The sequence below is a fragment of the Apodemus sylvaticus genome, chromosome 5, assembly GCF_947179515.1.
Source record: "Apodemus sylvaticus chromosome 5, mApoSyl1.1, whole genome shotgun sequence".
Lineage (NCBI taxonomy): Eukaryota > Metazoa > Chordata > Mammalia > Rodentia > Muridae > Apodemus > Apodemus sylvaticus.
This window is the reverse complement of record NC_067476.1, coordinates 65,190,093-65,251,040: the sequence shown is the minus strand read 5'-3', so window position 1 is coordinate 65,251,040 and position 60,948 is coordinate 65,190,093. Positions and strand designations below refer to the sequence as shown.

The following is a 60,948-nucleotide window of genomic DNA, read 5'->3' as shown; positions in this document are numbered from 1 at the left end:
TTTAAAGGAGTTCAGAGGAAAACCCCTATAATATTTTATTTAAGTCAAATAAAAAGGCCAGGTAATTTTGAGTTGACTAAAAAATAGCATTCTCTTAATTATTTTAATGGACGATATTCTTAACTGTTCTAAAGACTTTGTTTATTGGATTCTGCTTATTGTCCCAGGCAAACAAGTATTGTTTTGATGGGAAGATAAAGCTGTTTCTCAACTGCTTAGTGAATTCTGCTTTCTTTTAGTTTAGAGCAGAGAGGTTAACAAACTATTAACTAGTCTAAGCATTTATTTTCTTCATTAGCTTTAATTCAATTAAACCAAAACAATGAAATTGAGTTTGTCTCAGATATTTCCTGCCATCCCAGTCAGCATATAGTCCTGTTTCTGGGATTTCTCCTTCCTTCTTTCCTGGCTTCCTTTGGGAAAATGCTTTTGGGAAGAAAGCAGCAAACCAAACCGTAGCAGGTAAACAAAGTAAGCTCTTTTCTGTTTTCCCACCCAGTTAAGTAGGGAAAAGGGAATAAGACCCTCATCAAAGAGAACTGAGGCTTAGGCGTGCCGTTCTAAAATGCTTTGTTATTCCGCCCCCCTCCCCCCAGCTCTGCAGTAATTCCTCAGAGATTGTATAGTCTCCACTTTAAATATATATATATATAAATAAAAAAAATATATATATAAACTTCCTCGTCTTTCTCTCCCCCCCCCCTTTTTTTTTTTAATTTCCTATAATAAAGTTTCCTATTGGATAAGGTCAGCTCCCTGATTTATGCCTGGTTCCTATTGGAAGCTCGTAGGGGCTGACATCACTTAGGAAGGCTAGGGTAGGGCTGCCAGATCAGTTTGTCACCACCCAGGCTCTCTTGCCTTTGGCTGGATGCAACTTCCATTTTAGGTGTTGGATCTGAGGGGAAAAGGGGAGAGAGAGAGAGAGAGAGAGAGAGAGAGAGAGAGAGAGAGAGAGAGAGAGAGAGAGAGAGAGAGAGAGAGAGAGAGAGAGAGAAAGGGGGAGAGAGAGAGCGCGAGCAAGAGGGAGGGAGAGAGAGAGACCGACACGGAGGGAGAGGAGAAAGGCAGGAAAGATCGTGGAACGAGGAAGAGGAAGAGGCGGCGAACCTCGCTGGATTTGTCTTTCTCAGCACATTGGTGAAGCTTTAGGTTTGTTTCTTAAAGGACTGGCTTTAGAAGTCCACATTTGAGGTATGTGCTTTTAAAATTGTTTCCCTTTTATAAAATGTGTGTATAACTAGTTGGGAAAGGGATAATTCAAGTGGAATTTTTTTCTTGATGGTAACTGGAGAGACTTTTAAAAGGGCGAGAAAGCCTGTTAATGCTGACGGTGAATTTTAATGAGTTATTTTTTTCTACTTTTAATACTTTGGAGGTTTCTTGGAATTTTATTTATTTAAGGAAAAGGTATGCTGTACAAGACCTGGAATCAAACTTCTAGGTCTAATACCGGAAGCTGGTTAGAACCAGGGGTAGAAGTTGTGTAAATTACATTTTTGTGTGTACTTTTATATTATTTTTTTTCCCTAGATTTAGCTAACATACACTTTTCTCAGAGCTCAAAAAAGTCGTTTCTTTTTTGGCATGTTGTGTGTGGGTTGGGAAAGGAATTTGTCCTGGTTGGAAGCTAGTTGTACAGATGGCTCTTACCATGTTTCTGAACTTTTAGCCCCCTCACCTTTGAATTTGTAGCAGAGGAAAGTTACAGGAAGCTTTCGAGTTTCAATGGTATTGTTTTTTTCCTTCTGAACGTGAACAGCCAGAAGGGTTTCAGCTCTGCAGTTCTTGGGTGTGACCCTCTTTCACTTTTCCAGGTGTGGTAGTGGGTGGGAGCCGCTGTCGCCTGCTTAGGAGTCTCTTTGCTTTGCCTTGTGAAAACAAATAGATCTATGTTGAGTTGCCACTCCTTCCTTCCTTCCTTCCTTCCTTCCTTCCTTCCTTCCTTCCTTCCTTCCTTCCTTCCTTCCTTCTTTTCTTTTTGTACTAAAAGTCCTTTTAATGACACAGATTTGTGAAAGTGTTGTGTGTTAGCAGATATGATAGTGTTTGGCCCTTCAAGGGATAAGGAAATCCTAATCATGATTTCTGTTGACCGGAGTCGGCAGAACACCTGAAAGCCTTTTTTATTTCTTTTGGTCTTTGAAAGGTCTGTAGGTTGTGAATAGACTGGTGAAGAGAAACCACTTAATGAAAACTTGGAGTTTGCAAAGTGCATTTGAGAAAGCATAAACGGAATTTTATTTTTAAGCCACTGGAAAGATGCTTTTTTAGAGGTGTCTTTTGTTTGTTTGCTTGGTCGATTAACTTACCCTTAAGTTAAAACACTGTTAAAGCTAAAGGTCTGTGACTGGTTCATGTTTTATAACTGACCTTAAGATTTGCTTGGTTTTGATTTTTGTATATACATCTTAGAAATGTACAGATCCTAGATAATTATATAGCCAACTCATCAGTAGCTAGAAAATAGGCACTTTTAAAATGGGAATCAGTATGGAAATTAAAGCTGGAATATTGTTTTAACTGTAGCAAGATGGGTCTTAATGTGTAAGCTTCTCATTACCTTTAAACTGATAGGAATCTTTAGTCTTCTGATTTCATAGTCCCTCCCCTGTTCTTTTTAGACTAGAACATTTCCTTCAATATTTTTCTACAGGGAAGACATGCCTTGCAAGATGGTTTTGCCCTTGTGCGGTTGTGGCTTCAGGAGGAAACAAGTTTTGTTCCTCTTTTCCTTTCCATATAATTTAGGCAAGGATTACAGAAAAAAAATTGATGTGTGGACCTCAGAATTAAAATAAGTAATTTAAAAGAAAGAAAAAAAAGACACTATGTACAGTGTGTTGAGCTATAGTTCTCATTTCCAATTTTTCAGTTTTCCTTTGAAATGCTTTTCCAAGTAGGTTTCTAAGTGTGTCTTTGGAGGGTTGGTCTGTTGCTGCCAGAGTGTCGGTTTCTCACTCAACCTTTAGGGGGAGGGATGAGAGTCTGAAGGAGGAGTACAAAGGCAGTTTGAAAATAGGTTCTGGATGACTGCTGGTGATCTGGGTCCGGCTTGGAAACTGGGCTTTGTGTAGCCGTGTTGTGCAGCATTAGGGTCCAGGATTATTTACAAACTAAGGCATTGTTTGCCCTCCCGTTTAGTACAAAGCCTTTTGAGGTGATAAGATGGAAGATTTTTTTCACCTTCTCTCGTCCTTTCAGGAATCATAGGAGAGGGTACAGATAAGTAAATCTTTTATTTTGCTATTATTTTTATTTTCTGTGTTTCTTATTTTGGTTTTGGGGTGAAAATGATGACAAATGAGTATGAATTGTACAGATTTTCTTTCCTTGTTTGCTTTATATTCAATTCAGTTAGTTTCTTTGTTATGTGAGTAAGGTCTGTGTTTCAGGTGTGTATGGTTGGTTAGAGTTCTAGTGCCTTTCTTAGAATTCCAGTATGGACATCCAGGGGGGTCAACATGGTCTCAGCTAGTCTAAAATTGGGACTCTTGGAGATCTTAGAAAGGGGAAAGCTTCCTGTAATCACGTGCCAGCCTTAGGTTTATCAAATAATTGTTCCTTAGGGATAGATGAGACAGAATGCAGGCAGATAAATTTGGCTTAGATCACTATCAATTGCAATATCAAAATATTTAGCTATGTATAATTTATTGCTTTCTATTGTGGTAGGTGACAGCCCTCTGCTAGTACCTTCTAGGTCTTCCCGTCCCCTCCCCTCCCTGCCATTGTTTTATTTTACTGTGTGCTAAGCATTTTACACTGACTACTTAATCTCTAATAACCATTTTTTAAAAATGAATTTGAAACAAAGAAGCTGGGGGTGGCTGAACATCTCATTATTTAAATGGTGGAGGTCAAGATTAACTCTGGTCTGATTGACTACAGAGTCAATGAATTTAACCAGGGGTACATTGCCATTACCCAAAGAGAATGGACATAACAGCTGGGACTAAAATAAATGAAGCAGGCAGGAGTGTTTTAGTAGTTACTTACAGGTACCAAGTTTGGATAGTATATGTAAAAGACAGGTTTCCTTAGAGTAAGCGAGAGCTGAATATGCTGGCACAGATATCTTAGCCCTAAAAGCCAGGATCTTATCATGTACATGCCACTGCTGTCCCATTGGTCCCTTTTTTCCCATTTGCAGTGCTGGGGATTGAACTTGGGGCCTCACACAGATTAGGCAAGTACTCTGCCACTGAGCTCATCACCAGTCCTGCATGCTTATTTGTTTATTTTGAGACAGGGTTTCTCCATGTAGTTCTGGTTGTCCTGGAACTCTGTAGACTAGACTGGCCTTGAACTCACAGAGATCTATCTGCCTCTGCCTCCCAAGTGCTGGGACTAGTGGCATGCACTACCATATCTGTTGCTCTTTATTTTTAACTTCTTGGATTTGCCTCAATCTTCATTTGCTTATTAGTGAAATTTTATCTTCCGGAAAATTTTCAGCTCTTTGGGTTGAATAAGAAGCTTGCAGGAGGTAGTTGTAATAAATGTCTTTATCATACTGTATTAAAAATTATCTTTCACTCGAGCTGCTGTGTGTGTAGGTACTATCTTATCTCTCCCTTCATTACCTATTGTAGTGTCTGCTACAAACTGAGGTGCTCAGTAAGCCTTGTTTAATTAAGGTACTCGATGGGCATTAGTGGGGACTGAGAAGACTTAAATGGAGACAGGAATCAGAACAACATGAATTAATTGCATTCCCATGTAATTTTGACACTTTCACTGTAACCTGTAGTCTAAGTTTATTATTCCTTTCCATTTTTCTGTTTACATGTATCTCATTGTGTGAGGTAGGGAGGACAGGCACCTGTTCCTGCTGAGGCCAGGTGTGTGGAAGTCAGGACAATTAGGGCATGGGAGAGAATCTGTTCTTTTTGCATGGTTAGAACTCAAGTCTGCTTGGTGTCAAGTTCCTTTATCCTTGACATTTCACTAACCCAAACTAATCATTTATTTGAGGTGAAATCTCATGTAACTGAGGATCACCTTCAATTTGTGATCTCTTCTGACCCTTCTTCTGAATGCTGGTGCTATAGACATGTGTCACCACAACTAGCTTCTTTTAAACAAAGTTTCTGGGGATAATGGAAGATCTTTAAAGTTTAGCTTTTCTTTGCTGTCAGTCTAAAGACCAGTATAAGAAGTAAGGTGCATTTATTTCATAGCTTAGGCAGCTGTTGCCTGCAGTCAGTGAAGGTAGCCTATCCACTCTCTGGGGAAAAACATGGAGAGCAGCTTGGGTCAGTGGTTTATACACCACCAACAAAAACACAAAGATCTTGGGATGATAGTTTTTGATTATGAGTATTCAAAGAAAATGTAGTTGATGGCATTTTTTTTCCCTTGAGTTTGAGACAGGGTCTCCTGTAACATGGCTGATCTTCAACTCTTAATCTTTCTCTCTGCCTCCCTACTATGCTACTGTGAATTATAGGACTAGACTGCTACACTTGATATCATGTGTTCCTTTTTTTGCTGGAGATTGTGTAGGGTGTGTGTGTGTGTGTGTGTGTAGGATTAGCACAGGATAGAACACACATGGTGGCTCACAACCATCTGTGTAATTCCAGTTCCAGAATATATGAGATCTTCTGGCCTCTGTGGGCACCAGGTATGCATGGTACACATATATACATGTAGGCAAAACACCCATACACATAAAATAAAAATCAACAAATCCACATTACATGAAGATGAAATGGGAATTGATTGACCTAAAAGATGTAGCTGCCTCCAAGGTTTCCAATACAGCACTGATAGAACAGGAACACTGTCCTGCTTAGAATTAAAAGGGGAAGCTAAAATATGACTGATTTGTCTGATTTGTATTTAGTTGTGTAATTATTTTTAATTATATTTTTGAGACAGAGTCTCAAGTAGCCCAGGCAGACTTTGACCTTGCCTAGGTCTTCCTAAAATCTGGACAAGCCGATTGAGTTATCTAGTCTTTTTTATTTATTTATTTATTTTAATAGGATCTTTCTGTTTTAGAGCCTGGGCTGTCATGGATTCTAGGTTTTTTTGTTTTGTTTTCTTTTGCTTTTTTGTTTGTTTGTTTTTTTTTTTTTTTGGTTTTTCAAGACAGGGTTTTTCTGTGTAGCCCTGGCTGTCCTGGAACTCATTCTATAGACCAGGCTGGCCTAGAACTCAGAAATCTGCCTGCCTCTGCCTCCCAAGTGCTGGGATTAAAGGCATGCACCACCACTGCCCCGCTGTCCTGGATTCTGTAGATCAGGCTAGCCCCCAAATTTAGAGAGATCCTCTTACCTCTATCTCCTTAGTGTTAGGATTAAGGATAAGTACTACTATGTTCTGCTTCCTCTAGTCATAAAGAGTTTTTTTCAAGTGCTGATCATTGCTAGGTAATCTGGTTAATGTTTTCACGTATCCTGTCCGATGGTTGGGGAAAGTTGTGTTTACAGTTTTTACTTCAAACATACAGAATTTTGCAAGAAAATTTTCAAGAATTACATTTACTCTTATTTACTCCCATTCACCCAGCACCTGTCACTTCTGTTTTGCTTCAGATATTTTAACTGCTGCATAGTATTTTTTAATTTACTCAACCAAAAAAGTAATTTCCTACTGAGCACTTTCCCCCAGTGTTATAAGGCAAAGTAGGATAGCACAATCGATGCTTAAAAACCATTGAAAGGAAAATCTTTTTTTTTTTTTCTGGGATTAAAGGTGTGCGCCACCACCACCTGGTGGAAAACTTTGTAAAAGAAAGTCCTGTTTAAAAAGAAGCTGAAGCCAATCTTGCTTGGATTTACCCTGGGATTTACCCTGGGACAAATTGCTTAGTCACTGTTTATCCTGGTCTTTTCTCTAAGATGGTAATAATTTTAATAATTTCTGTGGAGATGTATCTCAGGGTGCTTGCCTAGCATGCTCTAAGTTCTAGGTTTGAGCTCTTCTAATGCAGAAACAAACAAACAAAATGTATTAACTCTTAACTTTGTATATAGGGTTGTCATTACAATTGGTTTGCTATTTAAAATTCATAAAAAGGTATATAGCTCATAGTAATACTTTGAGTTTGTTTGCCATAGAACACTGAATAAACATTTGTCTGGTTGGACAAGATGTCTTTTTTTTTTTAAAGATTTATTTATTTATTGTTATATGTAAGTATCCCTCTTCAGACACACCAGAAGAGGGCATCTGATTTCATTACGGATGGTTGTGAGCCACCATGTGGTTGCTGGGATTTGAACTCAGGACCTTCGGAAGAGCAGTTAGTGTTCTTACCCACTGAGCCATCTCCAGCCCCAGACAAGATGCCTTTTATAAAAAGTTTTTTTTTTTTTTTTTTTTGAGACAAAGTTTCACTATGTAGCAAACTTGCTTATACTCAAAATCTCCTGCCTCAGTCTCCCAGTGATAGTGTTACAGACCTGTTCAAGCCTCTCATATTCTGTTAACTTTAAGAAACATTTTATTTTGGTAGTGAGCAGCAACTTTTGGGGAGTTGTGGAGGTGGGGGCTCAAAAACAGTGTTCACTCTTCCGGAAAGGGAGAGTTTAGTGATAATTTTTTCAAAGACTTTAGAAGAACTGCAAGTTATTCCCGTCCTTTTGTGACCAGCGGAAACAGAACTCTGTGTAAATGTAATTTGATAAGAGTGGATTGAGAAGGGTTTTGATTGGGCTTGTTATTGTCAACTTGAACCAGATTTTTGTTTTCTGGCTTTCACTATGTATTCAAGGGTGACTTGGAACTTCAACTAGGCTGCCCTCAAACTTTTGAAGAGCCTCCCACCTCTGCCTCTCCCCCCTCCAGTTGCTTGGATTACAGGTATGTACCACCAGCAGCCCCTCTTTTTTGGTCACAATTCATTTTGAGCCAGATTCTTCACATCAAGCTTACCTAGCCAGGAGTTTATAAGCTAATGCTGTTATATAAGTGTGCGTACACTTAGGAAACAAAGGCAGGCTTTTGCTATGATTTGTATTGAAATGGGCTCCCTCTTTTTTTATTCAGGAAACACTTTACCTGTAGCCCATATTTATGGACATTTGTAAAATGTAACTTGTAAAAATTTTGATTTCATGAATGCTTCCTGTGAAAAGTGCGCTAAGAGAAGTCTGTTTTCATATGAAGAAAAGAAAAGCCAAGTTGGGCTTGGAGGATGTGTGCATATCTTAGATGTAGCCCTGTCTGGAAGGAAACTTGTAGCTTTCCTCCAGTCTAGAATTTTCCTTCTCTCCATCTTACCTCTCACCTTTCTAGATAGGGCCTTGCTATGTAGTTTTTTGTTGTTGTTTTGTTTTTGTTTTTTGTTTTTGTGATGTAACCTATGTTACTAGGGTTCTGAATAGTATTTCTTTGGTACTCTTTAGCCTTGTGTGATAGCTCCCTTACCCAAATTCTTACATTTTTAGTCTAGATTCTTTACTGTTTCAGGTGATTCTTCCCCATTGGCTTGCTTTCCATTTTCTGTATTCTTTCTTTTAAGTTGATGGTCTTCTCAAGATTAATCAGTTGTATTGATGATAAAGAGAAGTGTAGGATATAGCTTCTGGTTTCTTAGAGTTAGAATGACATGAAGGCACATCTAATAATTCAACTAGTGCCCCTCCCCGCCACCCTATGAGTTTCTCTGTGTAACCCTGGCTGTCTCAGGTTGGCTTTGAACTCATTGAATTCATTAGCCTTTGCCTCCCACTTATTGGGATTAAAGACATGTACCATCACACCCAGCCCTCAGTTTTTATCTTTAATTTTTTTCCAGATCTCATCTCTTTCCTAATTAGTTATTCGTAGCTCAGCCAATAGTAGAGCAAAAGAAATTTACTTTCCCCAGAATAAATGACATTTGTATTTGTGACCCATGTTGTTCTGTATTGAAATGGAGAAGTACATTTCTTACAGTTGAATGAGAAGATGTTTGTTTGAAGAAGCTTATATTTTAGGAGACCAGAATTTATTCTGATGTTTGAGGTCATAGACATTGTTATAGAAAGTAGGTCAACTTTTCAGTACCTTTATCAAAGCACCTGCAGTTCCCATTTCATTGCAAGTGAAGTAAATCTCATTGAATAGGTAGCTGGTGTGTATATTCAGTCTACTTTTAAAATAGAGGAGTCTATTTTAAAAGGGAAATTGATGCCAATCTGATTTCTCTCCTGCTTCTTTGTTGGAATGGGGGAATTCTGTAACCTTTCTGCTGTTCTTTCCTCTGCTGGCTTTGTAAACTAGGACACAGTTAGGCACTCGAGTACTTATCCTGCTGAAGGTCAGCCAAAGGAGGAGGAAGAGGTATATGGCTGTAGGTGTATAGAAGTCCCCAATCATAGATGGACCTAAGGGTCACAGTTAGAAAAACAAGTAGAGAACCTGGTATGACACATGCCTGTAATCCCAGTATTTTGAGGAAACTGAGGCAGGAAGATTGGGAGTTTGAAGCCAGCCTATGCTTCAAGGTGGACCTTGCCAAAAATATCAATAAATAGGACTGGTTAGATGGCTCAGTGGGTAAGACGCTTGCTGTCAAACTTGATGACTTCTGTTGGTGTGCCTTATGGCGTAGGTTCCCACACATATACATGCATATACAGAATTACTGTAAAATAATAAAAAGGAGCTAGTTATGGTGCATGCTTAAGAAATGGAGAATGGAGGGCCGGGAATTACCTTATTGTTGGTAAGTGGTGAGTTAGAGGTAAGCATGGGAAACATGAGACATTGTCTCAAAAACAGCAGATATGCAACCAACTAAACAAAGAAGTCTTAAAAACAAAATGAAAGTTGGCTTCTTTTTCTTTCTTTCTTTTTTTTTGTTTTTGGTTTTTGGTTTTTGGTTTTTGGTTTTTTCGAGACAGGGTTTCTCTGTGTAGCTCTGGCTATCCTGGAACTCACTCTGTAGACAAGGCCAGCCTCTAACTCAGAAATCCGCCTGCCTCTGCCTCCCAAGTGCTGGGATTAAAGGCATGTGCCACCACTGCCCGGCTGGTTTATTTTTCTAAAATTTAACTGTATTCATTGAACATGAGAAACATCTTTACTCAAAAGAAGGCAGGTATACATGCAGTTCTAGCACCTGAGGCTAATGCAGGAGGATAGAAGATGGGAACTAGCTGGGCTAGATATCAAGACTCTTTCCCAAAAGCAAAACAGAAAAGACCAAAATAAAACAAAGAAAACAAACAAACAAGCAACAAACAAAAAGATAAGGGTTGAGGATGTAGTTCAGTAGTAGAGCATTTGCCTGGCATAAACAACTTCCTGGATTTGATCACTACATGCACAAAAAATGCTGTATGCCATGTTCTAGTGTATACTAATAATCTAAATTGACTTAATGAGTATATAAGCTCATATGTAATTCTGCTGAAAAAAATATTAGTACATAGGATGTAAGCTTTAAGGGGCCAAGGGGGCAAAATTTGTGTGTGTGTATTTTTTGCTGTTTGTCTGTCTATAAACACACAAATAAGAGTTTCATGAAGCCTCGGCTATCCCATGAACTCCTAATTCTTCTGGCTTCATGTCTCAAATGCTGAGGATTATTATATGAGTGATCAAGGAGGGCTTATTTGTAAGGTGTATTTGGAAGAGAACAAAAGAAATGAGTAGTCATACACAGGAGAGGAGTAGAGAAGGCACAGACCTAGGTTGGCCCCTGCTCAAGAGAGATGGTTGGGGTGGATAGCAACAGAGACCTACCTGTCTGGGCTGCTTTATACTGAAGGATAGAGTAACTGGTACAGGATCCTGCAGATCCTACAGAGTACAAAGAAAAATTGTGTTTAGGTCTATGGAGACAACAGCTGTGACTGGTGTTTTGTATGTTCCTTCCAACTTGAGGCAACAGCTGTCCCAGCCTCTTTCTCTCTTTGTAGAAGCTCTGAGAGTGAATGATTTCCATATTAGCCCATTCTGTATGGGTTGTCTTGGAGAATCATAAGACAAGTGCAGTTAGAATAAGTTTATATTCGGTTGTAAACATCAAAGATTTTCTTCTTATCTATATAGTTGTCTAGGAGAAGGTGAAATTGCAGCCCAGCTCTGGTACAGTTTCTTTTTGTCTATATTTGTTGGTTTTGTTTAAGAGTTTTTAGATCACCACTTACCTGTTGCTGCTACTTGTGCTCATTTCACCAAAAATTCCTGGGCTTTTTTTTGTTTTGTTTTGTTTTGTTTTTGGGACAGGATCTCTCTGCATCTACCTTCCTGGAACTCACTGTGTAGAGCAGTCTAGCCTGGAACTAAAAGAAACCAACTGCCTCTGCTGGGATTTAAGGCATGGGCTACCATAGCTGGATAGGAGTTCCTCCTTCCTCCTCTTAATGTTGGGGTTTGAAGGTTCAGGGAATCTTTTCCTGAGACTGGAGAATTAGTCACTGTTATCATATCCATATCTATCTTTCATATCAGTGGTGATTATCCTTGTTAAGTAACCTTAGGGCTCTATTTCCTTTTCCAGGTACGTAAGTTTAATTTATTAGGGATCATCAAAGCACATAGTGAATACGTTTGCTTGGTTGATTTTGATGGAGCTGAAGAATAACCAACTATTTGGTAATTTGGTGTTCTTTGGCAACCCATATAGCAAAGTCAGATAATACCTGATTACCAGAGGACCTGTGTCACTCACAGGGTCCTTCTCAAGATTTTTGGTTTAGCAAGTTTGTTAGAGATATTTCTCCCCTACCCTGGACTCTGAGTGTATGTGTGTCCTCCAGTTTTTACCATAGTCCAGGTTAGTTAGTCTAGTTTTCCTTTTTGAGCCTCCCCAGGCTGGGTTTAACCTGTAAGAGCGAGTGTACTCAGCTTTCCCTTTCTTTCCGTTAGAGGCTTTAGACCTGGCATTTGACCTGGTTACTCATTGGTTTGCCCTCTAAATACAGTTACCTGGTTGTCATCCTGTGCTTGGTATTAACATCTTTACTGTTGACTAAGGAACACTTCAATTACCTTCTCCTAGCTGTAGCATTATGTGGGAAGAACTCTAGGTAATTACAGATTTCTGCAAGGTTTCCAAGTTACTTTGAGTAACTAGTTGATGCTTATTTTTCCAGCATATTAGATGGTGAAGGTACTTATGATTGTTATGGCTGTATCATATTATGCTGTTCTTTTCTTGTTTTTTCTTTCTTATTTTATTGTTTTTTTTTTTTTTAGCCTAAATCTTTACTTACAATTTTCATAGAAATGCTTTTCTCCATAGCTCTTTAAGGACATTTTGCTACCCATTTGGTCTCAAACTAGAAGTTAAAGTGACTTGCTTGGAAAAATATCAGCAATAGCTCTTGCTGTTTCAATTTCTGGGTATTCCTCATTTATTATCAACAAGGCTAGAAACATCTAGAGTTCATGAATGCTAGAATGAAGAAGATTTAGGACTTGGCTTCTTTTACAGTAGAATATGGAACACGTGTTTAGGAATTTGGCATAGACTTTCATTCCTTGCAGGAAATTAAAACATTTACAATGTTGTTACTTCTGCAGTGTAAATAGGTAGGCATGTACTCCAGCAAGCAGCTAACAAGTCCATAGGCAGTGAGCCTGGTAGCAAGATACTCTTCCTTATAGGTACTGAGTCTCAAAAAAAAAAAAAAAATTAAAGCTGAACTTGTTGACATAGATCTGTAATCCCAGCAATCAGGAGGATCACTGTGAGTTTGAGACCAGCAACAAGCAAACTGGGCTATGTACTGAGAGTTAGTCTAAGCAAAACAAACCAAGCAAAGGATTTAACGTTATGCTGCTACAGGCATCCTATACTTAAGTCCACGTTTTCAGAGTTTCTAATCCAGACTGCGTAATGATCTGAACTGTTTAGTGGGCAGTAAAACAGGCCCAAATGTATTTTCTGACTACTGCCCCTTTTGTCAAAGGAATGTTGTGGTTAGATTGTCAGGAACAGATCACATGATTTTCTACAGACTGTGAGAATCACTACATAGCATTTTTAAAAATATGAATTCCCAAATGATTGTGATCCCTCAGGGTTGAGCTCTCATGTGGGTGGGTATTTAATTGAACTGAGCAGACTGGCTTGTGGTGGGAGACATGAGGTGGGGGCTGGTTAATTTGAAATTATCTACTTGAGTGTTACTCAGTATTGTTTTTGGGTTCCATGTTAATCCAGATTTGAAGGTTACTTCAATATATAGCATGGTGTGGAGAACTCAAGTTGTCTGCTAAGAGGAACTTTTAGACCACGTCTTCATTTCCCTCTTGCAATTTTGAAATTGTGGAACAAATTCAAGAGAGGATGTTAGCATTGAAACCCCAGCTGTACAATTTGTTTAAAACTCACAGGAAGGGCTAATTTACTTCCTGTCTGAAAGGGAAATGCTGGCTTCCTTAACTTCCTTCTTGGCTAACTCTGGTTAACTTGGGATATGGGTGGGGGAGGGGAGGAGTTGGTTCCCCCACCCTCCCCCCTTTCAGTGCTGCAGAACACCTCATGCGTGCTAGGCAAGTGTTCCTCCTGAACACTCTGGATGGTCTACCTTCAGTCTGTGCCACCGGCCTCCACCTGGTTACCCAAGCTATAAGAAACAGTTTCCATCATGTTTCTGTTTAGTTTGTGTTCTCCTTTGCCTCTGGTGTACATTGCTGTGGTTTGGGGCCGGGGAGTCCTGTCCTAAGGTTGTTTTGCAGTTCAGGAATGCTTCCTGTCCCTCAGACATGATTTTGCATTGAGCCTTATTTGTGTACACTCCCCTGCATTCTCTGAGATTTGAAAATAGACTTGGAGGGCAGAAACTGAAATCCATTTGACACTGAAAGGTATATTGTAGAGAGACTTAAATTGGACAGAGGGAGTGGATGACAAAAGTTTCTTATTTTTAAATTGAGCCAAGAGAGCATTCCAAGTGGAGCCAGTTGGCACTCTTCCTGCTATTTTAGTCCGGCTTCTCCTTCCCACTGGCGGTCAATTGTATTAACTGTTTGATGTGAGTTTGAACTATGCTCTGGGGAGGAGGGGAAGGGAAGGGAGGGAAAGTCGTGGAAACAGCTGGTGTCTTTATCAAACCCTCTCAATTATTCTTCGTAAAGATTATTCTGGAGCAAGGGGTGGCCCAGGAATTGTACTTGGATAGTGGAGTGGCAGTGTCTTCTCAGACACTCCATACTCTGGATGTTGGCTACTTGGGATTGGGATGTACCCTAACTTTGTGAGACACATTCTTTTCTCCCCTCCGTTTGCCTTCCAAGTGCTCCGATGGCTTGGGTTTTTTGTTTGTTTGTTTGTTTGTTTTTTTGGTTTTTTTTTTTTTTTTTTTTTGAGACAAAGTCTCAAGTAGTCCAGACTAACTTTGAACTTTTGAATTCATCCTACCTCCATCTCCCAAGGGCAGGGGTTATGTATGAGAGCCACCACTCCTGACCTCCTCTCTCTCATTCTTTGGCTTTGGAACATGATTCGGGATGAGAGATGGCAAAAGAGATTCATCCTCATACAGCCCTGGGCCCTTCAGGGATGTTCTCTTTAACTTCCCTTTGGTTGAGTTTTCTAAATAATGTTGGAAAGAGCCAAAAATACAGTTAGACTCGGGATCTCTGGTGGAGTTAAGTTAAACTGTAATTGGTTGACAGTACTAGTCTTCTTCCCTGTCTCATACTCCAAGGTGATGAATGACATTTTTCTGAGTCAACACTCCTTTTCTGTCTCACCTGTTTAGTTTGACGCAGCAGCAGCATGCATAAGGGTGTATTTAGTATTACATATTATGTGTGCATGCATGTCTCTGTGTGTGTGTGTGTGGTCTTTTATAACCATTTTCATTTTATTTCAGAAACCTTCCTTAGATTTTTACTTAAAAAAAAAAAGACCCAACACTTTGCATGTCCATCTCATTGTATACCAGCAATTCTCACTGTTTGAGTTCTGAGCAAGGGAACATTAAGAATACTGATATTTATAACTAAATTTTCAAAGTTTGAACATTCTTGAGAAAAAGAATTAGTTAAATTTGGGACTAGGTAAAAGACTGGAAACTTTCATTTGTGTGCTTCAGTGACATGATTTGTAAGGGCTAGGCCCTAGGTTTCTATCAACTTAGAAGAGCTGCTGTATATATTCTTGCCCTACTTCTCCATCTGATTTGCCAGGTCCTCTTAAGAACTAAATGCTTTTAAATTGTGCTGCAGAGATCAAGATAGAGCCAGATATTCAGGATTTAGCTAATAATGTTTCAAGTGAGTTGGGGTGTGTATGGCTAAGAGGATGAAGGAGAGAAATGATGAGAAAGATGGGGGATTTACTAGTTCTTGGCTCAGAATATTCTGGTTAGAACTCTTCTGAGCACTACTTATGCACCCCCGAATAGAATCTTGGGCAAAGGGTGCTACTTCTTTGGATCTCAGGAATCTCTGGTTAATGGAATTTGACCTGTGTCTAAAGTTTTGCTTCTAGGGAAGCTAACTCCCAATGGGCTGTGCAAGGTATTAGAAAAACTTAGTTTGGTTCATTCTCAGAGGCAGGCAGTGCTTTTTTCTAACAAGGCTTCAGGAAAAGCTAAGGTTGCTGTCTGTCTCTTTGCTGCCTGAGCTACAGTGCAATTCCTATTGGCCCTCCTCCTGTTCTCTTGGGAAGTCAGGAACTTTGCCCTCAGAACTTGATAAACTACTTTTCTGTAGGGTGGAGTCTGCTGCCTTTGTTTGTTCTAGGTGGGGCCAGCTTTAGGAATCAGTTCCACATGTAGGCAAGTTTGAAGAGTTTAAAAGCAGTGGAAATGGGTGGCATGTTCTATGGTTGGTGATCATCTTGGTGGCACTTTCTTGTGGGGTGGGGTGCCACTTGTAGCTGTGCTGACAGGAATAAATCCCTATTTCAGAGTCTCAAGGTGAAAAAATTTGCCAAGTGCAATATTAATAATACCTCCCCATTAACCTCAATCCCCAGACTCTTACTTAGCTCTTACTTAGGTCTGTGCACATAGTATCTTTCTGCAGATTCTTAAAGGCCTGAGCTTTGTCCTGTGTAGTGCTTGCTGGCTTGAGGCTTAGAGGAGGGTTGTTTTCCTGAACACGATAAGGAACTGAGCAGGGCAAAGTAGGAGCTCTAGCTGGTGATTGGTAGACAGGATGCCCTGGAATGTGGTTGGCCTGCAGCCCAGAATCCAGCACTTTGTATTTGTTTGTTTCTGGGAGACTGTGGTCTAGTGCTACTGTGACAGGAAGTGAGAAAGCTGGGAGTGGGGGAACAGAGAGGGGTGATGTCTTTGTGGTTCTCCTGTGAAATCCCTTTGTCTCTGGAGAGCAGCTCTGCTACAGAGCCCTACTGAGAAGAGAGCAGCCTTTGTGTGTTTAATGGGTCTCAGAGCATCTAGCTACTCTGAAGGATTAGAGGGTGTGAGATCCGACTGTGGCCTTTTACATCTCAGCACTTGAGTTATATAAATGGCCTTGATCTCTTAGCATTGAAGAACTTACTGAATTTTGTATATGCTATGCTTATTTATGGATCTAGGATTTAATTAAGAATGGAATTCTAGAAGGGCATGGATGTTAGATAATGTTGATGTACTATGGATGTTGCAGAAGTTGTTTGGGGTCTGAAAGGGACAAAGAAACTGGTAATCCTGGAGCCCTTCTGTGTGGCTCCTTGCTACCCACAGGAGTACCCACGCTGCTACCTATTTGATTTCGCCTGTTTGATTTCACCTTACTGCAGGTGGTCTCCCTAACTGGAGAGAGGTGGTAGTGTCCTGGGATTGAAGTAGTGTACCCATGACAGTTTGTCTTCCTCCTGCTGCCCATTTTTTTTTCTTGTTTTGTTTTTCCTGCTCTTCATTCCAGCTGTGAAATAGGCATCTTTTATCACTGTTGATTGGGTGGCTCAGTCCTCTACTTCTTGCTAAGCTGGCTAGCCCCAGAGCATACACACAGACCTGCCTTTGATTGCCCAGGAGGACAGCTGCCCTAGAGGCAGATTGCTAACATACCTCTAGAACAATCCCCTCCCTCTGTTCTGATGCTGGCCAGCACAGTCTTCTCTGCTTCCAGTTCCTTTTCTTTCCCATTCCAACTGTGATCTTTGCTTTTGACTTAGTGAGATGTCATATTAAAACACGAGAGGAATATTTTGATGAGATTTATTTGAGGTGGGGTGAGGGTGACTGTGTTTTTTGCTAAATTTTAAGATGAGACTTGTCAATGGAAAAGTAGGTGATTGGTACAAAGTAGTCTCTGTTTTGTGTCCACTACTTTTTTTGATTTGATTACTTGTTCCTTATAAAAAGAAATTAAGTCAGATGCTGGGAGGTAGTGGCTCATGCCTTTAATGCCAGTACTTGGGGACCGCGGGTAGGCATCTCTGTGAGTTCAAGGACAGCCAAGGCTACAAGGAGAGACTCCCTCCTATCTCTAGAAACAAAAACCAAACCAAAACAACCAAAAAGAAGCTTATAGAACCCCAGAACTGAGGAATGCTTTGCCTTATAAAGTGAAGATAAGACCCAGAGGTTTCTCTGGGTGGGTCCACTCCTCCTTGCCCATGTCTACCCTACTTCCTTAAACGACGTGTGTGTGTGTGTGTGTGTGTGTGTGTGTGTGTGTGTGTGTGTGTGTGTGTGTAGCTAGGAGCTCACTATGTAGCCCAGACTAGCCTTGAAATTGTCTTGCTTCAGCCTACCTTATATTTGGATTATAGGTATGTAATATCATATCCTGCTCAAAAAATAACAAAAACCCCTGTTTTAACTTTTGTGTACTTAGAATGATTCATAACTGCTGGAAGCATAGGAAGTTCCTACACTTCTCCTGTATGGGGAGTATTATAGCCTGGAGTAGGACTACTTACCTGCTGTGCCGATTCTGTTAATGTTCAATTATCATAACAAAGGACTGTAAGTGAACATACAGTGAGGCAAAGAACCACTTGAGCCCACCTGGGGTTTCAGAGAATGTGGGCATCACACAGGTACCAGCTAGACCATCTTACTGACAGATTGGTATTACATCAGAAGGTACTAAGAAGATTCTACTGATAATTTCTATGGGGGAGATTGCAGCACACTGTGCTCTGGGGCTGGGTTTTATCTTTCATTCAGATGGGAAAAGCATTTCATCCTGTTACCTGTTAATAGAGTTGTGTGCTTTCTGTCACTGCTTTCTTCATAGATGCACTGTTGTCCATAAAGACAAATGTTTCCTAAACCTTGAAGAAGGGGTATCGTCCTTATCAAGGTTTTGAAAAATTAGGGACTTTGTGCATATGGCTCAGTTACGTGATTCTACCTTTTGCAAGTTACTTTCAAATGATGAGCAAACAATGAGGAATGCCATAGATGAAAGTAAAAGGATTGGTGAGAAGCTGTGTCTTTAAAACAAAGAATGTGAGTTCATGTCAGTTGGATGACTTCTAAGCTTTTCTAGGTTTTCTTGTTTGTTTGTTTTTCTTTTCTTTTCTTTTTTTGCCTTGGGGGGAATATAAGGTGTCACAGTTAATTTTAGAATTTCCCTTTTAATAAGAGTTACACAGTATCTTGACATTCTGTTAGATTTTTCTCACTTTACTGCCCTCCCTTTTTTCTCCTTCCTTTTTCAGGAAGGAGAAAGGCATTTGGCCTCTCCCCTTCCTGGAGTCTGACACCTCCCCCACTCCTCCCTTTTATCTTAGTTTCCTTATCTGCTTCTCCCTAAGCCTTGCTTTTTCCTTATAAGGCTAGGCAAGGTCCCTTTGCTCAGGTTGCCCAGGGATCTAGATGACTAGCGTCTTGGTGTCTGTTGAGAAAATTCAGTATCTGTCCCAGTGGAGGGCCTTGGAGAGAGGCACCTGGCTAATGGGGAAAGAGAAGGAGGTGGCCCGGCCTGAGAGATCAGAAGGACTTGTTAGACCAGTCCTGTGTATGTGTCATACAGCTCCAAAGAGAAGCAGGTTTTGTTTCTTTCCATGCCCTTTCAGTCCTGGGTTCCTTGATAGAGTCACACCTTTTGTTTCAAAGCCAGCACAACTTTAGCCAGTGCTAATATGCTAGGGTTTGGGGAGTTCCAAGGATATGTAGGAGGGAAAAAAAGAGCAAAAATAATGTTCTATGTCATTTCTGAACTCAAGCTTGGATGAAGTGATTTTCCTACTCCCTTTTGTGATGATATTTTTCAGTATGTGGTTTCCTCACACTCCTAGACTCAGTGATCTTCCTGCCTGTGGACCAGTTTTTGTTGTGACACAGACTATTTAGTCAGCTTTGTACCCCTAAACAGTCACCACATACTTTTTTGAAATTATAAATTTAGAGTAGGAGATACAAATTCAACTTGTATGGTGGCCATCATCTGTAGTTTTAGCATTCTGAAAGCTGAGTTAGGAGGGCGGTTCCAAGAGTGTGAAGACAGTTTGGACTCTAGGGTACAGGCCAGCTTAGACTGCAAAGTACAGAGCCTCTCTCAGACAAGCAAAATGAAAAAGAAGACAAACATTAAATTCTGCAATGAATGTAACCACACATGTATTCTCATCAGTAGGTAGTTGAGACGAGGAGCAATGCTGAGTTCTAGGCTAGCTTGATCTATATCACTAAGCCAAGCTCACCGCTCAGCTGGGCTACATGCTACCTGGAGCTTTGTTGTCTTGGCCATCTTATGACCTAAGTATTTGTGCCCATCAGATGCCTGTCAGATGCCCCTCACCCAGAAACCCTTGTGGCCCTGGTTACTGAAAGCCTGGTCATCTCTCAGGGCCAAGGAGCTTTTTAATGCAGCCCAGGTCCATTGTTCCAGAACATAGCTCCTAGAAAGCTCAGAAGAGATGCGGTGCCAGCCAGGGGAAGGTGGAATCAAATTCCTGGTGTTTTGTTTGTTTTGGGGGAGGGGAGAACAGGATCACACAGTATAACCTAGGCTGTCATGGAGCTCATGTAGCCTGGGCTGGCCTCACTCATCAGTTCCCAAGAATCTCCCTGCCTTAGCCTTCTCAGTGCTTAGATTGCAGGTGTAAACTACCATAGGGGTACAAGAAAAACTTTTTATGTGTTATTTTTTCTTTTCTTTTTTTCTTTTTTTTTTTTTTCTGTCTTTTCAAAACAGGGCCTGGTTTCTCTCTTCAGCCCTGATTGTCCTGGAACTCGCTTTTCTACCAGACTGACCTCAAACTCATGTCTGCCTACCTCTGCCTCCTGAGTGCTGGCATTAAAGGCTCATGTGGCACCCCTTCTCTCTTTATGTATGTGTATCTATACGCATGTGTTAGGTGTCCTAGGAAGCCAGGAGAAGTTATCAGAGCCTTTGGAACTAGAGTTATAGGCAGTTTGGAGCTACTTGACTTAGGGTGTCAGGAACTGAGCTTGGGTCCTGTGGAAGAACAGTAAGCCTTCTTAACTGTTGTGCCATCTCTCCAGACCCACATGGTTAAGTTTTTTTAAAAAGCTTTTATTGTTTAAGTTCTGTTCCTTTGCCATTGGAGTCAGTTATATTACTTTTCGCAGAGGAAGATAATGGGACCAGAGGTACCATTAACTGCCTAAGTGAGCCTTAAGGTGGACACAGCAGGACACTATTGGTCAGCCTTTTCAGTAAACTGGAGCCTCAGGGAAATGAAAAAAACTGCAAAGACTGGGCTATTTAAGAGTGTAAGTTTTGTTACTCCATAGTTGAGATAAAATTGTGAAGTAAGCAGAGTCCCTCTTAGATTAATATTTTTATTGATTGTTAATAATATAATTACTATTATTGTTGTTAAACTATGCTGTCTAGGCTGATCCAGAACTCGCTTAAGCACTAGGCACATACTACATGCTCTTCTGTCTTTGGATCTTTTCTTTGGTTTGTGTGTCATACAGGACTAAACCTAGGGCCTATGACTATACTTAGTGTCCCCAGCTCTTGAGATTGCTTTTAAGAGGTGGTCTTCTTGGCATTTAACTCCTCTTTGAGATTCTTATGCCTCACTCAGACATGTCTTTCAGGGGTTAGTATGATTATGAATCTAAACAGAGGAGTAAGGATTACTATAATTAGTTTCAGTTTTAGAAGGTAGAATTTTCATGAGGGATGAGTTGGGAGCCAGAACTTTTTTTATTCATTTGTTAATTAATTTGTTTATTTATTTAATTGATATGAGTGCTCTGTCTTCACACACACCAGAAGAGGGCATCAGATCCCATAACAGATGGTTGTGAGCCACCATGTGGTTGCTAGGAATTGAACTCAGGACTTCTAAAGAACAGTCAGTGTTCTTAACTACTGGGCCATCTTTCCAGCCCTGGTAGCTGGAACTGTGGACTCTGGTACAAACACTCTTTGTAATATGGAGTCTTAGAAAAAATTTTCTCAGAATATATTTGAGATTTAGAAACAGAATGGTAATTTTCTCAATGTGTGTACTTGAACAGGAACATTGAACTGTGAGTTTTGGACACATTTTTTTTTCTGACTGAAAGTTATATTACACAGTGCTCAGGTGTTAAAGGTTGCTTGTTGTATGTTACCGATTGGTATTCAGTAAGATGCTTGGTGTTTTTAAAAAATTATTTTATATCCTCAGAAGACATGGAAATGGAATTTGCTTTGAGGCATTAGTTTTTATTTATAATGTATTAATAGGAAGAAAGGAAGACTTTGGGACTGGTTAGAGAAGATTGTAATCTCTTCCCCAGAGACTGAAGGTCAAAGCTTAGATAGCTCTTTGACTGAGGGGAAATTGGGGTTTCTTCTAGGAAAGGTGTACTCAAGTACTCACCCAAGTCTGGCCAAATATGGGTGTGTCTATGTGAGCTTCCTGGAAGTGTGTGTGTGTAGGTCTGTGTGTGTGTTATTTGTAGTCATTAAATGAAGCTCTGGATGGATGGTAATAGAAATTAAAACTTAAATAGGGTTACAATTCCTCCCAGGTTTTCTAGATATTTTTGACAGTGATTAGATTTTAGATCTTTTGAAGTCAGGGGTTTTATTTAATCTTTGCCATTTAGAAAAGTAAAGAATTCCAATGAAAGAGCATGTGGTTTCTCCTCCAGACATACTAGTTTCTTATGTTCAAATGTAGTAGCTACTACAGTTACATTGTCAATGGCTTCCCATATGTCTTGGCTTTCTCTAAGTACTTCATATGGATTGTTTTTGTTTAGCTCTCATAACTACCCTTAAGTCTTTTTTATTTTTCTATTTTATAGAGAAGAAAACTGAAGCACCTTGCCCAGGGTTGGGTAAATGTTGGATCTGGGACTTGAATAGAGTTAAGTTCTAAAAGCCCATGTTCTAGTATGAAGATGAAGGTGATGATGATTGGTGCTAGGTCTTACTCTGTAGCCTAGGTAGTTAGCTTCTATTTATATAAATTTTCCCACCTCAGCCTCCTAAGTGCTGTTGTGTGTAAGTCTTGTTATTCCCAGCCCAAATTAGATTTCTTTAATAAACGTTTTTATTCCACTTATTTATTTGTGTGTGTGTATGTTGGGAACATAAGAACTGCTACTCCTGTGAGGAGGTCAGAGGATGACTTGCAGGAGCAGATTTCTTCTTCTACCATGTGGTCTCAGGGTTCCAACTCAAGTCATCAGTGGCATAATGTCTTACCCCATGAACCATCTCACCAGCCCCCAAATAGATTTCTGTAGTCAGTTTACAGTAAAACAAATTATTTCAGGGTTGTGCTGTTACTGGTGACTGGTTTTATTGCCCTGCTATTTGATTGGCACTATTTGATTCTTTGGTCCTTCTACACATTTGATTTAACTTAATATACTTTGAAGTTCTCAAATAAATAAGCTGTAGACCTGGAAGGTCTTTCTAGTATAGGTAGGATCCATCTGGTAAAGACTTATGGCTTGTTAAAGGTAAACAGAGCTATTCTCAGAAAATATAATCTTAGGAGAATAATAAGGTTAAATACCTCTTAATGATCCTTTTTTTGATGAGAGTGTCTATTTGACAATAGTAAGTGGTGAACTTGGAAAGATATTAGACAAGACTTAGAGGACTTTTTGATGCTGGCCACAGTCAGTCAGTGATTTGCAGATTGGTTTGCAGCATAATCTTTTTATGATATGTGGCAGGAAAAGGAGACTTCATCAAGTTATGAGACTTTCTGCTGTGGCTTTTCATATGCTTTCCTTTCGCCTATGTTTTTGCATGCTGTAGACATAGATGTTTCCTCCTCCCTCTTTTCCTATAAAGGTTAGGAAGAAAGTTCTCAAAGGTTATAGGCCATAGGACCTTGGACCTTTTTTATTTGTTTGTTTGTTTGTTTGCTTATTATTTATTTAAACTTGAGGAAAGGTCTTGCTAGGTAGCTCCAGGCTGGGCTTGAACCTGTGATTCTCTTGCATCAGCCTCATAAGCACAGGGATTACAGACATTTGCCAGTATGCCCTGCTTGGACATGTATTTGGACATCATGGCATAGAAGAGAGTATGGGCTTAAGAGATATTCGAGACCTAGGTTTAAATTCTAAATTTGCTATGAACTGTAGGAACTTGTTTAATTTTTTTCACCTATGAGTCTGTTTTAACATTTGCAGTAAAACTTCCTTATGGTTTCTGTGATTGCTAGGGCAATAAATGTAAGCCATTTCAGTGTTGGTAATTTTTCCGTGTTCTCTTTTTCTGAGGTAACAAAGTTGTAAGACCCTGAGAAAGAAGTAAGAATTAATGTAACTTATTTGTATTGGTACAATGACTGTCAGGTACTAGAGAACCACGGCTGTCCCAGAAACTCAGGTTTAGTTGGGACCTCCTAGTATATAGAGCTAGAATAGAGAAACCAGCTCATCAACTCTGTAGAATTCAATTGTGTTCTAGATCCGATTAATTTCATCTACTACTTCACAAAATAGTTTGGGGCTGAGGCATTACCATGAAGTAATGTAATTGGCAGATTGAATCTAACTCTTGAAACAACTTAATACCTCACCTTGTAGAACACACTCTATCTCATTCAGTCTTTACAGCAGCTCAGACTCAGACTGGCCTGTTGCTATTGACATCACACAGATGAGAATAACCAGAACATAAGCCAGACCCGGTACCAGGCTTGTGAATTATATATATCCTGCCTCAAACAGCCGCTGTGTCTCCCTTTTAAACAGAAAAGCTGTCCATGCATAAAGACCTAGGACCTCTTTTTCTATTTAACTATATTGTCCTCTTAGAGTCAACTTTAAAGCTAGGATGATGGAGAAGTTAGACTTTCTCCAGACTGTGCTTTGTGATATAGGTCCTGCAGAGTTTCCCCTAACTTTCCTTTTAACTCCCTGTATCAAATTAAAGTTGTGGGGGCAAAAAGTGACCATTTATGGCATAATGACAAACACTGTCATCTGTGGCAGGGAGTGTTGTTTCTTTGTGCCCCATAGTAGTGGTCGCCTGGGCTTTTATTAGCAAGAAGATTACAGGGTGGAGGCTGCCACAGTGGTAACTGCAGTACAGGCCCTGTTTAAAATCAGTAACTGGAGGAGTCTCTCTTGAGCTGGGTTCTCTTGATGTGGAAGGTTCATAGATCATTGTACACAGCAGATGAAGGCAAGTGTTTAAAATGAAGAAATAGGAATAAAAAGGAAACAATTGAAACAAGCCAGGAGTGGTGATAAATTCTTATACTCCAGTACTTGGGAAGTATAGACAAGAGGATCAGGAATTCAAGGTCAGCTTCAGCTTTATAGTTTGAGTTTGTGAGTTTGAGGCCAGCCTGAGAGATTGTCACAGACAAACAAACAAACAAAACCCCACAACATATTAAAGAAAGACTCTTGAGTGGCCGTTTGGAATGTGGGGTAGGAGTGTGAAAAAGTGGCACTGGGATATTGGGCGTTGGGCTGTATGAGAACAGTGGTTGATAAATGATTGTGGGAGCCTAGGGCTGCGTAGGACCCACTTAGGGACAGTTCAGCGTGTTCTCGGATTTAGTGACTGAACTGATTCAGTTTACTGGGCACCTATTTATCAGTTTCTTCTGGATACTCTTGCTGAATGCTGGATACATTTAAGGCAAACAGGCCCTAGCTTTTGTGTTTGGTGGGGCTCTGGGAAGCGTGGGAAAGGGAGCCTAAGCAGAAGGCCCAGCCTAGGCTAGTCCCCACATGTCTTCCCCCCATGACTATTGCATTGGTTTCTCAATGTCTTTGTGGGCATGCTGGGACTGGGCTTTGAGGTTTCTGCCTTAAGGGTGGGAAGGAGGGGGAAGGGCATTCCAACAACAAATTTCACCCCAAATCAGTTTCCTATAACAGAATATGTGCGGATTTATCTACATTGTAACCCGGTCTTGTTCTGCATGGATTTACAAGTAGAGGAACTGCAGGTGACAGTGCAATCTGAGCTTTAATTAATCCCACATCCAGAGCCAAGATATCTGAACACAGCAAAGTCTAAAGGGTATTTGTTTCATTAAGCAACTCCAAGTTGTATCTTAAATAACCCCCCTTCATTTCTAATACCTCCCCTTACTCTCTTACATGTATGCAGTAGGTGTAGTTTATTTTCTTCCCATTCTCATTTTTCCTCCAAATATTTCTGCAGCTCTCTCCTTCCTGCTTGCTGCTTGCTGAGGTGGCTGGGATGCTTCCATGGTTTATCTGAATCTAGACTGGGCTATTCTCTGTGCTAAACCAATCAATTACGGGCCTTCTCTTAACAGGTGTGTATGGAATATATATTTATTAGGAATTAAAAATTGTTTTAGGTACCTTCTTTTCCTTAGGTGTTTGGGGAGAAGTTAAGGGAATAATAGAAAAAAATTTCCTCTTAGTTTGCCATTTAGCAGTATACATTTTATCTATCTATCTATCTATCTATCTATCTTGGGGTTTTTTTGTTGGTTTTTGTTTTGTTTTTGTTTTTGTTTTGTTTTTGTTTTGGCTTGTTTTTTTGAGACAGGGTTTCTCTGTGTAGTCCTGGCTGTCCTGGAACTCACTCTGTAGACCAGGCTGGCCTCAAACTCAGAAATCCTCCTGCCTCTGCCTCCCAAGTGCTGGGATTACAGGTGTGCGCCATCACGCCTGGCACTATCTTGTTTTTGAGGTAGGATTTCTCTATTTAATTTCAGCTGCTCTGGAACTTGATCTGTAGCAAGATCTTGTTAAGTTGCCCAGGCTGACCACAAATTTATGTAGGCCAGCCACAGAAGTTGTGATCTTGCACTTTCTGAGAAGGTGGGATTACAGGGCAGTACCACAGCTTGAGGCAAAGCCTGTTTATACAGTGTCTGTGGTTCTGTCACTGTTGTTTCCATTAGCATGTTTTGCCCTTTGTTATATAGTTTTGTGAGATAGACTTCTTCATGCATGTATGAAACATGGAGGCTTAGGTTCTTTTGTCCTTCTACTTGGGAAGTTCTTTTATTTATTTATTTATTTATTTATTTATTTATTTACTTACTTACTAACTTACTTACTTACTTACTTTTGGTTTTTTCAAGACAGGGTTTCTCTGTGTAGCCCTGGCTATCCTGGAACTCACTCTGTAGACCAGGCTGGCCTCAAACTCAGAAATCCGCCTGCCTCTGCCTCCCAAGTGCTGGGATTAAAGGCGTGCGCCACCACCGCCTGGCATTTATTGACTTTCAAGACAGGATTTCTCTCTGTATGAAGCCCTGGCTGTCCTGGAAAACTCTCTAAACCAGACTGGCCTCAAACTCATAGAGCTTCTCCTACCTCTGCCTCCCAAGTGTTAACATTAAAGCATGCAGCTCCACCACTCAGCTTATCTCTCCATTTCTTAACTGACATTTCTTTTTTTAAGATTTATTTATATGTAGGTACACTGTAGTTATCTTCAGACACACCAGAAGAGGGCGTCAGATCTCATTACGGATGGTTGTGAGCCACCATATGTTTTCTGGGATTTGAACTCAGAACCTTTGGAAGAGCAGTCAGTGCTCTTAAGTGCTGAGCCATCTGACCAGCCCCTAACTGACATTTCAGTTTAGTATAATTCATCACTACAACTGCATTTATAGTGTTCAGGTTTGGGAGAGGTTAAGTAAAATTTGTGTTTTTCCAGTATATCTAGAAGTAGCTTGTCCCTGTACCAGGGAGTTAAAACTTTTATCAAGCTGATGCCTGCAAATATTTCCAGAGAAAAAGAATCTAATTTTAACTCCATGCTGTGGTCTCCCTGTCCTGCCAGCAGTGTAGAGACTTTGGTCAGGGTGCCACCTTTTCTCTCAATAGGAGTTCATAGTAGAGTACTAAAGAGGGTAATAGGCAAGTGATCCTTTTGGAGCGGACATTGGTGATGGGCTCCCAAGCTTGGTTGGTGGTGGCTTGCTTTCTGCACTGCAGTAAAAACACGGAGGGCATCTTTGGCGCTGGGGATTAACAATTCTTCTGTCTTCTCTGACCTGTGATCTTTTCTCTCTTATTCGCCCCGCTCCCTAGTGTGAAGTGAGGGGACCTACTCCCTCCTTTCTACTCCCTCTGTGGTCCACCTTACTTTTTATCCTGCCCTGCGGCGGCTACTCCCCTTACCTTCATGGACGACTCAGAGGTGGAGTCGACCGCCAGCATCTTGGCCTCTGTGAAAGAACAAGAGGCCCAGTTTGAGAAGCTGACCCGGGCGCTGGAGGAGGAGCGGCGCCATGTCTCGGCGCAACTGGAACGCGTCCGGGTCTCACCACAAGATGCCAACTCACTCATGGCCAACGGCACCCTTACCCGTCGGCATCAGGTAACCCACTCTCTTTTAGACCTGCAGGTAGGACGTTGGCATGGTCTCAACTGAAGCCTACATATCCTTAATGAGACGCTACTGGCCCTGGACTGTCCAGTGCTTACACTTCACGATTACCTGTTCCAGGGATGTTACAATGCTGATTAAGAAATAAGGGATTTGTTACTGATCTGAGTTGAGTGGACTTTAGAAACCCTTTGTGACTTCCTGTTTTGCTAGAGTGGGTTTTCTGGACAGGGATGCAGTTCTAGTTATTTCTAGTTATGGTACTGTACTTTGGAGCTACACTCAGAGTCACTTCTGTTTTATTTGAAATATCTTTTTTCTCAGGGTCAAAATTAGGAAAGTATATCTACTTAGCAGTTTGGGAAGTTGGGCATCTTGAGCTCCTAGCTCCAGTTCAACCAGAGACCATCTGTTCTCAGAAAATGTTACAGTATTCATAAATGGCATAATTCCTTTTCCATATGTCCTTGTGTGCTTATTGTTTGGTGTATAAATCATGTTTGGAAGCAGGAGTCATTGTTACTTTTGCTGATTAGAGCTTGGGGGGTATCATGCTATTATTTAACCCAGATAACTACAGGAGCTAGTAGTAGTCTCTGGGTTGGCTGACTTTGATGTGACTTGGGAGGGCAGATATTAGAAATGAGAAGTATATTGTGTTCCTTATGGTTTATGTCTGACTTTACTGTGATGTAATCTGAGGTTTTATCAGTGAATGTGCACACTCATAGGCTGGGCACTGTCCTAGTAGACTGACTCTTTAGAGATCTGAGTGGAATTAGAACACTGCTTACACTCAGTTCTTTTAACTGATGGCTTATTTGTTTTTAATCTGTTGGTTTGTTTGTTTGTTTTGTAGTGCTAGGGATTGACCCTAGAGACCTGAACATGCTAGGCAAATGCTTTACCATAGAGCTATATTCTAGACTATCTATTTACTGACCTATTTATGAAGAGCTGGGGATGGAATCCTGGGTCTTATGCATGCCACTAAACAACATTTCCAGACCTTTAGATTTTTGAACACTAGGTGTTGGTATATAGCTCAGGTTGACCTCAAACTTGTGATCTTCTTGCATTTGCTTCCCTAGTGCTAGGGTTACAATCATGCCCAGCTGCTTGCTTAATCCTTAAACTAGTAGACATAATTTGAAATAATCAGGACCATGAAATAAAGAAGAGACCATGTTAGCAGTGTTCAGGGAATTTTTCAGGAACTTGAATATAGAGTTAGGCATGAGATACACTGAAGAAAAGTAGAGGTGCTCAGACTTTAAGTGGTAGGGAATCCCAGGATTTTAGTGGTTTCTCTTTTATTTTTAGCCTCTGCTGTGCAGTGAAACCACACCCTTCCTTCTTCCTGAAAGCAATGTTTAACTTCCTCCCCTCTGCAGCATTACCCTGTAGGTAAAGGGAGAATGGGTGGAGAAAGAATATTCCAAGGTTATTGTATCTTACTGTTTTCTATTGGAAGAGGAGCAAGAAATGTGCTATAGTCATATTAGGTTATGTTTTGTTGCTTAAGATAGAGAAATTTAAGAACATTTGAGAATGTTTTCTGTGGCTGTAACTTGATAAAAAAGTTAAGACTTTTCTTGAAGGGCATTGCTGAGTACTTTCCTTCATATTTGGAAATGGAGAATTAACTGTCTTCTTTAAAAGTGCTTCCTGGAATGGGAGTTTCCCATGGTACCACAGCATGAAGATTCCTAGAACAATAAAAGAGAGCTTTTTGGGGTCAACTCCTCCCCCCATCGTAGCTTTCCTAACTTAATATTCTTAGGGCTTTCCAAAAGGTTATGTGTAGGAAACTTACCTGAGTCTGTGCTGTTTATGCAGTAAATGGTCTTTGATGCTTCTCACGTGCCAAGCACTGCTCAAGATACTATTAGGGATACAGAAGCCTTGAAATTACCGAACTCAAACCCTGTGTACTCATGGAACTTACAGTTTTATGCTCCAGAGACTCCACCCACCAGAACTCTAGGCCCAATTCCAACCTAGAGGAAAGTGGTATCTTAAGATTAAGGAGGAGTGATGGTTCTTATGTGAATACTGACACAAGGATTTCAGTCCATAAATACCTTCTCAAAAGCCTTTTCATTTTGAAAGAAAGATGTTGTGTTTGACAGAACAAAGGATAGCCAGAAAATGAATTGTCTTGTGGGCTATGTTTCAGAACGGCCGCTTTGTAGGCGATGCTGACCTTGAGAGACAGAAATTTTCAGATTTGAAACTCAACGGACCCCAGGTAATTGTTTTGACTCAAGGTCTAGTTGGCTTCGTTCACACCTTTTTACCTCTCCAGTATTTATGATCATATTGGCATGCTGGAGTGATCATTGTAAATATTTATTAGTTCTTTAATTTTGGAAATTAAAAAGGTGTCATTCCAAATTACAGTTTTGTTGTTGTTGTTGTTGTTTAATCGTTGGCTTTTCTCATGGTACTCCTGTCTCATTGCTTCTCCACAAACTGCAGTTGTCTCGGGGGAGAGCATAATTCCATATTGTAGAAAAGCTTACCTAAAATCTGACTGAGGAGATGGATGAATCTGATGAATAACAAAACCTTTGCTGAGCCTGGTGGGGCATGTCTAATAATCTCAGTCTGTTGGGAGGTAGAGGCAGGTGTCAAGGCCGACCTGGGTGGAAAATTATTGGAACCTTATCACAAAGTAAAAGTAGGAAGAGGATTCTAGATTTTTCTCAGTGGTAGGCAGAGTGCTTGACTAGCTACCCCAAAACAAAGCAAAAACCTGGTTTTTTATTATTTTTTAAATCTTTATTGAATAAGCTGTTCCTTTTAAAGTATTGCTCCAATGTAGATGTAACAGTTAACATAGTTCTTATTCAAGTAGGTGACCAGAATGGGAAGTTAAATCTGTCTCTGTCACTAGGATGTCAGCATGGTTTTAGTTACCTTTTTAAATTTATGTTTATTAAATAGCTAGCACTAGGAAGTTTTAATTTACTACCCTTTTACATAAGTTATTTATTAAGCAGTGTCTCTTATTAACCAGGGTCTTTGGCGGGTCTACATGCCTTTGCCTCTCCAGTGCTGGGATTAAAAGTGTGCACTACCATTGCCCTGCCTTTTTATACAAGTTTTAAAGATGACAACCAATTTTTTTTTCTAAAAACCCCTGAGGACAATGGGAGATGCATGATTTGTCCTGTCTCTAGTTGCACTAATGTTTCTTACTAGGATGGACTGTTACTACATAGGTTTAACTGTAGTTTCACTCTTTTCTCTCTCATAGGATCACAATCACCTTCTGTACAGCACTATCCCCAGGATGCAGGAGCCAGGACAGATTGTGGAAACCTACACTGAGGAGGACCCTGAAGGAGCCATGTCAGTTGTTTCTGTGGAGACCTCAGATGATGGGACCACTAGGCGCACAGAGACCACAGTAAGCTGAGATTTTAATGTCTTAGAGTGATAGGTCCTCTGTGGTCTTTTAGTAGAGAAGCTAACGAGTTAAGTGAGTGAAGGCCACTGACTATCAGAAAAAAGTGATCACGGGGGAAACAGACAAGGTAAAAAAAGTTCAGGAAGTGGGAAGAGAGGAGGAGTATGGCAGTTACAGTAGCTTTCCGAGAGGACCTTAGTGATTGGGCGGTTTTCTCCATTGAGAGGCGTCTGCAGGATAGAGAAACGGTATGGATGACACGCACTTCTGCGTAAAGACCTAGAGGGTAGGGTGAGAGTACTGTGGAATGCAAATTTAGATTCTTTATTTTTTTCAATAATTGGTTTTCCTTTTCTTATTCCTTAACTGAAGGTCAAGAAAGTTGTGAAGACAATGACAACTCGAACAGTACAGCCTGTCCCCATGGGGCCAGATGGGCTGCCTGTGGACGCCTCAGCAGTCTCCAATAACTATATCCAGACCTTGGGCCGTGATTTCCGCAAGAATGGCAATGGGGGCCCTGGTCCCTATGTGGGGCAGGCGGGCACTGCAACTCTTCCTAGGAACTTCCACTATCCTCCAGATGGGTATGGCCGACACTATGAGGATGGTTATCCAGGTGGCAGTGACAACTATGGCAGTCTGTCCCGAGTGACCCGAATTGAGGAGCGGTATAGGCCCAGCATGGAAGGCTATCGGGCACCCAGTAGACAAGACGTCTATGGGCCCCAGCCCCAGGTTCGAGTAGGTGGGAGCAGTGTGGATCTGCATCGTTTTCATCCAGAGCCTTATGGGCTAGAGGATGACCAGCGCAGCATGGGCTATGATGACCTAGATTATGGCATGATGTCTGATTATGGTACTGCCCGTCGGACAGGAACACCCTCGGACCCTCGACGACGCCTCAGGTGGGCAACAGTAGGGGAAGAGGCTTTTTTTCCCAGATGGGGAAGAGGTATCTTTAGGGACCCAGGACGTTTGTGGATAGTTGGACTTACTCTTATAATTACACTAGGTCATGTTTGTTTGTTTGCTACTGTTTTTGTTTTGTTTTTTGAGACAGGGTCTCAGCTTAGGCAGTCCAGCAATCTGGCTAAATAGTAGAGGGTGATCTTGAACTCTTAATCCTTCCAAATTCTGGGATTATAAGTGCCACCATGTTTGGGGGGACATGATTTGTAGCCAGATCACTTAGCTTATAATTTCACTCCTGAGGAGGCCGAAGCAGGATGATTGCAGTGAGTGCAAAGCTGTTGACCATTTCTAAACAAAACTCAAAAGAAAACAGTGATCAGTGGTGGTTATTGGACTATAGCTTAAGAAATAGAGTTTATTGCTACACAGTAATTTCTGCCCAAGATTAGTCACGCTTTTGGCGATAGAGAAAGGAGCACCACAAAGAGTCTGAGCCCAGGGCCGGGGAATGTTCCTGCTCTTGCTCCTGAGAACCTTGTCAGCTACTGCTGTGGGGCCAGAACACAGGTTTTGTTTAAGAACTGTCTTTTCAGTAGTTCACATCCTGATTTATAAATAAATCACTTTTGAGCTCACAGAAACCATAATACTTTGTATTTAGTTAGGGTTTTATGAAGGTCGTGAGCGGGGAGTGTTCCTCCTAGACTGGTACATTAGTAATACTCCCAAAGGTCACTAAGCACCTGTCTATTCTGAGGGTTCTTACTCCTAGAGGTGATCTTTGGTGGCTGAAGATGTCATGATTACTGTTTGGAAGAATATTTTACAAAGGGATTGGAAGGTCCTCCCTCCTTTTCTTCCTTTGTTGAAAGAGGGTATCACTATTTAGCTCTGACTGGTAGGCCTTTTCTGAAGGACCCATTTTAGGATTTGTGTGTTATTTGTTAGTACCTTTGTCATGTCTCTTGTTGGGTTTTCATAGTTTTAAAAGGTTATTTTAAAAATTCTTACTTCTGGCTGTGCACAAAAAACATGTTTGGTTTTGGGCTGCAAACATTACTTTAAAATCAGGGTCTATATTTTCCAAGTCAAGAAATAAAGAAAAGCTTATAGTTATCTTGATAGTGAGGGTGCCCTGGCAGCTGTTCTCAATCTTTGTGTGTAGTTTCATGACCTTTCAAAGCAAAGGTCTTGGCACTTTCCAAATGTATATTAGGTAGTACTGGCTAACCATAAACTGAATTAGTCTGGGACAGGAGTAGAGGCCCTATTATCTAAGCCTGAGTCACTGACACTCTTCAGATGTCGCGGTTAGCAAATTCAACACCCATGTGACTCACCTTTTATTTCTAAAGGGGCACCAGATCTTAGCTGGTGTAAGCTAGCTAAGGTAGATAGATAGCAGCTATCATTGGAGCAGTCTGTCCAAGGAGTGGGGCTGAAGTGCAAGTCAGCTTGCTCTGACTTCCTCGTTAGCCAAGAGAGATTAGACATAGGTGGGTGTGGGTGGCCAGACCATTCCCTGCTGTCCTGTGAAGTGCCAGTCACTTAGAGAGGGTTTGGGGCTTGGTTCTTGGGTTTATTACAGGGTGACATTGAGTTTGGAATCCTGCTTGACTAGCAAGATTCTTGCCGAGAAGAATTCTGCTTCCTGTTTCGGCCTTCAAGAGTAGTGCAAGGTCAAACTTCCTTAGCGAGGCTGTGATTAGTGGCAAAAGCACTGAACTTGAAAACCCTGGTTCTAGTTATGCCTCTGCTGTTATCTATATAGCCTTAAGCAAGTTATTTGATCATTTGTGCAGTTTTGTTATTTGTAAAAGAATCTTGAGCTACTGCCTAAGAAAGAAGGAAGTGTAGAGATAGATTTCCTTGAGTGACTAAAACAAAATCTGGCAATGGCAATTATTTTTGTAGTTGCTTGTCTTAAACAAGAAAAGTAAAATATGCTCAGCATACACCCTGAAACCCTGTTCTCTCATGAACAGTTGGTATATCCTTGGGGTTTTCTTACATGTATCCTATTTTTTCATTAAAAGAAAATATTTTTTCATATGGTGTTTAGCAATCTGGTTTTAAAACAACTTACTTTATTTTGTTTAAGTGATATTTTAAGTTTAAAGGTGCTTTTACTATCATCCCCCTGCCTCCCTTAGTTTTTCAAGGCCAGGGCCATCCTGGAACTTTCTCTGTAGACCAGGCTTGCCTTGAACTCATAGAGATTCCCCTGCATCTGCCTCCCAAGTGCTGAGATTAAAGGCATGTGCCACCACTGCCTGGCCTAATTTATTTATTTTTTAATGAAATGATTCGCTCTACTGAATCCTTTATTTAATGGTCAGTGTTGATACCTGTCAGGTAGGCTAATTTTCAATGTTTGGTAACAGTGGGAGTGGTTTGGTGACAGTGGAACAAGCAACAGTCTTATTTGGAGAGTCCTGCACAATAGAGTCCCCTCTCCCAGTGGGAGCCCCAGGGTAAGATGAGCTCACAGATTTAGGGCTCTTCCTTTGTATTTATAAATAAATAAGGGTGACAGGCTCACCCTCTAGTGGGTATTGGTGGTACTGAAACAGGAAAAGTCGCCTCTCTTTGACATCTTTCAGTTTCTTCTGATCCGAGAACTGGGACTTTCCATTATATGTTGGTGTTTGACAGACTTATAAGTATAGAAGTTGAAGGCTGCAACTCTTCTTGGAATATGCCTGTCTGACTGAATAGTATGTAAGGCCTTGGGATGAATTGTGACAATTAGTGTTCAAGTTTATACCTTAGTAGTAATAAGTAATAAAGCTAAGTCCTCAACAATATAGCCAGAAGTCCTCTATTTTCCTTGATCAGCGCTTCTTTAGTTTTCAAAATAGGGCAAGTTTAATAGTTTTGTTCTTCTAGTTCTTTCCTGTGTGCAGATTTCATGTTTGTTCTCTTTGTGTTTAATATTTCCAAATACTTGTCTTTCTCAATTGGCATAGGTTACTTCTAAATTATTAAGATTGGGCCCAGGGAGAGGGTTCAGTTGGCAAAATGCTTTCTATATAACATGAGGACCAGAATTTGAGCTCCAGTACCTACATAACAAGCTAAGCTCTGTGATGTCTCATACAATCCCAGCTCTGGGGAAGCAGAGATAAAAGGATCCTTGGGTCTTGCAGGACAGTCAGTATAGTTTATCCGCAAGCTTCATATTTGGGAAGAAACTTTGTCTCAAAAAAAAATAATGTAGAAGGACACTGAAAAGACTTGCACACAAAATTATGAAAAATTGATTATACAGAGGAGATATATGATCTCAGTAGAACTCTGATCCAACTTTGAAGATGATGGGTGATAGGATGTCTGTGAAGCCAGATTTAATTGCTTGGTTCTTTGTTCTTTCAAAACTGCAGGAGCTATGAAGACATGATTGGTGAAGAGGTGCCACCTGATCAGTACTATTGGGCTCCTTTAGCTCAGCATGAGCGGGGAAGTTTAGCAAGCTTGGATAGTCTTCGCAAGGGAATGCCCCCACCTCCAAACTGGAGACAGCCTGAGCTGCCAGAGGTGATTGCCATGCTAGGCTTCCGCTTGGATGCTGTTAAGTCCAATGCAGCTGCATACCTGCAGCACTTATGCTACCGCAATGACAAGGTGAAGACTGATGTTCGGAAGCTCAAGGGTATCCCGATATTGGTAGGATTGTTAGACCACCCCAAAAAGGAAGTGCACCTTGGAGCCTGTGGAGCTCTCAAGAATATCTCTTTTGGACGTGACCAAGATAACAAGATTGCCATAAAAAACTGTGATGGTGTTCCTGCTCTGGTCCGATTACTCCGAAAGGCTCGTGATATGGACCTGACTGAAGTAATTACTGGTAAGTGCTAGGTTAGGGAGGGTCACTGTTAATCCATATAGAGGTATGGATCTAGAAGTTTCTAGTCTATTACCTTTTAATTAATTTATTGAATAATTAATTCTTTTAGAGTCAGGATCTCACTCTGTAGCTCTTGCTGGCCTAGAACTCACTATGTTGAGCAGGTTGGACTTGAAGTAATCTACCTGCTTCGGCCTCCCAAATACTGGCATGCTGGCCAGTCCATTATCTTTTGATTATAATTTCTAAGGTAGTGAGTGGCCTTGGGTCAAATCTACAGATTTGATTGGTTGACACATGACACACACAGAAATCTCTAACACATTGTGCATACCTGTATGTTTTCTCATTTTTTTGAGATAGGGTCTTTCTTTATGTAGGGAAGCTATTCTAGAACTCACTATGTAGATTAGGCTGTACTCTCACAGAAATCCACTTGCCTCTGCCTTCTGAGTTCTAGGATTAATGAGTGGGCCACCATGTCTGGCACAGTCTGTTATTTTTGGCCAACTGTAGTAGTAGAGAAACTTGTTTTCCAAAGACAGAGCTAGGTGGCAATTGCCACTTATCCACAACCTTATAATCTGTCTTAAATGAGTGCCTTTCTTGACTCAACCTGCCTGTTCCATTTAGAAATTTGAGTTTATGGCTATTTGGAATAATTTTCCAGATTATATATGGTGATCCATTTTGTGGGGGCATAATCACCATTCCAGAAAGAAAAAAGAAATATTGGTTCTTAATTAGCAGGATATTTTTGCCCCCAGAGGACATCTCCCTTGCTACAGTTGCTTTTGGCTGTCATAACTTGAGGTTAGGTAGAGCATGCTCTTGGCATCCAATGAATAAAAGCTAGGGATACTGGTTGACTGGTAAGGATCCAGCAGTAGACAGGACAACTTCCCACAGCAAAGAATTATGTGGACCAAAGTGACTTGTGTTGCTGAGGTAAAGAAACTAGTGTAGATTGTTTTGTAAAGCTTTATTTTATGACTGTGTACCTGTATTAATCTACAGTATAAAATATATATTACCATGGGTCAGAAGCTTGACTAACCCTACATGAAGTCATAGACTCTATAATGGATGTACTAAGAAGGAATAGAATAGTACCTCTGATACTCTTCAGATATACTGTTTTGGGTGCTAGAGAGTTCTCTGAATTGTCCCTGTCAGGAACCCTGTGGAATCTCTCATCCCATGATTCAATCAAAATGGAGATTGTGGATCATGCACTCCACGCCTTGACAGATGAAGTTATCATTCCACATTCTGGTTGGGAGAGAGAACCTAATGAAGACTGTAAGCCACGGCATATTGAATGGGAGTCAGTGCTCACCAACACCGCTGGCTGCCTTAGGTAAGTGGAGGTTTTCAAGACTATAAAGATTGTTTAAGTTTTCCTGGGGTGGAAGTGCAGGCTTGCAAACCTGTCAGACCCTGTCTCAAAACGGGAGGCAAATACATTGGAGCTTATTGGCAAAGTGCTTCCCTTAGGTACAGTTTCACTACCATACACGTATACATTCGTTCAAGTTGGAATTTTAGGGAGGTGGTTTTTTTTTTTTTTTAAATTAGAAGTTAAGTTTCTGTCTGTTTGTTTGCTTGCTTCTTTTATTTATGATTTTTTTGTGGTATGGAGGACCAAATTCAGGACATTGCCTGTACTAGGCAACCTTTACTCTACCATGTAAATGCTTGACCACAGCCTACGTGCCTTTGCTTCTTTCTTATCTGTACCATGTTTACCTGTTTGTGTGTTTACTTCCTCCCTTCCTCCTGTTCACATCACTTTTATTACTCTTTGATTTTGTTCCTCCCACATACAAGGTTCTTATCTAGTTGTGGATTTTTGTGTGTGTCTTATTAGTCCCTGTCACGATTATCTGTATTTCAAATTAGACACTTTTGCCATTGTCTATATTTGTACTGCTGTATAACAAATGAGTTCTGGCTAGATTTACTGATGTTGGTGTGCTCTGCCCACAAGCCCCTTTTTTTGTGGTGCTGGTTATTAACCCCATTGCCTGTATAAGTTTGGGTGAGCTGTCTACCACTTAGCCTGAAAGAGAGTGTCCGGATCCTCTGGAGCTACAACCTTGTGTGGGTGCTGAGGGTTGAACCCAAGTCCTCAGCAGAGCTTCCAGCACTAGTGCTCTTCACACTGCCTGTTCCAGTTCCTGGTATGCACTTTTTTAACCTGACTTCACAAGCTTGAGAAAGCTTAGAAGACAACCTTTCAGTCAATTTCCAACTGCAATACCTTGCTTTTTAATAAGTATTTTTTTTAAAGATTTATTTATTTTATGTATGAGTACACTATAGCTGACTTCAGACACACCAGAAGAGGGCGTTGGATCCCATTACAGATGGTTGTGAGCCACCATATGGTTGGTTGCTGGGAATTGAACTCAGGAACCGCTGCGCCATCTCTCCAGCCCTGCTTTTAATAAGTATTATTAACTGCTTATTATACTGAATAGAAAAGGTTTTAAGGAAACTTTAGATGTAAATGATATCTAAGAGGGACTTCAGGGATTTGAGTCATCTTCAGAAACTTTGTGTTTCCCCTTAGAAACGTAAGCTCAGAGAGGAGTGAAGCCCGGCGGAAACTTCGGGAATGCGATGGCTTAGTTGATGCCCTCATTTTCATTGTTCAGGCAGAAATTGGGCAGAAGGATTCAGACAGTAAGGTACGTTAATGAATGGCTAAGTGAATTTTGTTCACTAAGGACCTGTAGTCCAGACCTACCACTTCTGGTAATATAAAATATTTATTATGATATCCACCTCTCCCTAAAATGGGCATTTAGTTAAACAAAGAGAAGTGTGTGTGTGTGTGTGTGTGTGTGTGTGTGTGTACACAAGTATACAGAAGAAGCCAGGAGAACATTTCTTCCTTCTTTTCAAGCCAGACTTGCTGTGCAGCAAGTCCTGTTAATGACTAAGCCATCCCCTCAGCTCTAAAGATAGTTTTCTTTAGGTGTGTGTGTCCCATATATAGTTAAGCTACTTAGTAGCCTTCCAGATTATACATTTTCTTAGTAAGGAAAACAGTGACCTAAGTGTTGGGTCACCAACTAGTTGCAGAAGCCATTACATGTCTATAATTAGACTTCCAGTTAGAATGTAGATAACAAGGATTTTGAGGATCTTGGGGAACTGACAAGGTGACCTGAGAAAAGATGGGTTGAGTCATGCATTTAGGATTGATATTTTAATACTCAAATCATAGAGACTTAGATTTTTCTTGGAAGTCAACATAAGCATTCTCTTTTCCAACTGACCCTTTTGTTTTATTTCTTAAGCTTGTGGAGAATTGTGTTTGCCTCCTTCGGAACTTATCATACCAAGTTCATCGTGAAATCCCACAAGCAGAGCGTTACCAGGAGGCACTTCCTACTGTGACTAACAGTACTGGGCCACATGCTGCCAGTTGCTTTGGGGCCAAGAAGGGCAAAGGTGAGTCTTAGTTCCTGTTCTTTAATATGGGACAAAAGGAACACTTAGCTTTATAGGTACTTAATAAATAGTATGGAAGTCTCCCTAGTAGAGACATGTCCTTTTGCTCTGTTGCTGCTCCCTTGTTCTGTATGCTTTGATGGTGGTGGTGGTGGTGGTGGTGGTGGTGGTGGTGGTGGTGGTGGTGGTGGTAATGGTGGTGGTGGTGGTGTGTGAATATGGTGACGATTGTTAGTGTATTGGCATCTGGGGCAGTGAAGGACAAGAACTCAGCTAAACCAGGGCCTTCCTCCTTGTTCCTCCTCCTTCTTTGCTTTCTTGTGTACTTGCCCATGATCCTGTTGACATCTTTCTCCTGCGTTTTCTTCCTTCATTTCTCTCCTCGCTTTCCACCTTGGTGATGCACTGGAAGATGAGTGGTTCTCCAGAGGTAAGTGCAATCTTTTAAGGCGCTTGTCTCCTAACTTGCATGGTTTGGTTCTTACCTTTCGTAATATCTTTTTATCTAACCCTTCCCCATGGATGCATGTAGGAAAACTTAGTTGAGGAAAAGCATTGGGATAAGTTTAAATCTTCTTGGTCGTGGTTTTGACATGCTGTTTCTGGACAACAGTTCCTGTTATCAACTCAGTTAACAGCCGCAGGAGTGGTCATCCTTTTGCACAGTCTACTGCCTGTTTTGGTCCTTCTTGTTTCTGCATCATCCCTGTTGGGACAGTTATGTATGGGGTTTCTCTTCTTTTGCCTCTTTTGATGCTGCATCTCAGATCTGAAGATTCTTACTGAAGGATGAAAAACTGTCAGGTGGGATCGTTCTTTACCCATTCTCTCCACCCTCTCTCCATTTTCATAGGGAAAAAGCCTACAGAGGATACAGCAAGTGATACAGTGGATTTCCCTAAAAGAACTAGTCCTGCTCGAGGTAAGCTACCCTCCCTATTCCCCATCTCCAGAGACTGGATATGGTGACATATTCTATGCACTATGGTAACATTTCTCTGGCTTAATGGATTTGAAGTAACAGTGAAAGTGTTGGGAAAAGTCAACAGTCTAGAGCCAGAAACTAGGCTGAGTATAATGGTGTATGCCTGCAACCTTAGTACTTGGGTAACTGATGCAGGAGAATTTCTGCCAGTAAAAAGTTGCTTTGAGATAGGGAGGGGGAGCGTGCCACAATAAACAAAAGAAAAGACAAGAATGGCCACTGCAGTTTTTTGGATCTTGAGCCTTATTGTTAGAAGAAATGTCTTTATCATAGTTTAGATGTGTGGACTCAGTATATTAATGGATATAAACTTGCTAGCTTTCTATAAACATAAAAATTATTAATTAAATTATGTTAAATCTCGGGCTGTCTGTCACTTAGTCATATTCGTGATGGGGAGAATGGCCAAGTTGAATTAGAAATAATTTGGGTTAGATGTTCACTCATTAAGCCTGGTTGCTTATGGTACAAACAAGTCTGAAGTTAGCTATGAGGTGCAAGTCAAGGAAGGAGGAGAGGGCTCGGATACGACTGAGTGATGTCTATTCTCTTTTTACCATGGAGTAGTTGTTGTTATTTTGTTTGTTTGTTTTTGAGACAGGGCCACACTGTGGTCCTGGTTGTCCTGGAACTCTGTCTGTAGACCAGGCTAGCTTCAAACTCACAGAGATCTGCCTGCCTCTGCCTTAAAAGTGCTGGGATTAAAAGTGTATGGCACTGCTTTAGGCTAGAGTAGTTATCTTAAAGCATGGGATCGACTGGGCATAGTGGTACAGGCTTGTAGTCCTAGTATGCAGAGATGAAGACAGGAAGATTATGAATTTGAAGCCAGTCTGCTTGACATTGCAAGACCCTGTCTCAAAAGACAAAACACAAACCTTAGAAAAAAGAAACCTGAAATCAAGCCTCTGAGTTTGCTTATGACTTAATAGGGAAGTTGGGGGACTAATAATAGAGAAGCAGCACTGCAGGCAGCCAGAACTTGATTTTAGGCACTCATTAGTGCTTTCTGTTACGCCCTTCCTTGTGCAGGCTACGAACTCTTATTTCAGCCAGAAGTGGTGCGGATATACATTTCCCTCCTTAAGGAGAGCAAGACACCTGCCATCCTAGAAGCCTCCGCTGGAGCTATCCAGAACCTGTGTGCTGGGCGCTGGACAGTGAGTACCTCTAAGAGAATGGGTGTTAGCATAGGGCGTGCTGATGACTAGGTTGCTACGATTGGTAACCTTTTTACCACTTTCACCTGCTTCCTAGTATGGCAGATACATCCGCTCTGCTCTTCGTCAAGAGAAGGCTCTCTCCGCCATTGCTGACCTCCTGACCAGTGAGCACGAGCGAGTGGTGAAAGCTGCTTCTGGCGCACTGAGAAATCTGGCTGTGGATGCGCGGAACAAAGAGTTAATTGGTAAGGATTTGAGCCAGTGCCTAGCACAGTGCCTGGATTCCAGCAAAGTTTAGTCATTTGTCGCCATCACTGAAGAGAAGGATCCTATAATTTTCCATAGTTTGTTTCTGAGAGTTGAAGGTTCATGGTTTAGTGGATCTTAAGAAAACAAGAAGTGTATGAGATTCTTCCAAAACATTATAGCCACTAGTATTTGTTGAGTATCTAGTTTTCTCTATCTCTAGGCATTGTTTGATATCTAGCATTGCATTGTCTCTGTGCACTTGAAGAAGTAGATGAAGGGTGTTGAGTTTATGGCTGATTCATGTTCTTTGCCCTTTGAGGTAATCTTATGTAATAATGAGTTGGTTTGTATGGCTAGAACTTAAACTTGGCCTGATTACTACTTTCAAGTGTATTGTGAGGCTCCTCCTAACCTTTTGTTTTACTGCTATAGGCAAACATGCCATTCCTAACTTGGTAAAGAATCTGCCAGGAGGCCAACAGAACTCCTCTTGGAATTTCTCTGAAGACACCGTGGTCTCTATATTGAACACTATCAACGAAGTTATTGCTGAGAACTTGGAAGCTGCCAAAAAGCTTCGAGAGACCCAGGGTATTGAGAAGCTGGTGTTGATCAACAAATCAGGGTGAGCTTTTACTTAATCACAGCTAGAGGAATTTGAATATGAAAAAAGAGACTTTATTAAAGAATTTTTGCCAGGCAGTGGTGGCGCACGCCTTTAATCCTAGCACTTGGGAGGCAGAGGCAGGCGGATTTCTGAGTTCGAGGCTAGCCTGGTCTACAGAGTGAGTTCCAGGATAGTCAGGGCTATACAGAGAAACCCTGTCTTGAAAAACCAAAAAAAAAAAAAAAAACAAACAAACAAAAAAAAGAAATAGAAAAGATTTTTCCTCTTCCATTGTGTGAGATTATATCAACTTTCTGTGACATATCGAGAGGTCTTGATCTAATATTGGTCTATAAATTCTTAATATTGGTCTATAAATTGGCATGGATTGTTATATCAAACTATTTATGTCAGTGTTTCAGGCAGTATAGGATTTGGTGAAATTTGACTTCCCCCATTTTTACATTTTTATATCCTTGTGCTGTTATAACAGTAGTTCTCAACCTGTGAGTTTCAAGTTATGAAGTAGCAATAAATATAAATTTATGTTTGGGGTCACCATAACATGAGGAACTATATGTAGTCTTAGGAAGGTTGAGAACCACTTAGTTAGAGAGTATAGGTTCTAAGATTCCCTGGTCGGAAAACTAAACTTTGTATGGTGTTACTTTTCTTCATAGGAATCGTTCAGAAAAAGAGGTGCGGGCAGCAGCTCTTGTCTTGCAGACGATTTGGGGCTATAAGGAGCTTCGGAAACCACTGGAAAAAGAAGGATGGAAGAAATCAGACTTCCAGGTGCAGTAACTCTTGACCAAAGCTTTGGCTTTTCTTCTCTTTTGCTCCTTGGCTAGTGCCTCTGTCTTTGGTTTCTTCTATTTCACTATCAAACTAACTCCCAAGTCTTTTCCAAGATACCGAAGACACTGCTTTTTAATACAGTGTTGCTCACAGTTTATTTTTGCTGAAGTAGTTCTACTCTCTCAGTGTTGAACATACAGTGGATGCTGCTGGTAGTGAACAGTGATAATGTACGGCCACTGTGAGCTTGCTCCCTATCTACTCAGACCCTTGCACATGCTTACCATTCTCTGATCCTTCTACCTCGGTCCTCCAAGTACTAGCATTATAGATACGTGCTTCTGCCTAGACTCAGATTCTTTTCTGAGGAGTTGTCATTGTCAATAGGCATCTAGCACCTAAGTCCTTTAGGAAGAATGTGTGAGTGAGGCCTAGGGTAAGTGAACATGGAAAAGGAAACCCTGTGCTCTTTCAGGGCTTCTGAAGCGGGAGGTGCAAGATTAGGAGGAGGGACCAGGAAGAAGTAGGTATCTTCAGGTTTCTATGACAATGGGTTTACCTTTGTCTCCAGGTGAATCTAAACAATGCATCTAGAAGCCAGAGCAGCCATTCATATGATGATAGCACTCTCCCCCTCATTGACCGGAACCAAAAATCAGGTATTGTAACCAAGGGGTGCAGCCTTCTCTGTTTAGTACTCTTGGCATTCTTTAATGGCTTATTAACTAAAAAATAGAATGTGTATTTATTCCAAATAAGCTGGACACCGAGTAGGGGAGTGATGTTTTGCATCAGAATTATAATGTGTAAGAGAGCAGAGGTTTGAATTTAGAAATCTAACAAAGCAGGAAGGGGTGTGGTGGTGCACACTTGTAATCCCAGTCACTCTGAGGTGGCTGAAGGAGGATCAGAGTAGGTCAAGGCCAGCCTTGGCTATGTGACACCCTGTCTCAAGGGAAAACAAAACCAAAATCAGGGTAGTTAGTAACTCGAGTGTGGCTCCTCTAATTTGCCTGTGAACTGCAAGTTACTAGAGAGTGACTCATTTTTCTGTTTAATCTCTCCCTCTCTTAAATTTCTGTTCTACTGATTAGTGTGCTTGGTTAATTATTAGTGCTTTTCTAGTTGTGAAAAATTAAAGCTACTGACAACCAGAAAGTCCATTAGTTCAAGTCCCTAGGAAAAAACACCATGGTTACAGCTGTGTGTATGGTTGTGCTTTTGTGTTTGTGTGGTGCTGGGGCTGGACTCCAGGGCTTTCTCGGCAAGTTTTCAGTGTCTCTGAGGTAGAGCTTTTTAAATCACTTTATCATTTCAATCACTTTATCATAGATGAATTATATGTTTAGTATTTTATATATATATTTTTTCTCTTTCACTAAAAGTATGCACTATAACCTTTCTTATCTTAAGGCTTTTGGGTTTTGATTCCACCCATGGCTTTTGGAGCGTGGTTTGAGGACCCTAAGATTCTTAGACAAATGTGCCAGCAGCATAAAAGCAGCTCTTGATCTATAACATAGATGAGGGTAGTGCGCTGATATGAATAAGTTGTTTTTACTCCCATGCACTCTATAGTTAAAAAGCTACCTCCACTTAGGAGCATCCTGGATGGAGCTATAAATGTTAATTCTTTATTATATTTCTACCCCTAAGTACATATCACTTGGATGTGTAGTGCTAAGGACGAAATGTGAAGCTCTTGTGCTGTGTAGGGAGCCACTGTGGCTGTCTTGAGGCAGACTACTGGTATTATTAGACTAGCTGTTTTTTATAGAGTACTATTTTACTTTATGAAGCAGCTGACATACAAGTGATGATTATTTCAACATGGTTATTTGGCAAGCATTTCCTCAAAAATAAACACAGAAACTTGTATTTATTACTTTATATAAAAAACTGACAGTATTTTCTACCTGAGTAAAAAATATACTTTTGGCTGAGTGTCATGATTCATCCCAGCACTTGGAAGGCTAAGGCAGGAAGATTGCCCTTCATTTAAAGCCAGCATGGGCTACATAGGGGGTTCTAGGTCAGCCTGAGCTGTAGAATAAGACCTTGCCCACTGAAAAAAGCCTCAACAAACCCCCAAATCCCAAAGAAGAAAAGTACAACCCAGAAAATCATACCCATGTTACTGAGCTTAGTAACTTGCCAGTACTTAAAAGTCTTTTTCTAGGGCCATCAAGGTGGCTCAGCAAGTAAATTCACTTGCTGCGAAGCCCGACAACCTGAGCTCCACTGATGAGAGAGAGCTGAGCCCTGAAAGTTGTCCTCACGCCAATGTATCCATGTCACACTATGGATGGACACAGAAACACACACACACACACACACACACACACACACACACACACACACACCATCTTCTTCTCCCTCTCTCCCCCCTTTCACTCCCTCTACCCTCTCTGTCTCTGTCTTTCTTTCCTCCCCCCCACATGCACATTCATGCCCATGCGTGCGCGCACACACACACACACACACACACACAGTGTAATAATAAACTAATTTTTAAGGCTTTTATGATCAGTTTCTTCCATAATTGTTTCCAGGGATGAGACTCAGGCCATCAGGCTTGACAACAAGTGCCTCTGAAATCGTTCTTATATTTGGGTGTCTGTAGGGAAGGGATCAGAGTTTTGTGGGGCTTTCCTAGAACTGTAGGCTGTGATTACTTTTGGCACATACTATGTGCCCAGTAAAACTTTATTGAATAAAGGCAAGGAAAGATGGCACACCCACCCAAAAGAAATGTCTACTTTATATAGATTTTGGTGTATTGGATTTTGACTTGGATAACTTTCTAATTCCATATAGATAAGAAACCTGACCGGGAAGAAATTCCAATGAGCAATATGGGGTCAAACACAAAATTATTAGGTAGGTGATGAATTCCTGTCTAATGTTGCAGAATAGTGTTTAATTGGGGTGAGTAGACATTCTCTCCCCCTTTCTCTCTCTCTCTCCCCCTCCCTCCCTCCTTCCCTCCTTCCCTCCTTCTCTCTCTCTCTCTCTCTCTCTCTCTCTCTCTCTCTCTCTCTCTCTCTCTCTCTCTCTCTCTCTCTCTCTCATCATATAGGCAGGTCTTGAACTCACTACACTTGAGTCTGATCTTGAACTCCTGATCCTCCTGCCTCTACTTCCCAAGTGCTGATATTATAGATATGCTCCACCATACCTGGCTTTTTTTTTGTTTTTCCCCTGTAGCTTTTCCCCCCCTAAACAACCTTACCATTTACCATCCTGGAAGTATAGTGATTGATTATCTCCATTTGAAAAGATATTTGAAAATATGATAAAATTTGATCAGTCTAATCTTTTCTGCATTTTCACATGTTGCTGTGGATGGGATAACCTTGAACTTAAAAAAAAATATTTTAAGAAAAGAAATTTTAAAAAACTTTTTATTTTTTGAGGCAGATCTTTCTGTATTCCTAGCTGTCTTAAAACTTGCTTTGTAGATCAGACTGGCCTTAAATTCACAGGGATATATCTATTTCTGCCTCCCCGGTATTGGGACACTATCATGCCTAGCCAATTCATTTTATTTTGTATGTATGAGTGTTTTGCCTGTGTGTATGTTTGCTTACCAGGTGCCTCATGCTCTCAAACATCAGAATCCATAGAACTGTACTTAGGGATAGTTGTGAACCACCAAGTAAGTGACAAGAGTTGAACCCAGGCCCTCTGCAAAGAGGAACAAGTGTACTTAACTGCTGAGCTGTCATCACTCCAGCCCTCAGACTGTGAATTCTTGATAGATCCTCTTCTTCCCACATATGTTCTCAGAAAGTCTCATGTGGTGTAGAACTAGCCCTATCTCTTTCTGTTCTTTCTCCCTACTCTCTACTGGTCTTTTTTTAAAGTAGGATTTTATAGCCCAGGTTAGCTCAGAATGACCTTGAATTCTTGTGCCTTCTTCCTACTTGATATTCTCTCATCTTTCTACTTGGGTATATGAAGCCTTCTCTGGGAATGTCCTCCCCTTTGTCCTCTTCTAAATTCTTTCTTTCCAAAGGCTAAACTCGGGTTGTGTTTTTCTTTATTAGTTCCTTCAAATTGTAGCATATTTCTCAGTCTTCTCTTAATTTCAGGGCTGTATCTCTTTAATAGGCTAGGTCTCTTTAGTATCACTCACCATAGGATACACTGTTGTTTCTCATTGTTACTGCTTTGTTGTTTTTGTAGTGGTGGGAATTGAATCTAGGCTAACCACTGAATTACATTCCCAGTACGGGGTATTTCTCATATATCATCTTCCCCCTTATACTCAAGTTGTGTGTAAGTCTTAAAAAGCATCGGTGTTTAATGTCTTGTTGGAGCTTCTGAAACAGCTCATTTCTCAATTGAAGTGCCTAATTCACATGCATTGGTATACTAGAAGGAATATTTTATTTCTGTGTACTTTGTTCTCTAGATAACAACTATTCCACACTGAATGAGAGAGGAGACCACAACAGAACACTGGACCGATCTGGGGATCTGGGTGATATGGAACCATTGAAGGGAGCACCCTTGATGGTAAATCCTTGTTATATGCCACTTTGTAAAGTTGAGGCTAATAGTATTTTGAAACTGTATGATATATAAAATGGGGTGGGGGAAGAAAAGAGAAAGATAAATCTTTTTTTGGTAGGTGATTTCAGGAAAAAGAGGCTTTGATGCTTCTTAACGGTTTTTGGGATGTTTTTCATTGATTGCTGGATGTTTTTTGCAAGCATTGTTGATGTCACTGACACTAACTAACTAATCTGCTCTCTAGTATATCACCCTGCTTTTGCACATACCTGCTTAGGATGACACACTTAGAGATTCTTACCTTGGCTCTCTTACTAACAAGTTGCATGTGTTCACAGCAGGACGAGGGGCAGGAATCTTTGGAGGAAGAGTTGGATGTGTTGGTTTTGGATGATGAGGGGAACCAGGTGTCTTACTCCCCCATGGTATGTCCTCCAGTCACCCCTAAGATGGTCCTGAGGAAGGAGATTCCCGTGTGCCTGTTCTTTGCCAATCATGCTGATCTGATCAGGCCTGTGATACTTGTCTGAGCCACATGGTACCCAAGGGTTCTGCTTCTGTGATCTTGACCTCTTCCAAGGCTGGGATGCAGCGGATGATCTGGTTCTCTGTTGTGTGCTGATTTCCTGCCTCCAGATTTGCTCAGCTGTGTTTGTTTCCCTCGTCCTCCTGTTCTCAGCCTTATTAACAGCCTTCTCTTTTTTTCCCTACAGCAGAAGATTTAGCACCACTCTACCTGCTCCATATGGGCTTATAATATAGTACTTTTATTTTTTGGTGGTGAAATGGACTGATGATTTTTTTTCCTTTCTTCGCTGGACTTGTGTGCCAACTGCCAGGCTGACTCCTTGTAGCCCAAAGTGGCTTCCTTCATCCATGAATTACATCCATCCACTGAAGTTTAATTTTCCTATCCTCCTAGACCCTACTTCCAGTTTTCCCCCAAGAAACCTGACTCAGTTATTTGCATATCTTGAGAAACTGCTGCAGATTAACTCTTTTTGCCAGCCTTCCCTGGAACTCCTCTTGGCCTTGCATAGAGGGAGGGAGAGTGGAACTCTCACTGGAAGCAATGGGAAGAACTGAAAATTACACGCAGTCTGTTCAGCATTCAGCATTCTGACAAACTGATGACTTTTAGTCAAGACTATTTTTTCTGGTGTGTCGGGGGGAACTTTTTTCTTTTTTTGGATGGGGAAGTGTCCTTTCTCCAGTGGCTATTTTTGAAGCCAAGAAGGCTGGAAACATTGGCACATTCCACCTGGCAAGGGCCCTGAAGTAAGTGAAGTACTCCCCAACCTCGGAGTGAGAACTCTTGTTCTTCCTGTCCGAGGCAGGGACCACAAAGGACCTACAGACTCCATCTCTTCTGTCAGTTACAGGACAACCTTGGGGTGCTGTCCTGGCCAAGGCTGTCCTTAACCCTCTTCTCCTACCCTGTGATAAATCTGCTAACTTGACCTGACCATTTGCAAGATGCTTTGTAAAAAGGAGAATGCCATGGAACCCTTGGTTGAGAAGAAACAGAAAGATTGTCTATTGAGAAGACGAACCTCTAGGAGGCACTAGAAGGAATGTACATGAAGGGGTTAGTCTGAAACTGGCAGGAAGCTTCAAATCTGGCTTTCCCCAGCCCCCCCAACCCCATCTCTCTTCTTCTTTCATAAGCTTGTTCTCCCTCTCCTCCTCTTCCCTGGATTTGTTGGCCAACTTACAAGACTTGTACATAACTCCTCCCCCTTTGCCCTTCTAAGGTAGGAGTTGCCCTGGCTTTGCCTCTTCTTTGTGCCTTTGGCCTGGGGTGCATCTCCTCCCTCTCTTCCAGGTGCCTTTCTTTGCCTCTGCAGTCTCATTTCTCATGATTTTGAAAGTTAGATTTTGTTATTTTCTTACCCACTGTTGACCCCCAGTAGCTGAAGGAAAGAAGAGGAGTGGTAACCTAGGGAACTTCAAGTCCCCTCTGGGGGTTGTTAAAGCCTCTGATGTAGCCACAACAAGCTTCTGCTCAACAGCGACAGTTGGGATTGGTGAAAATCCATCATCATGAGTCTCAAAGTAAGGGGAGTGCTGTGACTCTGACTCCTCAGTTGTCCCCAGTTCCCATCATCTCTGAAAGACTACAGGGAATCAGGCCTTGCCTCCATTACACCCTTTACTGTTGTAGTGAATGGTATAGCGTGGGCTAGACAAACAGCTACTGTATGGGTTCAGGTTTTTTTTTTGTTGTTGTTTAAACTTTTTTCTGTATTTGCTTTCTTTCCTTAATCTAAAAGCTCTATTCAATGCAACTGGAATTCTTTATCCCTCTTGTCCTGTTCCTTAATATATTGAGGCTATGGGGTAGGAGAAAAGTGCACAGCCCACCCACCAACCTCTTTCCTTATGCATTACAATCGCCCTCCCCCCTCAACCTTTTGCTTCCTTCCCATTTCTTCCTAGTCCTATTTACCTTTTCTGGCAAAAAGGAGCTTCGTGCTCTCTGTGACCCTCAGAGTATACTGCACAGGGGAGCCTCCTTGCCCACATCTGTCTGCCTCTGGTTTTGGTTTCTCTCGTCCTCTGCTCTTCCTGGTGCTCTTTCTTCTCGGTGGGGTGTGGGTAATAGACTAGCCATGGGCTTTGGGGACCTTTAACTGTTTTTTTGTTTGTTTGTTTTGTTTTTCCTCTTTCATTTATAAAACACTAAACATTCGATTTCAGCAAACCAAAAATCCTACCCTCCCACCGAATACTACTAGGGGGCATATCTTCTGCTCTGTATCTTTTCTCTCTTTCTTTATCTTGTTAATGCTTTTAAAAACAAATGAGTTTTTTATATAAATAAAAGTTTTTAAAGTGTGTGTGTGGGAGGTCTGTGTCATTTCTTCACTTCCAGCTGCACTTCTTCCCTCCTTTCCTTCTTAGTTACTTTGGTGCCAGTGTTGTTTTTCTTTGCAGAACAGCCAGAAGGAGGTTGTCTCAGGATGGGCTTACTTTAGTTTCAGTCCCAACTCTTATGAAGGAATGTTCTTTGGAACACCCTCCCACCCCAGAGTCTTAACATTTAAGGAATGGCTGAAGTAGAGCATGAGAACTTACTGATTGTGTACACTGGCTTCCACATTCTCTGGGGTTCTCAAACATCTTGACAAAATCAACACTGAGCAAAGTCCTCTAATGCATGGCTCTTTTGAATATAACACATCAAATTAGAAATAGAAGCTAGCAGTCCCAACAGCTACCTTAGTAAATGTGAAAGATTTCAAAGTCCTCTACACAGGAGTACTAATGACAGGTTGTGGCAATGTTTCACGGGCTGTATGCAGGTTGGTTGGGTTGTTTGATTGGTTAACAAAAACCAGATCACTGGGGATTATTTTAACTGCAGACACCAAAGATTCCGACTCATGGGGAAATACTTTTCCAGGGCCCTTATGTCCTGTCATATAACTTGAAAATCTCCAGAGAGTTTGTGTAAAATGTTTATTATATAGTGACATCTCCAGTCACTATATAATATGTAGCTTTGAGTCAGATCAAAACCCTGCTGCAGTCTGGCCTTAAGCTCATGGTCTGTCTCCTCAGCGCTGGGACTATAGGTGCTGATTACCATGCTCAGCTACAGACTTGGTTTTCAAAGGTCTAGATCATGCCAGCCTAGTGCTAATCCCAGCACTCAGGTGACAGACAGCACCCTGGGCTATATAGCAAGACTTTGTCTCGGTCAATGAATCAGTTATTCATGCTCAGACCTAAAATTAAATTTTGAACTGACCTATACATGCCAAATATGGTTGGTTTGGTTTTTAAAGTGAAGCCTCACTGTATAGCTAACCTGACAATTTGGTCTTGAACTTGTGGCCATCCTTCCCAGGCGCTGAGATGATAGGCGTGTGCCACCATGCCTGATTTTCTGGGAAGTTTCCTGGCAGACTCGACAGTGCTTTAGAGGCAGCCCTCGTGACACTTCCCACTCATGTTAACATTAGGAAACTTTTGGGGTTTGTTCCTTCCCAGTGGCTCTCCTCAGGTTTTGTTTTGATTTTTTTCCTCCTGTTTTTTTCTTAACAACACCCCCACCACCACCATTTTTACTTTGTGTCTATGGGTGTTTTGTCTCCATGAATGTCTTGCATCACACACGTTGGACATGTGTCCAAAGAGACCAGAAGAAAGTATTGCATCCTCTGGGACCGGAATTACAGTAAATAGTTGTGAGCTGCTATGTGTGCTTATGTGGGTGCTCAGAGTAGACTCCAGGACCTGGAAAAGCAGCCAGAGCTCTTAACTGCTAAGCCATCTCTCCAGCCCCCTTTCCTGGTACTTTTAAAAAAGTTTCTCTCTCTCTCTCTCTCTCTCTCTCTCTCTCTCTCTCTCTCTCTCTCTCTCTCTCTCTCTGTGTGTGTGTGTGTGTGTGTATGCACGAGTGTGTGCATGCGTGCCAGTTGTGTGGTTTCTCTTGGTAGCCTCTGAGAGCTGAGTCATAGAATTACAGGCTGCTTAGGTGTGGGTAGTGAGACAGAATTTGGGTCTTCTAAACTGAAAGCAAGTGCTCTTAACTGTTATAACGGCTATCTCTCCACCACCACCCCCCTTAGTACTTTTTAAGCATTAGAGAATTTGTAGATCTACTTTTATGGACCTGAGTAAGTAAATAAGAATTACCTGTTCCTGGCGTGGTGGTGCACACCTGTAATCCCAGTACTTGGGAGGCAGAGGCAGGCGGATTTCTGAGTTTGAGGCCAGCCTGGTCTATAGAGTGAGTTCCAGGACAGCCAGGGCTACACAGAGAAACCCTGACTCAAACAAAAAAAGAATTACCTGTACTGTTTGTTGAAATTCCAAAACTGAGTGTAGTGAAACATGCCTATAATTGTAGGCATGTAAATGTTGGCACCATCCTGGGCTACATTGCCAGATTCTTAACTCAGAAAATAAAAAGACCAACCTTTCTCATAGCCCCTTTTTGGAATGGGCCTATATCCCTGAGGTAGAACAACTGCCTATGGCACAAGATCATAGTACTATATCAATACCATAATAAATTCCCGCATTTCACTTTGGAAATCGATTCATAAGTTGGTCTCATGAATCTGAATCTTGTAAAGTGACATAGGTTGATGTAGGTAGCTATCTAACACTGATATAGGACACTTGCTTGTTTTCTGTGTGGAACCCAGAATGACTGGCAAACTCTTGGCAATAGTAGTGAGTATGGGTAATAAGATAATTCATAAGAGAGAACAGCCGAGGCTGGGCCTGTGGCATCTAAGTTCTAGTACTTCTCTATCTTGCTAATCATCCAGGCAATTAATTACCAGGTTGATCCTGAATGTGGTGCCTTTTCAGGCACAAAGAATGTCCTGGATTATGAATTACTAAGCTGCTGGCTACAGTGTTTCAACTAGGGAGAAAGTGTTTTTGTCTTCCAAAGCCAAAGAGGTCAGGTGTGGAAATGAGTCATTCCAGAGAGAGGGCCTAGCTCAAAATTTGCAAGAAAGAAGATACTGCCTAAAGCAAACTTTGTTTCTCATAGAATAGACTTTTTGAGTTTTCTGCTACCTGTCCCTTAAAACATCAGTTGTTCAGTTGTTGCAGTCATGATTACTGGCAGACATAGAAGGCAAAGCTGGAGAAGTGAGGTAGTTTATTGCCATTAAGGATCTGTCCGCATCATTGTGACAATTTTTTGAGTTTTTCTTTTGTGTAGTATGTAGTGACCAGGGTCAAAAGCCATGAGTGAACTGTGTTGAGAGTTTTGCCCAAGTTCTTATGATTGGAGGAATTTCAGGCATTTTTGTATGCATGTGACAACTAGTCTTTCTAGTAGTACCTGCATGTCTTATTCTTGTCTTACTGCCATTCCCTGATTATCATCTTAAGCTCTGACGGACAAACAATCCAATGCTGTAATGTGCCCCAGGGAAGGGAATAAGGGTGGGACATCTGTTCATTCTCCAGTCGCGGTCAGTGCCTTTCTTGTCTTCGTCTTTTGTTTTGTTTTGTTTTGTCATTTTCAAACAAAATTTGTTTTCTCGATGCTCTCCACATCTTTCCTATCCCTTTGGCTCTCTTTGTTTTCATCTCAGTCCTTGTTCTAGGATTGATGTGGGGCCTTTTTTACTATTCAGGCTCTGCTTTAGGAAAGATGCTGTGGATTAGATTCCCTGAAAATGCTTTCCATACATGAAAGTAGGATGCTAGGTAATATATATTTTTTAAAAAATACTCTTCACTCCTGTCTTGTTGGGATTGAATTGAGGGCTTCATACATGGTAGGCAAATACTAACACTGAGCCACATCCAGCTGTGTGTGTGTGTATATATATATATATATATATATATATATATATAAATATATATGTATATATATATATAAAAGATAACTTTAAACATTGCTGAAGAGACACAAAATAAAGTTGATAAAACTAGCCTTACTCAGAGTGGTTGCCAAGCATACCTTAAGCTTCTAAGGAATGTGGGAAGGAGGGAGTCCACAGAAAGCCTAGCATAGAAATGAATAAATACTCATGACCAGATGGCTTGTTAATCAAACCTTGTGATCCAAGTTCAATGCTTGGAACCTACATAAATGTGGAGAGAGAGAAGCAATCTCATAAAGTGCATGCATACTTGTTAAGCAGCAACAAATAATCTATTGGGGGAGACAACAAAGAATTTATACTGATCTTGATAATTTGCAGTCCAAATTTTGACTACCTGTGTGACCCACAAACCAGTAAATAGGGACTTTGAAGTGGAACTTCATTGGTCATACTTCTAGAAGATTTACAGAAGCTAGTGTATTTCCTCTGAAGATTCAGAAACAACTCCTATAAACCTGAGTCAGGCCCTTAAGCTAGGCGTAGTAGTAAAAGAGCAGTGGAAATGGTAATAGAAGAAGCATAAGCCAATCCTTAAATACTTAAGATGTTGGCATGAGCATGGACTATCACAGGACATGGGTTAGGGTCATTGAGCGCCAGTGGTCAGAAGGCCTAAATAAAGCCCTGGTAGATGATGTGACCCTTACAGCATGTAATTAGTAAGAATGCTGGATAATGACTTGTAAGTTGAAAGGGTGATTAGTAGAATTCTATATGGAAGAAAAGTAAAGATGCTGATCAAAACATTTGTGAAATGTCCAAATTAGCTGTACTTGTTGAAGAATAGAAATAGGGCATGTGACTTCTGAGGAAAAGGCAAAAGCAGAAGGGTAGCTGAAATTGATACTTCACCTGATAAAATGAGCTAGGCCTAAGACTGCAGCAATAGGGGAGGAACATATGTCATCCCAGGGCTAGGGTTAGCATGCAACAGAGCATGAGTGGGAAGCAAGTACAGAAACTTGAAAGTATGAAAGTTTCCAAAAGGACAAAGTAACTTGAGTAAAGTTTCAGTAGCTACCATGTGAGTTGGTCATGTAAGCCTAAATGCAAAAGTAATACCCAAGTCTTGCTGCCTCATTTTATAAATTGCTTTTTTAAAAAAAAAAAGTATATATGCATGTGTTCATCTGTGTGCACACATGAAGGTCAGAGGCCAACTTCTATTACTGTCTGTTGGTTTCTATTTTTGTGGTGATCTCTTTCTGAACTTGAAGATTACTGATTGGCTAGACGGGCTGGCCAACGAGCTCCTGGGATGCACCTATCTCCATTCCCTAGTGCTGGGTTAACGTATAACAGAATGTGACAGCTGCTGAGAGTCTGAACTCTTGTCATTATGTGTACATAGCAAACACTTCCTCGGCTGTGAGATGTGCCTTCTTTGTTCAAAGACTGCTGCCTTTAGGGTAAGAGAGCCCGTAAGGAGCATTGTGCTATCCCAGGTCATTTGCACACCATTCATGATTTCCTGGGCTCCAGGATCTGTCTAAGGGCCATTAGCTGAAAATGTGGAATGCAGATGGTCCATCACCAAGAGACACATTTCCAGTAGACATTCCTACTTACATGGGGCATAGCTTAGACTGTACATGGGCTCCAGGTGTGCTACATACTGTCTTATTCAAATGCTGATTACTTTAATCCTCCTTTTTGAGGCTAGTGTCTAAGGTCTTTGAGGTCATTCAGAATGATAATGTATAAACTACTCAGCACCAAGTTCAGGCTCTGGTGCCTGGTTTCCTGAATTTAAATTCTCACTGTCATAGCTGTATAATCTCTGTTTTTTGTTTGTTTGTTTTTAATGTTTCTTTCATTCAGTGGTGCTGATTGAACCTACAGCCCTGCATATGCTAAGCAATCACCAAGGAATAATATACCCCGTTCTCTATAGCAGATTTCTTAATCATTCGTGCCTCTTGTCATGGAGCCTAATATGCACATAGGGTGAAAATAAAATGAGATTATGAATGGAATTGTACTTAAACTGTAATTGTCACCCTGATACCAAGTATGTTGTTACTACTATTCTTATTACCCTATTTTGAGATGGATTTCATTCACCACTGAATGAAAGAAACATTAAAAACAAAAACAAACAAACAAAAAACAGAGATTATACAGCTATGACAGTGAGAATTTAAATTCAGGAAGCCAGGCACCAGAGCCTGAACTTGGTGCTGAGTAGTTTATACATTATAAACTCTCTGTAGCCCAATCTGGTCTTGAACTCACAATAGTCTTCCTACCCTAACTTCTTTAGTGCTATGATTTCAGGCATGAGCCACCACACTTGACATACTACTTTATTATTATACCTATCATTAGATAGATAGATTATATGTATCTGTACATGCATATGTATTTGCTTATATTAATTAGATGATTACTTTGCTAAGTAAAGTATGTCTAACTACTTAAAGGATTATATCAAGAGCCACCCAAAATGACAATTAGTGTACATGTTCAGTTCCCAGATTAGGATAAGGTGGCATTAGTTATTTGATGGATAGTTGCACTTCTCTCATCTAGGTCCTATTCTAAATGTTTAGTAGAAATGATCTGTGCAGAAATTAAAGTTAGGATTTACAGATCACTTTATGGTAAGGCCAGGTGGAAGGAAGCGTCCAGCAAATCTAGTACTTTTAATAATAGGCTTTTTGAACATGATGGAAAGAAACTTTTTTTTTTTTCAAATACCAAGTTTTTTTGGATGTCTGAATCCTTGGGAGGTAAGGAAGTGCTCTAATCTGCATGCAGAGCCTATTAGAGCTATGAAAAGATTTAATTGAATGAAGTCACATAAAAAGCTACATATATTTGCTAAATACATTGCTATATGCTAGAACTTATTCTGGTTATAAAGGTTATCATGAGCACAGGCCCTTGTCTTTAAGAAAGCCAGAAAAAGAGTTTGAAATACTAATGCTACTAAATCACTGTTACAGAGAGCAGTATAAAGGAGGAAAGACTGCGTAACCAACTACAGGAAGCTGCATAATTTGAGGCAAGAGATAATGATAGCTTAGGCCACTGTGGCATATTATGAAAAAGATTACCAGTTCAAGGTCTATGTAATAATGATAGTAACAGCTGGTATCTCCCCCTCTCCTTCCCCTCCCTTTTCCCCTCCTTCCTTCACTTCCCCTCTCTTTCCCCCTCCCCATCTCTTCTCCTTTCTTCTCCCCTTCTCTTTCTTCCTCCCTCCCCCCACCCCCACTGTGGGCTTGAACTTGAGGCCTTGAGAGATCTAGGCAAGCTTTCCACCATTGACTTGTGTCCACATTTTCACTTCTGAGATAGAGTATCACTAAGTTGCAGGCTGGCCTTGCAGTTGTGACCCTCACTGAATCTAGTCCAGTGCTGGACTTACATGCCTGTACCCACACACCCTGCTAGTGCTTTTTCTGTATGACACTTTTTAAAGTCCTTTGTATATACTGACATTTACACCAACCCTGTATAGAAGGTAATGACATGAACATACAATACAAAACAATCCTAAGGCTGTGCTTTCTATTACATGTTTTTTTCCCCCTGCTTAATATTTACCACAACTTGCTGATTATCCATATTTTGGAGATCAAGAAACGAATTTTTTAGGGGGTGGGTTGGATTTGGTTTTTCTGAGACAGGGTTTCTCTATATAGCCCTGACTGTCCTGGAACTCACTCTGTAGACCAGGCTGGCCTTGAACTCAGAAATCCCGCCTGCCTCTGCCTCCCAGAGTGCTGGGATTACAGGCTTGCGCCACCACCGCCTAGCTATCAAGAAATGAATTTTTAGGTAGTTAACTAACTTGCCTGAGGTCTCATTTTTGTTGGTTTTCTTGTGCCCAAGAGTTCCCTTGGACTAATTTTGGAACCAAGGCTGGGTGTTCACGTCTTGTAATGGGTTTATAAGTCTGCACTATTATGTGTGACTCGGGGTGTTAGGGATTGAATGGAAGGCTTCATGCATGGTAGGCAGGTGCTTTACTACCTACTGACAGTGCTGCGTCTTTAGTACCATTTTATTTGTTTGCTCGTTTGTTGTTGTTGTTTTTGAGAGAAGGTCTTGTTGCTGCCCTGGAACTTGGAGTATAGACCTTGAACTTGGGGCAGTTCTCATTCCTCTGCCCACAGATTCTGGTAACCACCATGCCCAATCCTGAACCCTTTGTTTTTTAAACTACTGATCTCAATTGGGTCAAGGCAAAATTAAATGGAACAGAGGGTAGGACGCTGAGGATGAGTTAAGGATGCTATTCTGGGTGCTGGCTGGTATCAGCCACTAGCTAAAATAGGTAATGGTGATGAGTACAGAGCGGCTAGGCTCTGTGCTGTAGAATCCCAGAGAGGGCAGTTTCAATCTCTGTTTAACTCTCTTCCCCTGGGATATTAAACTTGGGTTCAGATTCTGAACGACAGAAATGAAGATAGCCATTTGTCAGGAAGCACAGTGTGCTGGACCAACCTGCCTCGTCCTGCGCTCTCTCACTGGTTCCATGGTCTCCACCTTCTCCTCCTTTTTCTTCCGCTGTCTCTCCAGTGGAAGGCTGGCACCCTGCTGTTGAGCTAACTCATGGGTCTTTGACTCAGAACTGGTGCTTCATCTTTGGCCCAGCAGACTTACTGCTGCAATCCAGACTTGCAAGGCCTATGTGGGACCAATGCAAGTGGTAACTGTGCCCTTACAGTGTAGCTCTCCACAGCAACACCCTGCCCAGCGTGGAGTAGGCTCCAAATGGGCAGTGTGCCTCGTAGCCACCAGCGATGGAGAGATAGTGCCCTATGTTGTCAGAGCCCTGTGTCCTGCAGAAAGGCATGTACCCTCAGACCTGTCACATCCCAACTCACACTACTACATATGTTGATTATTTTTACAGAATTTTGGCTTAGGAGCTAAAGTTCGCTTGGTGGTAGAGCAAATGCCTATTATGCATGGTTCTCTGAGTTTAATCCTCAGGTCAGACACACAAATTCTTTTTTTTAAAAACAGTTTTATATGATTTATTTATTTCTATTTTATGTACATTGGTGTTTTCCTGGCATGTTTATCTGTACGGTGGTGTTGGGTCCCCTGGAACTAGAGTTAGAGCTGCCATGTGGATACTGGGAGTTGAACCTGGGTCCTCTGGAAGAACGGCCAGATGTTTCTGAAACATCTCTCGAGCCCTGACATAACTTCTTAATCCGTAAGAATATAAATAACTATTTTTAAAGCAAAAGTTAGCAGGGTAGAGTTAACTGTTTCCTGTGCCACTCCTGTTGTCTGTTCCTTGTCTGTGCTTTCAGGTATCTTCCTTTTCCCACAACACAGACCTGCTCAGCAGTGGCCTCACATACTCTACATGCCGTGACATCTGTATATACGATCCCATTCACCCTGCCTTATGCTCCTAATGACTGGCTGTTTTACCATTAGTCTGTGTAACATTTTTATTTAGGCCTGTTTTTTTTTTTTTTTTTTTTTTTTTCTGCTTCTGAAGCACTCATTTCTGTCTGCTATGGAAACTGTACAGGCTGTGTCCTCAGGGGACAAGCCCTCCTTAAGATGAGCTGGTTGTGACCATTCTTGCTTACCCTTCCCTATGGTCCAGCTTGTCAGCCCCTTTACTTTCTTCTCCAAAAGATTTGAAAGGAAACTGTGCTCCTAGCCAGAGATGCTAAGCCTCCTCCCCTCATGTTCCCTTGAGAACATACCAAAAAGAAATTGTTTTTCTTTCTTCTTTTTTTGTTTTTTTGAGACAGGGTTTCTCTGTGTAGCCCTGGCTGTCCTGGAACTCACTCTGTAGACCAGGCTGGCCTCGAACTCAGAAATCCGCCTACTTCTGCCTCCCAAGTGCTGGGATTAAAGGTGTGTGCTACCACTGCCCATCTGTTTTCCTTTTAAATGTTTATTTTTATGTGTATGGGTGTTTTGTTTACATATGTACCTGTGCCCCACAGAGGCCATACGAGGGCCATGGATCCCCTGTAACTAATCAGAGACTGTTCTAAGCTTCTGTGTGGGTATCCGGATAAAGCTCAGTTCTTTATAAGAACATCAAGGACTTTTAACTGTTGAGCCATCTTTCCAGCTCTCAAAGCAGATTTGAGTTGCTTTAAATTGAAAATTAAGAGTTCTTAATTGAAAATAAGAGTTCTTCTACCTGGCATCTTTAGGCTTAATATTCCTGGCACTGTGTGAGTACAGAGTCAAGAGGGTTTGCAATTGAATCCTACCCAGTTGCTAGAAAGATACTATCTACATCTAACCAGGGTCTGATGCAGTCCTTAGGGATGACCCTAGCTCTTCCAGATTGTTATCACGGCTTCTGTCTAGTTTTGAGGCCCTGAGCTCTTCTTGCTAAACACAGGACTTAACTGAATACTTTTGTAACCTGGTTCTGGTTCAACTTTTACTTCCCATAGTACCCTTTAGTTCTGGTAACACATTCCAATAATGATTTCTTCATTCCCAGGTGCTTTGTAAATTGCATTATAATGGAACTGTTTAAGGAAAATGATCTCTTAAATAAAACCCCAACTTCTTTCCTATTTTATCCTGAAAATATTTGTCCAATAACTGTTTGATTCAGATGCTTGGGCATAAGGCTCCTCCTGTTTCTAAGGTAAGCACTGTCATAACAGTGGCCCTTAACCATTTAGCAGAGAGGCAGATGGTCAGAAGAGCAGCACACCATCTTTGAGGTGGACTGGGCTTATTAAAGGACAGCTAGGATTCTGCTCCTTGAAGATTCAAAGTCATTTAAGTCAGATGAAACACTGTGCAAAACCACAGAAATGCAAAAAGAATATAGCTTAGTAGACACTAAGTAGGCATAAGGAGCTTCTCTTCATAGAAACATTTTATCTAGTCAATGAAGTAGTTTGAAAAAAAGAATGTCATCATTGTGGAGTCCCTAATACCTAGGTCTTTTAGGCATTGAACGTCAGTTGTTGATATATAAAAAAATACCACCCATAAAGTTAAAGGAATCTGAGAGAGGGCATGGGTCAATGGTAGAGTTCTTGTCTCACATGTGTGGGGTCCTGTGTTTAGTCCCCAAGCTCAG

General features: G+C 41.1%; 1 protein-coding gene across 8 annotated transcripts; it reads left to right on the top strand.

Annotated features, from left to right (window-relative positions):
* Positions 1-850: 850 nt before the first annotated feature.
* Ctnnd1 (catenin delta 1) lies at positions 851-50,384 on the top strand. Of its 8 annotated transcripts, XM_052182815.1 has the most exons (19): positions 853-1,194; positions 25,429-25,546; positions 27,288-27,576; positions 29,765-29,836; positions 30,848-31,000; positions 31,373-31,908; positions 35,299-35,762; positions 36,939-37,122; positions 38,338-38,455; positions 39,071-39,224; positions 40,078-40,146; positions 41,242-41,369; positions 41,467-41,617; positions 42,054-42,246; positions 42,909-43,023; positions 43,598-43,685; positions 45,844-45,906; positions 47,444-47,547; positions 48,258-50,384. In XM_052182815.1, the coding sequence occupies exons 3-19, from the start codon at positions 27,382-27,384 to the stop codon at positions 48,267-48,269; spliced, it is 2,799 nt and encodes a 932-aa protein (XP_052038775.1). In that variant the 5' UTR covers positions 853-1,194; positions 25,429-25,546; positions 27,288-27,381; the 3' UTR covers positions 48,270-50,384. The 8 variants fall into 8 exon arrangements, with proteins under 8 accessions (XP_052038781.1, XP_052038775.1, XP_052038777.1 ...); XM_052182821.1 differs by lacking the exons at positions 25,429-25,546; positions 48,258-50,384 and adding an exon at positions 47,883-48,164 and having other exon boundaries at positions 851-1,194; XM_052182817.1 differs by lacking the exon at positions 25,429-25,546 and having other exon boundaries at positions 48,261-50,384.
* Positions 50,385-60,948: the final 10,564 nt, after the last annotated feature.

What these genes read in the sequence shown, in the direction of transcription:
- Ctnnd1 (XM_052182821.1), top strand. Translation starts at nt 27,382, where the DNA reads ATGGACGACTCAGAGGTGGAGTCGACCGCCAGCATCTTGGCCTCTGTG. An exon ending in CCCTTACCCGTCGGCATCAG is followed by an intron (nt 27,577 to 29,764) that starts GTAACCCACTCT and finishes GCTATGTTTCAG; the next exon opens with AACGGCCGCTTTGTAGGCGA. An exon ending in CTAGGCGCACAGAGACCACA is followed by an intron (nt 31,001 to 31,372) that starts GTAAGCTGAGAT and finishes CCTTAACTGAAG; the next exon opens with GTCAAGAAAGTTGTGAAGAC.